Source organism: Pteropus medius, unplaced genomic scaffold (assembly GCF_902729225.1).
Source record: "Pteropus medius unplaced genomic scaffold, Ma_sr-lr_union100, whole genome shotgun sequence".
Lineage (NCBI taxonomy): Eukaryota > Metazoa > Chordata > Mammalia > Chiroptera > Pteropodidae > Pteropus > Pteropus medius.
In genome coordinates, this window is record NW_024353517.1 from 1,292,165 (window position 1) to 1,364,253 (window position 72,089).

At 37.1% G+C, this 72,089-nt stretch overlaps 1 long non-coding RNA gene across 1 annotated transcript; it reads left to right on the forward strand.

Moving 5' to 3' along the window:
- The first annotated feature begins 24,891 nt into the window (after positions 1 to 24,891).
- On the forward strand, positions 24,892 to 29,460 carry LOC120592862 (uncharacterized). Its single transcript, XR_005650223.1, has 3 exons — positions 24,892 to 25,168; positions 26,152 to 26,254; positions 28,157 to 29,460. It is a non-coding gene; the product is annotated as an uncharacterized LOC120592862 (long non-coding RNA).
- The last annotated feature ends 42,629 nt before the right edge of the window (positions 29,461 to 72,089 follow it).

The following is a 72,089-nucleotide window of genomic DNA, read 5'->3' on the forward strand; positions in this document are numbered from 1 at the left end:
AGTGGGCAAGAAGGTGGGTTGATGGACATAAAATTTTATGTGACTTTTCTTATATCCAAGGGTCAACCAAGAAAATACTTTACGGTGGGAGGAGGGTCCTTATAGTCACAGCATCCTAGCTCCTGCACTTTCTCCACTGTACTTAAAACCATGCCTCTCTAATGAAGCATCTCTGCAATGCAAACCTCCTCCCATCCTCAGCAAATTCTACTTCTGACTTTCTAGAGGGGATCTCACCTCAAGTATCTTTCCTCTTAACCCCAGCAATACTTCTCCCTGAACCCAAGCTTTTCAATCTAGAGAAGAACATTCCCAGGACTCCAAGAAACAGTCTGGGTGGCATTTGACATATCAGGTCCTAAAAAACAGTTTGGGGTTGGGGTGGGGGTACAGATATAGCTTTACGGCTCAAAGATCACAAAGCAGTATCTTTTGGTATCACATATCCATCATACAACTGTTCAGTGGATAGATACTGGAATACACAGAACACACACACACACACACACACACACACACACACACTTCCAAAGGACCAACATTAATTAAGGCAGTATAATTAACTAGTAAGGGGGAAAAAAATTTTTTAACTTCTTCCACATCTTGCAGTATCAATCATTTCACAATGAAATTGGTAGTTTACATTTTTATGAATAACACTTCTTTTTAGGTACTTTCTTTTGTTCTTTGCACCCCAGCCTGTTTTAAATTGTGCTCTCTCAGGTCTGCCAATAACAATTAACAGACCCATTGTTGAGCCATATATGTTTTGATAATTGCCAAAAGACTCAGCTTATAAAGGGCCCCATCAAATTCTTCTTGAGCTGGGAGAGTCTGTTTGATTCTGTTAGGAAAACACAGCTTGCTTCTTCACATGCTTAGAAAAATATTTAGAAGAAACAGTTGCAGTGAAAACTTCTTTGACTCTTAAATGCATTAAAGACAACTAAATTCGCACATATAACTTTTACACAGAGTTTTCTCATAAGAGATTTCTGAAACTCTAAAACCTCCTAAAAAGTAGCAATGGGTTCCATGTACCATTTTCAAGATTTTTAAATGTCTAAAAGAAATCGTCTACTGCATTACCCTAAGGGAATCTATTATATCTACAACAAATTTCTTTGGTTTGTGTGGAAATTATAGCAAGTCAGTGTTGAATATATTTTGTTTCACATTCATCACAATGGTTAACTGGTAGCTACAACTGTCTTTGCTTATTAAAATAAAAAAAAAACATAATTACTTAATCAATGCCATTTGATGGGAAAAAAATCTTTCAAAATTTGAAGATCAAGGGACATGTGGGTGATAGGAGTTTAGCTACTAACAATGTTGGAAACCATTACTTCTATGCTTTCACTGGAGTCCTCTATCCCCCAAAAAATGCATGAAATAAAACAGCTGCTTTCTGGCTTTGAGTCATATAAGCAGGCGGTCTTCTGCTGACAAATTTTTGTTTTGTTTTCTATGTTTGTGTTTACAGTTATAAACATTTCTTCTTTTGCATCTACAAGGTTATAATTATTAGGTGTTCCAATTGAAGCCATCTAAGGACTCATCTATTGTTGCATGATTTTGAAAACATGCTATCTCTTTTGATGACTATGATATTATTAATTGGCTAATTATCATCATTGGAAAAATATGTGTCCAAGTAGTTCTAAAAACACCTTCTGAAAATAAAGTAATTTAAACTCTTAAAATGTGTATGTTATTTGCAGATAAGACCCATTTTTATGTGTGATTGCTCAGCTCCAAGCAATGGCAAAAATAACCATAGGACCCCACAGGAATTGTGTCACCTTGTTGACTTCTGATGTTTTTGTGACATTCCCTCCAAGCTCAACATAAGGTATGTGTCTGTCAGCAATGGTCAGCTAAAGGATTAGCTGACACAGCTCTTCACTCTATGGGTCACTGGCAGAACAGACAGGTTCAAATATACAAGATGTTGGCTCCAGCACTTCCTGAATGCCTTTCTTACTTCATTAAGCTTTGAGCACAGCTGTTTGTGTAGGAAAATAACACACATTGGCACTCAAAAATATAAACCCACTGCTTAAATGCAATGGATCTGTGTAGGAATAATCTAACAGAGTGATTCTCAAGAAAGGTTTTTATAAGGTTAGGATAAGAAGAGATTTCAAGTATGTTTTATTCTGAACTATGTCTTATTCATACAGCCATATAATTATTACAGCAACAGACTCAAATGGGGTCATAATATCTATTCTCCTTCCCTAAATCACACCCATGTATGAAAATGTTATCAACCACAATTCATCAAAACAAATTATGATCGATAAAATATATTTGGCATTGTTTCAAGATATCTTATAAGACAAGTGTTCGATTTAGTATCATGGCATTGTATTATACTGAAAATGATTGAGGAAGACCAGAAAATAGAAAAATGATAAAAGAAGCATGACTTAGAATAAGATGGGACAATCTGAAGACTAATATTAAACTAAAATTAAATGTAATTGGCAGCTTCCTTCCATGGACAATTAAATATGAGACTACCCTTGAGTTCTGGAAGACTGGAGGCCCCATCTTACTGGTCCATCGCTTACTTCATCCCAAGTGCCTGGAACTTAGTAGATGAGTGTAAATATTTGATGACAAATAAGTGGAGTTTGAAAGAATCTTAAAAAATCTCTAGACAAACATTCACAGAGGGGGAAACTGAAACACAGAGGAACAAGGTGATTTTACGAAATCACAAGTATGCAGCAATCTAACCATAGTGCTTCTACGACATCTCACTAGTGTCTCTTAGAGGAGGGCCCCATCCTCCACTCTTGAAGGAAGGTCTTCATCCTTTTATTGCAGGATTCTATTTCCCACGGAAGTTATACAGTTGAAAGTAACCACCCCTAATCTAAGATGCGCTTTCACTTTATTCCACGTTCCTGTGGCACTAGAAGAGTTTCTCAGAGAGACTCCTTTGCACTTGTATTGCCCTAATTTATATTCCTCTTGAAGTGATAATATTTGCTGATAAAAGCTGAGAGCTGGGTTCAAGGTGATCCCGCCAACCCAAAATAAAGGAAAACGTTGTAAAGATGGAGGAATTTAAAAAGCCATTTTGGTGAAATAGAAAGTATAATTGAAAGCCAAGGATATATTTAGACAGAAAAGATCCTATCCCAATGCCTAGTTTCCATGGTGTTGAAATGTAAGCGAAAATCCTTAATATAATAGGAGGAGAAATTCCTTTCTCATTTTGAATATGTTTGAGTGACAATGGCAGAAGATTTTGTCATCAGACAAGACAGAAGAATATTACCATTTGTACAGGGTTTTGTAGAAGGATGCCATTTTACAAACCCAAAATTGAATGTTAGAGACATAAACCAATATATAATTTCTATAGACTATCAGAAGGGTTTTAACAACCAGCTATTGTGTTAGAGCCAAAATAGATATGTTCACAAACCGGTGGGGCTGGACTTCAGTCTTTCAGGACAATGCAAGTCAGACTCAAAGGCAGAATGTTTGTCCTCCCATCATTATGAAGCACCCAGCTGCATATGGCCCTAGATTAGCTCATTCAGACCAGGTACAACACACATCCTGAGCTCTGGGCCCTTACAAAGACAACTCAACACAACTGAACCAAGTGGCTTAAGAACAATTAGATACACATAAACCAAAGATATTACGACATATGTCCCCATTAATTCCACTTTCATACAGTATTAGTATGTTTCACAGGAAGTGGTGGGAAGGGAGAAAAGTCATGGGGTATATTTATGCAGACAGCTTGAAGTCTGAAGGAGCTTGTGACCTGCCGCAAAAGTATTCAGAATGACATCATGACAGCATTCGGCATTCCAGAAGACCCTGATACAGGGTAATTTGAAGAGCACATGAGGTGAAGGTAGGGTAAACTAGAAACAACAGCCTAGAAAACCTCCCAAGGGTGAGATTGAGATGATTTGACAAGTTCCTGGATAAATCTGCTTGAGAGGCCTGAGGGTGTGAGGCGGAAGCAGGGGTAAATGGGAGAAAGCAGAGCATGCCACACATGGAAAGGACTGCCACTTCCCATGTGAAGAGTTTGCTCCCAAGCCTGAAGAAAACATCTACTGGACTCCTAGTTTACCTGCACATGCATTTGAGAATTCAGGAATAATATTCACTTTGATAAGCTTGGTTCCCTACTCAGGCTATAAGCACTTTAGAAGGAAGAACAATAATCTCATATTTCTTTTTCATTTACATATATTGGGGAAAAAAACAAAATAGGAAACTCAGACACAGGGAACCTCAGAAAATCAAACCACCAGGCTCAGAGAGTTACAAGGTCTGAACTGGAAGTCTACTCCAGATCCAAGGAAGCTCTAGCAGTCAGGTTTTGTCATCCACAGGAGTCCCTGAACCTTTAACCTAGTGTTTAGTTATAGAGTTGTAATCAAATATAAAGAAAGAAACTTCTACTTTCCCCAATAATGTTTGCAAGACACCCCCCTCCACAAGACGCTTACCATCTCAGAAATGGCTGGGGTTCTTGGTTCTTGGTTCTGAGTCTCTTCTGGCTCAGAAGGCTCTCTGTGATCTCCCCTGTGTGTGCTCTGACATGCTATTGCAGTGGGGTACCACATGTGCCTCCCTCCCCACCTCTCACGCTCCACCTTCCTCCACATGGCCTGCAGTTCCGCCACCAGCAAATTCAACAGCCCTGTTAAAGTTCATTGGTCTATAAATATATACTGTTAGTTATTTCTCATTAAGTGTGATAATATGCACATATGAAAATTAGATTTTGATGAAAAAAAATTCGGTGGCTGAATTATCTTCTTTCCCCTCAGTTTACTGAAAATATGTTTTCATTAAAAGCTAGCTGGATAGTTAAAGGGTACTCTATTTTAAACTAAGGAAGGTAGGTGAATTCAGAAACCTGTAAACAGGACGAAATGGATTTTTAAAATAAATGCAGAGCTAAACCAAGTGTATGATATTTAAGATTTTAAATGTCAAACTCTGTTTTTTCCAGCCCTAACCTATGTTTTTTTCTAGGACCAAATTTTAGAAAGAAAGGCTCTGCTATATATCTTTACTTCATTGGGGCCTAGTTAGATCATTGCACTCTGTAGTGGTATATACTTAGCAAATGTCCAATGAGCATAATAAAAGGAGAAATAACAGGGTTTTGGAAAACATAGTCAGTAGAAACATAAACAGAAGAATATGACTCTATATTAAATTTTAAAAGATCACAATAATTGTTTCTGTGCAGGAGGGCTGAACGTGAATAATTTGGTACAAGTCTACATTTTACTTGGATAATTTGCTCACGATCCTTTTTGTAACCCTCCCTCTTAATTCACAACCAACTTTCAATTTCGAGAATAGCAGATTAACACAAAGGTTAGCCTAAATACTAGGGTAATGTTCATAGTAAATTAAAATACCAAATTATGAAATACAGTACTACCCACTGATGAATTTATTCCCTTTTTTAGTTTTGATTGTACCGTTCTCGATTTCCTAATTAATTGCCACTACAAAGAGAATTTTCCTGTCTTCTTAATTAAATCCAACATTGAAAATCTCTTGGATTAGAGCAGTGACTCTCCAACTTGAGAGCATCAGAATCAGCTGAGAGATCTGCTGAAACATAGATTGCTTGGCCCCACCCCCTAGTATTTCTGATTCAGTAGGTTTAGAGTAGGGCCAGATAATTTGCATTTCTAACAAGTTCTCCTTTCATGCTGAGGCTGCTGGTCTAGGAAGGGCATTTTAAGAATCATCAGATTAGAGGATATTACTGTTGACTATTAGCTTTAGAAACTTCTAGAAACAGAAGAAACTTCACCCACAGAACTCTTTGGTTTTCCAATGAATATTTTGATAATGTTGTTATTGGTGTATTCAGTAGCTGGTTGGTAGACCCGAGCCAAGCCACTGGTAAATCTGCAGAGGGGTTAGGGAATGGGGGGGTTGGTAATTCCAATGGAGTAGAGAAAGGAATCTAACAGGATCCAGTTAACGCTTAAGCTTAAACTGCCCCAACTCAAAGATCTGACAGCTAAAGACCAAATCTTAACAATACCTTGCTTTGAAAACCCAAAATACCTGGCTGAGCGTGGGAGTCCAGGGAGTTGAGAGGTAGTGAGGAATGGGAATCAAGTCAAGGAGACAGCTCCCAGAGAACAGGGTAGAACTCAGGCCAGATTTCTCCAAGAATTTCATTAGAATAAATAAAGGTAGCTTCTACAGGTGTTTATAATTGTAGGTGTTTATAATGTAACATTGGAAGGGGATAAAAAATTCTGAATATCCAAAAGTACTTACAATAATATCACCTGGGGAACTTTTCAAAAATACCAATGTCCAGGCCCCATTCCAAACTTTAAATAGAATCCCTAGTTGATGAAGCCTAAGTATTAATATTTTCTAAAATCTCCCAGGTGATTCTGATTGATAGAGGATTGAAATCATTAGGATAGAATAAAATTACTGCATGTTTAGGGTAGTATAACGAACTAATAGGAAAATAGAAGCATAAGAAAGATAGAACTAGCCCAAATATATCAATAATTAAAAAATAAAAACTTCAGTAGACTAAACAGTTTAAGGACAAAAAAAGATATTGACATATTGGACAAAAAAGCAAAGATCCAAATAGATGCTGTTTACAAGAAAAACACTAAAAACAAAGTAGAAGTCTATTAGTCCTAAAAAAACAGAAATATGGATTTGCTATATCATCGGCCAAAACAGAATCCGACAAGCACAATTAGACATCAAAGGTTACTATATAATGATAAAACGTTCAATTGTTCAGAGTAATTTTAACAATTTTAAGCTTATGTGCACGCAATAAAATGGCCTCAAGTATTGACAGAACTACATTAAAAAAATTAACAAATCCATGCTATATTAAAAAGTAATCGCCAATGCAAGGCGATTCTATTTAAAAAAAAAAAAAAACTGCCCTGTGCAAATGATCAATGTAATTAGTTGCTCCGAAGAGGATAAACTTCTACTGGCTTACTATCATATGTCAGTCAGAGAAGTGGCATACTTTTTTTTAAATATGTATACCGAGTGACAAACATACCCAAAATTGGGATGAAAATTTAAAATATGTATAATCTACTCCATCTTGTGTATAAATATCTTGGACGAAAGGTAATTTTCAACAGCAGTTTGGAATGCTGCCATAGCATCTTAACTGTACTCCTCATCTCTCTTTTTTCCAAGTAAAGATCAAATTTACTTTAACCACAACCACCACACCAAAATTATATATATATATATATATATATATATAATTTTTATTTAGTGATAAAGTCCTTGGAATCATAGTAGGGCTTGATGCCATATTGGTGTCACACTCTGCCAGTCATCCGAAGAATATGCTAACCTTTTTCAACCTCTTTATCTAATAATCCATCATTAGATCCAGCAGGCAGCTCACGCAGACAGTTTCAGTAACGAATTTTGGCTCTCTGTTCATAATAGACGAAAATCTTTATGAAGTATCTTGTTTGTCTTATTTGAACCTGCTGCTGATATTACATCTAAATTCTTGAACAGATTATCATCAGTGTCATCTCCTCTTCCTGCTCTTTGTCTCTCCCATATCTCTCACACTTGATCTGACTATCACTCAAGGCTTCAGACAGAACCCTCCTTTTTTTCATAAGATATTTTATAATTTTGCTCATTATTTGTAATAGTATTCATAACATTATTTATAATTGTATGTTGATTTCTCTGCTCATTACTGTCTCTTTCCCATAAACCGTAGGCTCCATGAGGACCACGACCAAGTCTATTTTTTTCAATAGCCTACCTAGCACTTAACAGTGTATCTGACACAAGGAAGGTATCTAATTAATGTTTCTTAATGAATACATTCAGAACATTCAGAGTAAGTGAAAGACTAAGAAGCTCAGCCCCTGCTAGCTAACTAAAAGTTTACATTGCACCAGAAAACAATCATCAGCACAAACAAGTTTTGTTTCAAAACTCTGAAGCAAATGACTGTACCATCAATTTAACAATGGACAAAGGAAAAACATTTCCCATTCTCTCTCAGCCAGATTAAAACACACCTTTGAAGCACATTAGAATGAAAACATTGAGATATCTTCAACTGTCACAGCAGGAGAAAGCCCTGGAGAGGATAGAGATACTGTATTTTAGCAAAGGTATAATCCACTCTGACGCAAACTTAGTCCTTCCAAAAGGATGGGGTCTAAGTGAGTAGGCGAATCTGTTTACAAGCTTTGTCATGCCAATCAAACATAGTGATAACACAACTGTGATTTGGTAAAGTGACTCTATATAAGTTCTAAGATACTACTGAGATTTTTAATTTTTATTCTTTCTTTCTTCTGGAGGAAGTATATGTTTTTTATTTAAAAAAATATAGGAGGAAAAATATGAAAGAAAAGGAAAGTTAAGATAGCCTTGAACAAAGTGGGAGCAACTGAATTTACACCAGCTCACTTGGGAAGCTTTGGAACAGGTAGTTCCAAAGTTTCATAGTGCTCCTCATTGGGAAAAGTCTTCCCTAACTGGATACTTTATACAGACAAAGATAGTTATTTTCCCATTCACAAATGAAAAGTATCACACTGATATCTGCTAATGTTCCTTAAGTAATGATTAAGTAATGATTACATATAAGAAAGGATAAAAGATAGGATGAGCATAAAATTATGAGAGGGGTGAAACTTCAAGTGTTTTTTGTTTTTTGTTTTTTTTTAATTCTTCTGCTGGGAGCTATTCACAGAAATAACATTTTTGTATGGATGATATAAAGTAGTGCCCTGGCTATCTCTGTATTGTTTTTATAATTTTGGTTAATATACTATAATAAGAAACAAAATGTCAATAATGAAAATAGAATTTATTGACTACATGAACTCTTTACTTTTTGAAAAAACTTCTATCTTCATTTTCACTTCCCTTTAAAACCAGTTCTTACTTGGAATTTCTTTGTTGTGGTTTATTCTTCAAGTTTAGAAACATAGGGACCATTTTTTATTCGTCCTAGTTGTGTGTTGAATCTGTGTGCATGTGTGTGTATAATGAATCCTATTATTGATGTTTGAAAATGCTTCTTAAATCTAAAATCTGTCTATACCATTTACTCAGTAATTTCTGCTGGAGAAAAATCAGAAATAAAAGATGACAAATTTGGACTGAGATTTATAGCAACACTATATATAATAGTAAAAATTCATAGACAATCTCTGGCACATATATCCACCAATGGCAAATGAATAAATTGTTATATCCATGAAAGGAAACACTTTCATTTTTGCAAAGAATATTTAATATGTGAAAATATTTAATATATTGATTGGCATATGGAAAATGGCTGAAAATATATTAACTTTTTATGTTTCTATATTTACAAATTTTCTACTATGATATGTATTTTTTTTAATAAAAAGAAAGAGCAAGTTATTAGGAAAGAAGGAAATGAGAAAGACAGAGGGGAAAAGGGAGGAGAGAAAGCAGGGAGAATTTCTTAGATTTATTTCTTCCTCTCTATAACCACTCAGCCCACTAAAGTTCAGTAGTTGGTCATGGCACTTCTGCATTGCTATATGGCTCCAGCATCTCTTCCTCCCACCCCTCCATCTCCTGCTGCCAAATGCTCTTCTTCTGATCAAGAACTCCACTGAGTCCAAATTTTCTGTCAAGAGTGGAATGAAATTCATGCTTTCACATTCTACTAATGGAAATATAGATTGGCACAAGCTTTCAGCAAAGTCATTTAACAAAATGTATCGATAACTTTAAAAATATTCACATATTATGGACCAAGATGTGTCCTGTCTAGTAATTCCACCCACGGAGAAAAAAATCGGATTACTTTTAAATCATTTGCAGGGTAGTGTTATATATGAGAAGAGAAGAAAATATAGCAATCTAAAAGTCCAGCAATAACAGACTTATTAACTTAATGACAAAATGTGGTATAATGTAGCCATCAGAAATCATGCTTCCAAAAAAAAATAGTATACAAAAATGCTGATAATGTAATGTTAAAAGCAAGTTACAAACATGTAAATATTTAGAAAAGTAAATATTTGCACAGGAGAAAAAGCTAAAAAAAAAGTATAACAAAATAGTTATCTCTGAGTGGTAGAATCATGGGGTATTATTCTCTTCTTCCTTTGCTTATTTTCCAATTTGAAGACGTAGATCTACTTAGTCAATCTTGTCTTTTATGACCCACAGTTCAGTCAGATGGTCCTCTCTTGTCCCCCCATGATCATTCCCTCCTCTACACCTTTGCTTACACTGATCCTCCCACCTAGATTCTCATCTCCTTTTTCTCCAAGAACAAGTTTCAATCTCTCTGTCTCCATAAAGATTTCCATGGATATATTGATCTTTAGCCATCAATTCTTTCTGGATCTATGTCATTCCTAAATTGGTGACATTATATGCCACTTATCAAGGGCATGAATTATCTCTTTTAATCCTCAAAACTTCCTGAGACACTTAAATTATTTTATCCATTTCATTGATGAGGATACTGTGTAATCCAGAGCAATTAGGTAACTTGTACAAGAGCATTGTTTCATTACTCTTTAATTATTTCATGTCTTTACATGCTTTGTCTCTCCACCAAGATTATAAGCACTTTGTGTTCAAGGATCTTATTTTATGCAACAGTACCTGACTTATCTGGTATCCAGAAATTAGTTTTTGCCATAATTGTATTTTCCAAACAATTGTTTGCTTTAATTATCAAACGGTATTTTGTGTTAACCATTTAACACAAAATTGAGTATTGTGAGCATAATTAACTTTTAACGCCTTCTTAAATTGAGTATTGTGAGCATAATTAACTTTTTCTCAAATATGTTATCAGTATGAATATCGATTATGATATAGTACTATAACATAGTGATGCTCTCAGAGAATACTGGAGAATAGAACGTGCCCTTATACCAAGCAACAGTCATCAGTCACGGAATCTTACTATGTCTTATATTAAGTACTACCAGCCAGACGCATGTATCTAATTCCTTTTCTCTTCCCCGCCCCCTTTAAAATGGGCAGATGAGCTCATTTTAACAAGTATCATGTCTATGCATTTCCGATAGTGTCTGTTGATAAAAGAAACTTAGTACTGAAACACTGCAGCTGGGCTAACTGTAATAAAAAAAAATGAGCAATTTAAAGAATGGGTCAGATAACAAAAATTTGTTCTATTTCAAGAATCCTTATACAAAATTTGTACCGCAAATTTCCAGTTAAACTCTCAGTTAGGTGTAGGTAGGTAGGTAGGTAGGTAGGTAAGTAGGTAGTAGGTAGGTAGACAGATGATACATCAACAACGCATTGTATATTACATACACTCAGACACACACAAACACTGCAAAGTTTACTGATACTGAAAGTCTATTTAGATTCATTCGTTTTAAGATTAAACTCAGAGTTTTCCAAATTTGCCTTATAGTAATAATTACATGAGGCCCTTTTGAGATACTCAACTTAATAGTTAAAATATTCAGATTCCAGTCTTTCCCCAGGAAATCCTGATTCCATTGATCTGGTTTGGGGCCTAAGAATCTCTCCTTTTTTAACAAGCATTCTAGGTGATTCCAAAGTCTCTCTCGAGAATTTAATGAATTGGTGTTTGTGGGTAGTCTGGTCTCTGAGTCTCTTCATATCGACGTCTTTTTTTTTCCTCCTCCGTGAAGGAGAACATCTTGGCTACGTATAGGACCTTATCCCTTCATTGGACAAATGGTGAGAGTTCATAAGGGCCTGTTCAAGGTGGTAACAGTGAACACATAAATCCTCTGTACTCACAGTGCTTATATGCTAGTGGGGGAAAAGACAAAATAAACAAATACACAGTAAAGCAGATAACAATAAGTGCTATGTAGGAAATAAAGCAGAGAAAAAAAAACAGAGAATGACCAGGGAGGGGGAGTTGCTATTTTATTAAAATACAGGGAGTCAGAAAAGCCTTTCTTGATAAGACAATAATTAAAAAAAAGACCTGAAGGCAGGGAGGGAGTCATGTGGGAGTCAGGTAAAGTGAATCCCAGGCCAACAGCAAGGCCTTGACTGGTGAGATGTGAGCAAGGGGAAAGGGGTCGTAGATGAGAAGAAAGGGGAGAGCTGCTGAGATGGAACCACTAAGGAGTTTGAGCACAGAAGTGATGCAATCTGACCAATCTTTTAAAAGGATCATTCTGGCCATTGTATGGAGAATAGGCTACTGCAGTAATCCAAGCGAGAGATCCGGGTGGCATGGACCAATGTTTGGAACAAAGGTTCACAGATTTGTTTCTTTTTTCTCTCATATAAATTACATTACAATAATTTTACCTCAGTCTTCTATAGATGCTATATTCCACTGTCTTCCAACTTTCATATTTCAAAAGAGAAGAACAAGGCCAGTCTGACTCTTTTTACATTTTTACATAAATATTTTTTGTTTGGAAGTTTATAAGACTTTCCTGTTTATCCATGAACTAAAATTTCTAATGAAGCAGACAAAAGACATATTAAGTGGAGGACAAAAGGATAGAGTTGGGTTGTCAAAATGTCAGAAAAACACAAAGTTGAGCACAAGAAAATTATTAGAAGTCTTAGGACTGAGCCGATAGGCAAATGAACAAAGGCAGAAAGTCAGCTTTCAAAGACAGTGTTTCCTGGGGCCTTCTTTACCTAGCTGCAGAGCAGCTGCCCAGCAGCTGCTCTTCCCCCATCAGCCTCAGCTCAAACCAATCAACCTTAGATCATAGCCCCCAAGCTGGACTAACATTCTTCTTGCTATGCTTTTACTATCACTTTCTTTTGCCAAAAAAAGACATGGTCATATTTAGATTTGGAGACAACTTCATTGGCCACATATGTTGCCAACATTTAATCTCTGTATGTCTACTTTCATCTCTATTCATAAGCATCTGTTCTAGATACTTACTTAGTACTTAGATAGATCTAAGTATCTATTCACACATATCTGTGGCCCTGAAAGAACTTGGATATATTTAATCAAATGTATAAGTAGAAATTCTGCTTTATTTAGATGCATTTCTTGATTTTTTTTAATTTCATATTTGGCTAAAAGCTGAGTTCGTGTCTATTAAAAGTTAGTCTCATTTTGGATGTAGGCAAGGAAGAGCCTGAAAGAAAGTATTTATGCCTTGTGCTATTTGGTGGAGGGAGAGGAGGGGATGAACAGGGAAGCCTGACTGAATGCAGGATAAGATAAACAGGCCTACTGCGGCGGGTGAGAGCACAGGCTCCAGGAACGATGTCAAGAAATGAGCAGGTTATCTAATGGGAGATCGCTACAGGAAAGCAATTGATAACATCAGATAGCGAGTGATCCACAGAAAGACAGAAGTGAAATAAAGACAAATCACTTCTTGTTTTATTCTGTGTCCTTCCCTCCTCTGTCTCCTCAGCTATTGGGATCTGTATTGCTTTTACTCTTCCCCTGTCACCCACAATCACCACATTTTCTCTCTCCTCTATTCCATGAATATCTTCATCTGCTATTTCTGTTTTCAGCTGAAGAAATACTTCAATGCATGTAATGTGCAGCCTAGAAGATACATATGCAATTGTATCTGCAATGACGCTAACTGACCAAGGAACACCAGCAGGGACACAAAGACCTAGAGAACTAAGTGGGCAAGATGCCCATCAGAGGACAGAAGACAAAGATGAACAAAATCCAAAGAGCCACCTGGAGAACAGATGGGGACCAGGAACTAGAATGCTCTTCCCAAATCAAATGGAAAACAGAAAGGCTGTTCAAAGATTTGAGGGGACAGAAAGAGTGAGCAATGCAGAGGGAATCGTGACCAATGAGCTCCATTCCTAGAGAATGTATCTAAAACAGCTCCAGGCACAATGTGGGGGAGGGGGGGTCCCATTAACTGTTTATTACATTCCCAACTGGTTCTAGTGGGAATCTCAAAGGATGCCACCATTTTCAACCATAAAATACCATCTTCTTCCATGGGTGCATTTAATTTGAAGAATACAGGTACAATAAAATATTCATGGTGGAGAGATTTTGATTGTGAAATGGTATCCCAGGGGATATCTTCTGGTGCTGCATTGTCACCTCCTGTGGAACTTTCTCTCTCTCACTTCATTCTTCATTAGGTTGAAATTGGGATAAAAGAGCAGAATGGGTCATAAGGTCCCATTCCAAGTAATTAGAGAGTTTCTTCTTTTATCTAAATGTGCCTTGTTAAAGTATATCAGTGTCAGCCAGGTTAATTGGAACTTTAATACATAATTGATGTTAATTTATGGCCCTTTTTGTTCCAGGATGCTACTACAGACCTTAAAGTCGGGATACAGTTTTCTTGTTATTAATTATATACAGAAAACCAATATCCCCTTTGAGAAGAGACCCGTGTCATCTGTAGTTTATTAAAGATACTGTGTGTCAGCCATAGGTCACTTTTACTAAGCCTTCCCTAAATTCCATATTACTCTATAATAACATAATACACTAATCACAGTAAGTGAAATTAGAGTTCAAGCTAAAGCTCATGCATACTGTATGTTAAAATGTTTAACACACAATGTTAAAATGTCTTATATTTCTATGGTCTTATTATATGTCATAAGGCCACAGAATCCTGATTTCATTTTGGAAATCAGTATACCATCCTGGAAACAAAAATATCTTCATAAATACAATACTGCCATAACTGAGGCTGCCATGAATATAGAGTGCCAAATGAACACTATGAAATTTAGATTTTCCTTCAGAGTTTCTATTGCTATTCTAATTCTTATCAATCACTTTTTTTGGAGACACAGGGAAAAAAATGGTGTGTCCCAAATCCAATAAAAATCTGTGTTTTAAATTTCTTCCACTGTAAGAACTAATGCTGACTTAAGAATTCAGTAGACAAAAGTACAGTTATGCAAGAACTGCAAGCCACATAAGCCCATATGTTGTCCAAAGTGACTTAACCAAAACCTCAAACTAGAAATTGTGAGGACTAAGCCCAGCATATGCACTTACTTGCGAAATAGCAGTCCTAGATTTGTTGATGGTTAAAAGATGCTAAATTTGCCAATTTCACCCAGTGACTACACCATTTAAAAGTGTGAAGGATGGATGACTTTACATAAATCTAATGAACTAAATTTTTTTCATACGTCACTGTTTTGTTCAACGTAACATTAGTGCCATGTGATCAGATATAACATAACGTGAGAAACAGCAAGGGTGTCTCACAATGGAACATGATACAACATGATGTGTCAAGTTTCTTTTGAACCTTTCTTGAGATCCAATATCAGCCAAAAGGTCATTTTAATTATCAGATGATTAATTAATTAAACAGTTAATTGTCAGAGGTAGATGAATCCCAAGACAATGTGGTGCTGCACGTGCATGTTTGTACACAGCGCGAAATGTGACTTTTTAAAATGTACCGCTAAATGAAAAGATACTGAAGTTTAAGGATTTGAATTATTTCTTTTTTAAGTAACATTCATGAATAGCTACTATACATTATACCAAATCCTGTGTGAATCTTTCCTGCCCTCAAAAAAGCTGATATTCAGTTGGAAACATAATGCCTTCCTAGAAACTATGGACATTTAGAGAGTGCTTAATAATTTTTTTTTAACAACAAAGGAACGAGTTCTAAGGCAATGAGTAAAAAAAAATATGAACTATATTATACCATAGTGCTTTGCTACCATTTTATTTTTAGGGGATACTACTATATATTCCAGAAACAAGGGTGACTGGCATTGAAAAAAAATTTTTTTTTTAATATAGTAATGAAACCCCAGTGTCAAATACTCTCATGTTTAACATGTGAGAGCCTATATAAAACTTTAAAAGAATCAGTATTTTGCAGTTACTGTCTACTTTTTAATTTTTGGCTGAAAGCAGAGATTCAGGGCATGACAAGTATTCAGTTTCACTTTTTATCTAATGAAGAGTATTTTACCTGTGGGACACCTAAATTCCCATTGCTTCCAGGAAGAGCTGGAGACTCAGAACCCTAATGTAAAAGACTGTTGACATTGTGAGGGTTTTTTTTTTTAACAATCAGTGATAATTAACGCATCACACAGAATCACTGACAACTACATTTCTTAAGCATCTATTTGCATGAGATTCTGTCCAAGGCATTATACAAAACAGACAAACAAACAAAGCATGCAGTTAATGATCTGCAACCTAGGAGGGATTTTTAGACCAAAAAAAAGGACTATAGCATACTCCAGTTATGTGAGCCATAAGAGTCCCCAGACCTTAAATTCGCTATAGCTGAAACAACTGTAATTTATTGCCTTTTTGGGTTGCTTTTCAAATTAGTATTATGATTGAGCCTACGTTTTCATCCCAATCCATCACCAACTCTGCATGTCCTATCTCCAAAATATACCTGGAATTTATGGATTTTCTCCATACCTAGCACTGCCTCCCTATCCTGGTCCTCAGCATATCTGGCTGAAAATTACTACAATGGCCTTTTCAGATCAGGGTTGCCCCTCCCAGCCCATCCCCCACATTGCCGCAGGCCTAATGTGCTTTCAACACAGCTAGGAGTAGGAGGTCTATCCAAGCCCTTTTATTCTCAGTTGATAACCTTATTTCACCTAGAAAATAGAAGAACATGAAAAAGAATTTGCACAAAGCACTGCCACCACATCTAGCCGCATATCTGTGTCCATACGCCCCCGTTCTGCCTTTCTTCCTGTTACGCCGGATGAATTGTTTTTGTTCATATCTAAAGCAACCCGTCTACTGTCTTCTAGATCCCATTCCTTCTTACCTACCTGATGACATTGCTCCAATGATTCTCTCCTCTCGCATCATCAGCTGCACTTTTTCTACTAGATGAGCCCATCAACAAATACTCTATACAGTTGACCCTTGGAGACGCGGGGGTCAAGGCACCCACCTCTACGCAGTCGCAGAGTAGAACATCCGAGTTTGACTGGACTCTTCAGTCAGCCCTTCGCATCAGTGGATTCAACTAACCATAGATGAAAACAATATTTTCAATCCCGGACTGGGAATCCACAGTTGCAAAAGCGAAAATACCGTTCTCAATCCAGGGTTGGTTGAATCCACCCCTGCGCGAAACTCACGATTTGAAGAGTCGGCTATATTTATTATGTAAATGGACCAGCACAGTTCAAACCCAGGTTGTTCAAGAGTCACATGTAATTTATCACACCATAAAAAGAAAATTTTTACTAACACTCACACACCCACCTCTCTAAACCACTGCTCCTTCCACGCTGCACTTCTCCCCTGAATTTCAGATTCACGCATTCAACTCCCCATATAACACCTCCACACGGATGTCTAAAAGACATCGCAAAGGTAGCATTTCCCAACTGCACTCTCAACCTTCTCCCCAACTTGGCATGTTTAAGAAAAATCTAAGAGTCTTCCTGGTCTTAGTAGACAGTTATTCTATCCTTCCAGCTGCTCAGATCAAAACCTTGGCTCCTCTCTTTCTCATCAGCAAATCCTGTCAAAATTCACTGCACCTGTTTTTGGACTTTTCACCAACTGTACTGATACCACCCTGGATTAAGCTACAACCTCTTATCTTCTAAATTATGCAATAGCCTTCTAATCAGCCTCTCTAGTAATGTCATGCTTGTCTCCCTTCAATCTATTCTCAACACAGCAGCCAGAGTAATCCTTTCAAATATAAGTTGAATGATGCCTCTCCTCTGCTCAAAACCCTGCAATGACTCCTCATCTCATGCAGAGTAACTATCAGAATCCTTAAAATGCTGTAATATTCCCTACTTAACCTAAGCCCCAGTTATCTCTCTGACCTCATCACCTTCTGTTCTCCACGTTATGCATCTCACCCCAGCTATTTCTTAAACATGCCAAGAATGCTTCTACCTCAGGATGTTTGCACTTGCTCTTTCTTCCACCTGGAAATCTTACCTCCTAGAGATCCTCAAGGCCAACTTTCTCACTCTATTTCAGGTCTTTGCTCAAATTCATCCTCTCAGTGCGGTCATCCCTGATGCCTATATGAAATTGTACCCCCTCCACTCCATAAACTAGACACTATATCTTCCTGCCCTGCTTTATTTTCCACCACAGCAACTACATCATCTAACATATTCTATGTTAGCTTCATGAGAGTAGGGAGATTTTTGTCTATTTTGTTCACTGCTGTACCCTCATGCCCAGAATAGTGTCTGGTCTACATAGGCACTCAAAAAGTATTAGGGGGATGAATGACAATGTTTCAGAAGCTAATGCCTACTGTTGGTGAGAGTACAGGGCAATGGTTGCTCTCATATTCTGCTGATAAAAGTTAAAATTTGAGCAATTTTCTGGTGGCTAACTGGATAGTTAGAATCCAAAACCCTAAAAACATAAGTATTATTTAATGCAGTAACTACACATTGATAATTGAGCCAAAGAAATTATCATTGATATGTGGAGAAAAAAGTTTGTATAAGAATGTTTATTGCAGCACTCTGCAATAGTAAAAAATTAGGAATAATCATAAAAGTCAAACAAAGGGAGTTTGGTAGGATAAACTATAGTACAGTACATCTATATGATGGCATAATATTTTAGAAGATCACATAATAACATATTATTAACAGTACATCTATATGATAGCATAATATTTTAGAAGATCACATAATAACATATTATTAACATAAGTTGTTAATAATAGATACCACATATAATAACATATTATTAACATAAGTTGTTAATAATAGATACCACATATTAAATCAAATTTTGTGAAATAATATATGCAGAGAAAATGATTGGGAGTAGATATCTCTGTTTATCTCTGCATGATGGAATATATATAAATTTTATTTCCTTTTGTTTGTATTTTACTAATTGGCTATAATGAATAGGTATCACTATTTAATAACAAAGTGTTGCTGATACAGTGATTAACATTTACTGTGCATTTGTAGTATTCAAAAACTTCATATGTACCATCTCACTTAATTCTCAAAGGCATACTCTGAGATATTGTCTTTGTTCAGCTGCTATAACAAAAACATCATAGACAGAAATTTCTCACAAATCTGGACTTTAGGAAGCCCAAGATCAAGGCACAGACCTAGTGTCTGGTGAAAGCCTGCTTCCTGATGCATAGACACCATCCCGTCTTCACATTGCAGAAGGGTAGAGAGAGCTCTCTGGGAACCCTTCTAACAAATCCCATTCATGAGGGCTCCACCCTGTGACCTAATCACCTCCCGAAGGCCCCTACTTCCAAAGGCCATCACACTGGGGGTTAGGTTTCAATATATGAATTTTAGGGGAAGACAATAGTTAGTCTACAGTAGGTAGATACTATGATTATCCCCATATTACTGCTTTAGAAATTAGGCTTAATGAGTTTTAAAACTTTGTTCAAAGTCCTACAGTAAATGGCAAAGTCCTAACTGGATCCCAGTTGTCTCTGGCACCAAAGTCTGTGCACTTAGTTATTAAAGGGGTAAGATAGATAAGAAATGAAATATTATTTTTCTTTTATGATCCAGAGCATATACATACTCAAAGCCAACCAGAATAGAAACCACCAATTTCTGATTGTAAATTTCCATGTAATTACTCTTCTTTAATTCTGTTAGCAGTTGTCACAACCTCTAACCGTTTCCTTGCCTCCCCTTCCAAAGCAGCAGCTTCTCCCATCACATCTTAGCCTTCACCTAGTATAAGCTGGGGCAGAATATCACAAGTGACTACTGTGAACATCTCAGGACCTACCCAAGCGCCTCTGTGGTTAGGGTTAATCAATTAGGAGTCTCTAGAATTATAACAATATGAACAAAATCTACAAAAATGAAAGATATTTATTGCGATTCAACTAAAGATATGCTTTCTTGATTGAGATCTCTGACATCACCAAGTAGAAACTTAGCAGAAATAAGTAATAAGGGGTTTGAGGTCATGGCTTAATCATTCCTACTGAAGAATGAAGGGACATTCACAAGATGAACTGACTATTCTGTTTCCATATAACTACAAAAGGCCTCCAACCTTTCAATTAATATATTAAATATGCAACAATGACTAGTTTCAAGAAAAAGAAAATATTTATTGTGGTAAATGAATGTTAAGAAGATATCACCTCAAGAGAAGGACCAAGAATGCAACATAGGAGGCTCGTAGACCTCCCTCCTCCCATGGACACACCAATGTACAGCTACACACACAGCAATTCCCTCTAAGAGAATTCCAGAAACTGAGTGACTCCTATCCACAAATTACCTATATTAAAACAGGTAGGGAAGGCTGAGACATACTCTTGTCATAAACCCCACTCCCAACACAGCACCATACTATCAGGATGGAACCCCCAAATCTCAGCTTTTCCCTGAGGAGCAAAGGGTTTGTACTACACATCTACTACCTATCTTCTGAGGATCCCAGCCGAGGGATGGGCCCCAAAAACACCTAACTCTGAAAGCCAACAGGGCTTCAGTCTATGAGACCCATCTGACTATAGCAAACAAAGAAGCAGTTCTTAGCAGAAACACAAGCACTCACCATTTCTATTGCCCTCAGAATTCAGTGCAGAGGGAGTAGGCAAAAATGCCCATCTCCTAATTTTTCCCTGGAAGAGGCTTAACTGAATACTTTCCCAGCTGCTACCTCATCAGCCTCATCTAGGTGTTGACTGTGATCTTCCCCTTTGGGACACTGACAGTTCTTGGCACACCCTCAAGTACTGAATGCCATAAAGAACTAAGATGGCAGCTTGGACAATCACAAATGTCTGAGAGACAACCAGGAGCTCAGGCTGGATTAATTGATGAGATTTGTCTTCTACATAAGATCAGTCTGTCAAGACTGGGAGAGGTGGTTGTTTTATCTAATGCACAAAACCCAACACAGACAGTCAAAGAAAATGAAGAAACATGGATTATGTCCCAAACAAAAGAACTAGAAAAAGAACAAACTATATCCAAAGTTAGTAGAAGAAAATAAAGATCAGAGTGGATATAAATGAAATAGAGACTTAAAAGACAAAAGAAAAGATCAATAAAACTAAGAACTGTTTTTTGAAAAGATAAACAAATTGGCAATCCTGTAGCTAAACTAAGGAAAAAGACAGAAGAGTCAAAATCAGAAATGAGAAGATATTACAACCGATAACACAGAAACATTAAAGATCATAAGCAATTACTACACACTAACTTAATAACTTTATTACTACTACACACAACAAATTAGATAACCTAAAACATTCCTAGAAACATATGACCTACAAAACTGAATCATGAAGAAATAGAAAATCTGAAGAGACAAATTACTAGTAATAAAATTGAATCAGTATCAGAAACCTCCCAACAAATAAAAGTCCATGACCAGATGGCTTCACTGGTGAATTCTATTAAACATTTAAAGAAGAATTGAAGAATTGAAGAATTGAAAAATTGTAAAATAGAGAAGAAGAAGAAGAAGAAAAAGAAGAAGAAGAAGAGGAGGAGGAGGAGGAGGAGGAGGAGGAATTAATATCTATCTTTCTCAAACTCTTCCAAAAAATAAAAAAGAAGGGACACCGCCAAACTTGTTTTATGAGGCCAGCATTATCCTGATACCAAAGCCAAACAAGGACACTACAAGAAAAGAAAATTACAGACCAATATCTTTGATGAATACAGATGCAAAAATCCTGAATAAAATATACGCAAACCAAATTCAACAGTTCGTTAAAAGGATCATATACCATGATCAAGTTGGTTTTATTCCAGGGATACAAGGATGGTTCAACATCCATAGGTCAAATGTGATAAATCACATTTCCAAACCTAAGGATAAAAATTATATATAATCATCTCAATAGATATAGAAAAAGTATTTGACAAAATTTAACATATTTTTATAATAAAAACTGTCGACAAATTGGGAAAGAAGGAACAAACCTCAGTGTAATAAAGGCCACATAGAACAAGCCCACAGCTAACATCATATCCAGGAGTTAAAAACTGAATACTTTTCTTCTAAGAAATAAGACAAAGATGCCCACTTTCACCACTTTTATTCAATACAGTACTATAAGTCCTAACCAGAACAATTAGGCGAGAAAATAAATAAAGAGTCCAAACTGGAAAGGAAGAAGAAAAATTATCTCTCTTTGCAGATGAAATGATATTACATATATTTAAAAAAAAAAACAAAAACAAAAACTAAAGACTCTACCAAAATATCTGTTAGAACAAATAAACAAATTCAATAAAGTTGCAGGATACAAAATCAATATACAAAAATTACTCCTTCTCTTAATACACCTGGCTGCTTATTTTCAGGTTCTGTGTTACCTACCGAAAAATGCCTTTCCTAACCATCCAGCATCAACCAGTACCTCACCCCACATGCGACACTCTCTGGCATGTGTTTTCTTCACAGCACTTTTCACCATCTAAAATTGTCATATTTACCTGTATCCTTATTTATTGTCTGTTTCTTGCTGCTAGAAAGTCAATTCCATGAAAGCATCAACCATGCCTGTATTGTCCACTACACATATTTGGCTTCAATAAATATTTATGAAATAAACAGATGAATGAAATGTAGGCAGAAAGAAGCATATCAGTTTTGATGAGTTATCCAAGAGAACTCCAGGAACTCAATGGGCCATGAAGGACAAAGAGGGGTAAACCACTCAGAATCTGATTGAACTGACTCTCCTTCACTGCTTCACAGGGAAAGCTACCTCCCTCAACATCTGCAAAAGTCAAACAAGTTACCCAGAAAGCAACTGCTAACTTCTTATTGAATTTAATAACTTTATTTTTAAATAATCCCATGTAATGTGTATCACTTCTCAGTAGAAGCCATAAGAACCAGTGCGAGGTTCACAGAGATTTTTCTAGTTGAGACCAACAGCGTCCCAGATAGACTGCTCCATGTCTAGAGTAAGGATGAAAGGAAGCAGAGCTGCAGGTAACACTAACTAATGTTGATGTAAGAAGAAAAAAAAATCTGCTCCAAGCAAGGTTCTTTCCCATCTCTAAGTCTGAGGCCTAACCTAACAAAAGCACATGCAATGTGAAATCTTCTCAGCTTTTGTGACTTAAATGCTGTAGCGTTTGCCTTAGACACTTTTCGGCACTCTATATCATGCTTTTGTTTCTGGGAATACTTACACAGAGAAGAGAAATTTAAGGCTTAATGTCTCTCCATTAGATATCCATACTCTCCAAGTTTTAAATCATTACTACTTGAAAATAGTTGCACCCCATGATCCCTAACACTATGTCATTTCAACCACAACCAAGTAGGATATCAAAGGGGATTCTATGTTCGGTTAGAATGAGATATGTTCAGAAAACCCTTAAGAAACAAAGATCCTTTTTCTATTCATGTGTTTAATAGTAATGAAAAAGAAAAAAAAAAACTGGAAGAACAGCAAGAAGCACTTATTGGATAGTTGTTTTGGAACTAAGGGGCTGTCAGGTCTTTCCCTCGTATGACAACGGGTGTTGAGACTCCTGTTTGTCAGACTAAGACTAAGACTGTGATACCTCTATACTTGAGGTAGTATGTCTTGAAAAAACCTCTAAGGCCAAGAAAAAACTTGGTAAATAAAAGAAGGAAAATGTGCTGTCTAAAATATATAGAACTGCCTCAAATCGTAGATTGCACAGCTTATAGCAAATTAATTCATATGTGTGATAAACAGTGTCACAAATACATACTTATGGAAAATATTTTTTAATGTCTGGAAATCAAAAAGTACTCACACACATGTAAACATACACACTTTGTGGAGGGGAGGGGGATTTGCCACATATGTTACAAAAGGTTCAATCCTTATTATGTAAAAGTTTACAAATTAATAAGAAAAAGACTGCTATTGGAATAATAAATAAATGAACAATACGAAAAAAGCAATTGACAAAACAAGAAATTTGAATGTCTAGTATTTATTCATCTTTTATTCAACCAACAAATATTTATTGAGTATCAAGTATATGCCTGTCATTACACAAGACACCAGGTATATGGTGACGAGCAAAAAATAGCCCTGCTCTGCAAGAGTTCATAGTATAACATTAAACCTGACTCATAACCAAAGAAATTCAAATTAAAATGGTATTTTATCTATTAAATGCCTTCGACTTACAGTCTATTAAATTGGCAAGATACACTAAGAAGCTTAAAATTTTTCATATGCCTTGTCTTGGTATTTACATACCTGGGAATTTCCCCTAAGGGAATAATCAGAAAGATGCAAACAGATTTATACACAAGGATGTTAAATGTGCTATTTACAACAGTGGAAGCTGGAAACCACCTTAGTATTTAACCATCGGTAAGTTTTTCTAAAAATATTTAATGTCACTAGAAAATTCTCACCAAAAATGTAAGGCTGAAAAACTCATGATTCAAAACTGGGCATAGTGGTAACATGATATTGATGTGTGGATATGTGTATATTCTATATTCTGTGCCGTTAAAGAGTTAGTCTATCAAGAAAATAAAAAGCTTTTAAAATAAGCGACATGAATGCTTTTGACAACAATGCCATCTTGAAAGTTAATTGCCAAATACACCGTGTAAACATGCTTTTTTAAATAGTCACAATTTGGCTATATTTTGGAGCATACTAGGGCTAAGAAAACCCACTTAACGGTGGAAGCAATACAAACCAATCCTCTTAATTGCTTGAGCAATAAAATGCTACTTTATTGTTTCAATTGTTTTTAAGGGAAGGTTCAAAGTTTACCTAGACACTCACCTCTGCTTTTATAAAAGAAACACAGCCTATAAAATCATTTAAAGCCCCAGACAACCGAGCTTGACTCAGGACTGGGATTTTGTTTTGCTCTGACTCACAAAGGTCCCCAGCCGACCCGCGGTCTGCAGATGGCAGCCTCCGGCGGGAAGCCCCGCAACTCCACTTCCCTCCTGGGGGAGGCACTTCGGGCCCTCGCCGGCATTTCAGAAACCTGTTCGAGCCTTTCCTTTACGGCTGAACGTTCTTATTTACTAAATATTTATTTAGCTCTCTGAGGACTCAGAACTAATCACTGCCACCTCTCTTTAATAATAAATGGTGAACTTCAAATGCGATGGAACTCAACCGACTAATCAGTGCTCGCCGGGAGGTGCAAAACTGCAACCCGCCAGTGGACATGAAAGACTGAACATTTCCTGTTCCAGCTCACGGCCGCCCAGAATAAACTTACACCAAGTGAGGTGATGTGGATGCGGCCGCCCCCCGCGCGCGCGGGCCGCGGGAGCCGGGCCTCCATCTGCCCACGGCCAGGCGGTCCGCCCCTTCCCCTTTCGCCCCGGGGACCCTCAAAGCCCTCCGCTCTGCCTGCTCCACAATCTGGGCTGCGGCTCCCTTGGGCTTTTAATGCTTCCTTTTAAACTCGCTGTTCAGTTGCAAACCAATTAGCCCTTTCCGTTTGCCCGGGCGAGCGGCGGAGAGCGGAGAGCGCCCCGCGCGCCCCGCTCCAGCGGCAACGCGTGGGCTCGGCACAGTGGGCTCCCGGGCCACCGCGCCTCCGCTCGTCTGAAGGGGGTCAGCACACCGGGCGGCATTTACGCCGGCGTTCCAGGCTTTGGTCTTCAAGGTCTTTTTTTTATTTTATTATTTACTAGAAAAGATAAGGGTCGCCCCTTTGATGGTTTCATTGTGTAATATGAAGTATAAGGGCCACCCCATACACTTGTATTCTCATCATCAAAGCAGCGCGGTCCCACCTTCATCCACTGCTGATCTGGAAATCCTATCCGGCCTTTGGAAATCTTGAAAGATTTTTGTCCCAGACACAGGGATAAAGATATTGAATATGTTAGGACATAACTCATATTAATATAAAATTTTATCCAAGATGTAATATGAACTCTGTATTGCCCATGCTGATGAAGGCATGAGCATTTGAAGTACAGCTGACTATAGTTTTCTGATAAGTCTTATTACAGCTTTAAATGAGAATGATATACCCCCAAATTGTTCCATCTTTTGTATAATTATTTCATCTTTTGTGTAATGGAGACCAGATCTTAAGTGAAACTTGTTTTCATATTTAACGCATTTGTTACATTTTTAAACATGAATCATTTTAGAATAGGTTGATAGCAACATAGGGCTTAATATTAAAATGGCTTTGCCTCACTCACACAGACACCTGCCAATGTACTTTTAATTTAACCCGTTTGATCATCCCTAGGTGTGGAGAAAAGATTTGGAAGCGCTTGTTCTTCAACCGCTCTCTTAAAACAACACAGCGGGTATTTCAGTGATGAGCTTCGAGTGCCCCACTGTGGATGAAGGTGAGCACTACAATTTCTTTCTTAACAGGTGAGTCCGTCGCTGCCGCTGCTTTGGGAACCGTGTACTTAGTTTTTCACCTCTGCCCGCCTTCAGGTCGGATGTTACTTTTCCATTAACATCTGTGAGTTGAATCTCACTCCTTTCCTTCTACGGAAACATAAATATTTGTTGAAAGAAATGAACGTATGAATCCATTTATTGCCACTCCTACCAAAGCCTTCCAGTTGATAAAAGGCGGAATATTAATTTTCTCACAAAACCCTAGCTGTGTTAGGCCCCGTTCTAATATCAAGGAGCAGATAGAATGAAAGAAGCAGCACAAATAGGTGTTATCTCATGTGCCAGCTCTCAACAATTGGCAGTGGCTGCCACAGAAGGATACTGAGGCCAAGTGTGGGCTCAAAGGGAATGTGATGCGTGAGCAGGTACAGAAAGAAAGTTAATCATTCTGTGCCCTGGGAGCTGAAACCCATATTGTTGATCTATAACAGTGCTAGCCATTGGCTGATAGACATGGAGTTTGTTTGTTTGTTTGTTTGTTTGTTTTACTTGCTTACTTATTTACTTACTTTTTAGGCAAGGCAACCCTTGGTTGGCCTCACAGATTGCAACGACCTTGTCAGCTTACAATCCCTTATCTTTTTTATTTTTTACGCTCACAGCACCTGGTCTTCCTTGGTGGTCTCCCATCCAAGTACTAACCAGGCCCTACCCTGCTTAGCTTCTGAAATCAGACAAATCAGGCTTGTTCAGGGTAGCATAGCAATAGACAGTTTATTTATTTTATATTTTGTTTTCATCTCAAAAGTCAAAACAGTATATTCATCACATCTCTTTAATCTTGCCAAACAATAAATCTCATTTTTATTTATGTGACAATAAATTAACAAGCTCTCCATCTAATTATTGCTATGGCCTCTAAGCTGGTTTTCCAGATGCTGTTCTAGTCCTTCACATACTGTTCTAGTCCTTAAACTTACTTTGGTCTGTGTGCCTCTCTGTGCTGGTGTTCCCTCTATCATGCAGCTCATAAGTAGGAACAAATGGAGGGTGATATTAACAATTACAGTGCCATAAACTGAGGCTATCCAGAGCAAATCAGGACATATGGTCACCCTACTTGTAAATTCTAATGTTCACTCCAGAATGTGATGAACAACTAAGTAAACACACACCTGATAAGCTCACATCTCAGTGACTTCACCTCAGTAAATTGTTCTTCAGAAAAACGTCTGTGCTGCCCACTCATTCACTCTTGTTTGCTCAACAGCAGATATGTCTAACTACAAATCTCAGACTCTGTGCAAGCTTCCAGCTAACTCCTGTAGGAAACTTACCGATCTACCACAGAAAGTTGTTGGCTACCAGACCCGCAGAAGTTGAGTAAAGAGTTGACATTTTTAGTACCCAAAAGCCCAAAACAGGCATGCTCCCACTTTACACAACTGATATGTCCCTGAAAAAGTATATATCAGGTGAATGACTTTTTTAAATCACTGGAGAAACTGGCTAAATAATAAAACCTTGGAGTGAACCTCCCAGAAAAAAAGAAATTAAACTCCTTTTAAAATGAAAATAATTTACTGTTTTATAAATCTGGATTTTTGTAGAATTGGTTTTCTTAAAGCAGAAAGTATGGCCTAGAACTCTGGTTTCCCTCCGAGAGGATGAACCGTTATCGGAATCATATATTCAAATTGTACTCTAAATGGAGATATTTCATTAGAATGTATTTAGCTGCAAGTGACCAAACCCCATGTCTGTTTTATACAATGAAGGTGATGCATTGGCTCATATAACTGAAAATTCCAGCTCAAACTTGAAACAAGATTTGATCCAGAAGCTGAAGTACTGTCACCAAAGTGCCAGTTTTTTCACATTATTCTGCTTAATCTTCCCAGGTATTGGCTTCATCCGGAAAGTGGATTAATGAATTCCCCCAACATTATCATAACTGCATGAAAGAGGTAACTCAATGTTCTCTAAGAAGGAATAACAGATGAAAATGGCCGAGTTGTTTGATTCAAGATATTTTTTCATGAAATAATCTATAAAATGAGCAGTAGTTAAGAAATAAAAGCTTTCTTTGTGTGAGCCTGTTGAGGTCCATGGTGAAGGAACCTATCCTCCTTCACCATGCTGTTGCACTGTATTTTTGCTATTTCACTGTATTTAGTGTATTAGTCATGGGAGGCTGTGGTGAATCCCAACACTTAGCCCAGGCTTCACAGATTACACCAAACTCTTAGTGGTAGGAGAAACCTTAGAGAGCACCCAGTCCTGCCTCTTCAGTGTACTGGGCACGTAATTAAGACCCAGAGACAGGACATGAATATAAACTTCCTTTTATGAAGAGACACTTCATAAAATTTGAATGGGGATCAAGCCTCTGCATGCCCAGACGTGTTTATTTGTCAAGAAATAGCTCCTGCAAATAGAAGTCTTAGCTAGAACTTCAACCACTCCAGACCAACGAGACCCCCAATGAATACTCTAATGCAATTTCGGGAAGCAAGCTGATTCTGATACATACAGCTTTTTCTTGGCCTAATATAGTGTCTTCTGAATTGAGATACATGTACATCAAAGGATACATTGTATACTGTAGGGAAATATAATTGGTATATCAAGCTGGTGATTTCACCCAGATTATTGTTTAGGATGAGACTATAGTTTTATCATTGGTATTCTATCTATGCAATTCTTTTTTAACTTTTAAGTATAGGATTTAGAAATACCTATGAACATTCTACATAGTCAACATGATGCTTGAAAGAAAATTTTACACACTGCTGTATTCACAGAAAAGCTTTGAAAACTCCAGATATGTATGAAGATTTAAGAGAAAAATTTTCTAAAGCTTTAAAGACTGTTAGTCTCATTAATGTCAAGCCATTGACTTCTTTGCTTTTTTCTTTATTTAACTTTTTAAAGAAATGGAGCTCATTGGCTTTCACTCAGTAATGTTTACACTTCTCTATTTGTTTTGCAAGAAACTTCAAGCCTCTTCTGTATGTAACCTTTCAACTGACATATTATATGCATGATGTGTACTGTTGTTAAAAAATAATTGCTCATTTGAACATTTTAAATTTAACCTTCTGTGGCAAGTTTCCATTCCATATGCAAGATAAAGTGAACGGGAAGATCATTAAACTGAAGCTATGAGGAACACTGCTTGATCATGGTGAAGTTTTATTATCTTAATTACCTTGTTTAAATTCTGCTGATAAACTAATTGTAAATATTTTAAGCCTTATTAAAGAGACACTTGGAAAAAGGTCTCAGATTTCTGCTTCTGGCAGAAAGACAGGCTAAATATTCTGAAAGGTCCTCCTGCCACAAAGCAAGTAGATCTTGGATAAGCCATCCTTTATCGCATTTCTGAATTTGTAAGAACAGGAGAAAATTTTCAGGATACTCTCTCTAAAAATAAATAGGCAAGACAACGAGCAGTAATAAAAAAAAAATGCAAGACAATGAGTAGTAATAAAAAAAAAAAAAGGTGGACTGGCCTAAGGACAAAAGCAAATATCAGAGTTGTGATAGCTGGTCTAAGTCTTGGGTACAAGCAAGTATAAGAGTTGAAGCTGCGAGTCCCACATTAAGCTGATATTCTCAAAGGGAACTCAGCTGTTCCAGGTCAGGAGTCTCCCTGTTTCCTAGCAAAAGCAAAGATGTTTTTGGAGAAAAAATATGTTTTCTGGAAAAAACCATCCCCATGGTATTCCCACAAGATTCTCCCAGATGAAGGGCTAGCAAATATTAGGTCAAAACCAAAAGCAGGAAATACACATGGAAAGATTCATCATCATTCTTACAAATCATCAGTAACTATAAACAGATTAAAGTCCCAGAGGAATTCATATTTTGAAATTGTCATATACAGAATGTAATTGCTATATATAAACTTTAAATAATTAACAATGTGTTCACAAAAATGAATAATCATTAAGAGACTGTCAAAAATATCCTGCAGATTTGAAAAATAATAACAAAAATGTTGAAAAAGAAAATTTAACAGATGGCTTAGACTGAAGATTAGAAGTGAATGAAGAGAGAATTAGTGAACTGGAAGATATATCTGGGGAGGTGGAGAGGAGGAATCCAGGATCCTCTATAGAGAAAAAGTGACATATAAATTAAGATAGATTGAAAGACGTGCAAGGATAGAATAAAAGACTTTAATATACATCCAGTCAGAGTCTTAGAGAAGAGAATAGAGAGAATGTAGGCACTGCAATATTGGAGGAGAAAATGATCAAGAATTTTTTATAATTGATGAAATATATACTTACAGGTAAAGGACATCAATACAAAACAAGCAAGATAGATAAGAAGAAATTCACAAGATAGACATTGTTGTGAAATTGCAGGACCACAAAAGACAAAAAAGTAGATTTTAAAAACAATTTGAAAGAAAAAGAATGATGATTAGTCTCAGCAGTAACAATAGAATGCAAAAGAAAAGAGAATAATAACTTCAAAGTGTTTAGTTGGTTAAAAAACTTAACTAAAAACTAGATTTTAAAAAAGGCAAGGGGAGGAAAGAAGCAAGAGTGAAACAGATATGAGAAATTTTACATCGATAGAAACAAGTCCAAATATATCAATAGTCGCAAAAAATGTAAATGAATTAAACACCAGTCAAAAGAAAAATAGCCGTTTTAAAAAAATTCTAGCTATACAGGCTATACTAGTCACATCTAAAATACAAAAATTTAGATAGGATAAAAGTACAGAGATTAAAAAAGAAATACCAAACAAATAGCAAAATAATGCAGAGATCACAACATATTAATATTAGATAAAATGCAACATAAGATAAAGAGCATTATTGGTAATAGAGAAGGCTGCTGTGTAACAATAAAAGTTTTCAATTTACTATGTGAGCATAATAATTTTTAACTTGGATGCACATAATAAAATTGCCTCAAAATTATTGTAGGATATTTTAGCACACCCCTAGTAATTAATTAATTATTAATGGTTTAGAAGAAGTAAATTAATACAGATAAAGAATATTTAGGGAGGTGAACACACAGTGTAAATATATATATGCCTTACTGTTAAAGTGTACAGCTGAAACTTATTGGATTTCGTTAACCAATGCCACCATAAAAATATTAATTAATTAAAAAATAATAATAAGTAAGTAAATTCTTTGCTACAAAAAAAGGAATATTTAAAGTACATATATAATGAGATTGCTGTAATTAACATTTATGTTTAGGTACCTAACAACTAAAAAATGTACATTCTTCTCAAGCTCACCAGCACTGTTTCCAAAAATTGACCACTTCGCCATAAAGCAAGTCTTGACTCATCTCAAAGAATCACTATCATAAAGTCTGTATCCTCCAAAAACCGCCAGGTTGAAATGTTAAAGGACAACGATACAAATCTGATGGAAGACATCAAGACACACATTCAACAAGTCCTATGAATCCTAATCAGAATAACTACAAGGAAAAGCATGATCAGCAAGTTAGAGTAAAAGATCTGAAAACCAAACACAATTGTAAAAGCATTCAGAAAGAAAAGACATATTATCTTCAAAGAGGCAACAGTAAGATGAATAGCCATCTTCTCAACAGAAACCATAAAAGTCAGAAGAGTATATGCTAAAAAATAAATAAAATAACAGTAAGCTAGAGTTTCATATTCACCAAAAATATCCTTCACAGATAAAAGCAAAATACAGTTTCAGACATACAAAAAATTAATGAATTCGTACCTAGCAGATCTACAATAATGGAAAAGATATAAGGTGTTCTTCAGGCAGGAAGACAAATAATCTCAGAAGGAAGCTAGCTCAAAGATGCAAAAAAAAAAAAATGAGGAACAGAGAAGATAATACATGGGTAAATATAAATGAATATTTACTATATAAAATAAGAATATGCCCTTATGGGAAAATAAATATGATTATATATTGTTACAAAAATATTTATATATATGTATATGTACATAAGTTAGTGTATACACATATATTTCTTTGCTCTGTCAACTGAGAGGACCTAAAAAAAACAAAAAAAAAACCAAAACAAAAATGAAAAAACACCTGAATAGCAATGAACACATCTAGCACCCCGATCTTGGTATCTAATGTCAATCTCCAATAAAAAGAACAAGGGCTTCTTGGAGAAATGGCTGACTAGGTAAGGCTATATGTGAGGACACATCAAGAAGGTGGCTATCTGCAAGCCAAGGAGATAGGCCTCAGGAGAAACCAAGCCTAACAACACTTTGATCTTGGACTTCCAGCACCAGAACTATGAGAAAATAAGTCTCTATTGTTTAAGCTACCCAGACTGTGGTATTTTGTCATGATAGCCCTAGCAGACTAAGATGTAGTTCATCAAGCATGTGCCATTACTTTTGGTTTTACATATTTCTGTGGATGTTCCTATTAAAGAATTCACCAAAACTCATGTCATTTGGCCTCCTCACCCCTTATATTCTGCCATTTGTTTGATAAAATCATCTCTTGTGTGTGGCTTGTCTTGCGTGTGGTATGTCTCCAAAGCCCCCTAGAAATTCAGGGTTGGTTTCTGCTGCATCTATTTGACTAGCTCATTTTGCAAGTTTCTGAGTCGATGTAGACCATCACAAAGCCTGTTTGGCCAAGGGACAGAAATCAATAAGGAGAGAGACAGCAGGAACGACAGGGGTTGGGTTCAGAAACATTGCCACACAGTGCGCTGGCTTTGTTGAGCTTCATGGCACCGGCCCATGTTCTGTAAACTTTTCATCTGCACATAAATTGCATTTCACAGTGATACTAAAAGGGTGGGTTACTGATGCTGCATGTGGGAGGTATGTGCACAAATCCTGTTATCAGATAATAGGATTACCATGCATGCCTCCTGAGCATGCTTTGAAAGTTTACTCCTAAATCTACATATACAGCCAGGGGCCAACCATTTTGTTGTACGACAAATAAAATTGCTGCCAAGTCATTTTTAAAGCCATTATTATTTTCTTCATAATTTCTGTCATCGTTTTTGAGTTGAGCCGCAACAACAGCCGTATCAAAGTGAGCATTTCCTTCTTCCCTCCACATCCACCAGCCACACCCCCACTCACACAAGTAACAACAAAATTGTTTCTTACTTAAGTGTTTGTTCCGAAGACCACTGGAAATTATAGGCCTTGCGGAAACTAAAAAAAAAAAAATCAATAGAAAGGAAAATGCCAGATAGTTTAGCAATAGAGATGAGGCATCTTCTTTAAAACATAACCAAAACGTTATTTTAAATAGTCATTTATCATACAGGTTATCATTGGCTTTGATTTGACCCTTTCACTTAGTCTTAGATTATGGATAGCACAAATTCAGTTTTAAAAATTTCAGAAATTGTATGTGCATGACTTCTGCCCTCTTGTGGCTAGGAAGCCCTCAAACTGTTCTCCAGCTTCACTACTTATGCTGAAGAAATTGTGCGTGGGGAAAACAGAGCCATGATCTCAGAGCTGTGGTGGTGGTTGAGCAAAGTCCCTGAATCAACAATCAGATTGCCCTGATCTACCAAAGATTTTTCTCTCAAATGTGAATTTATTTATTTGGAAATTATTCAAGGGATACAAATAAATCTCATTTATATGTCCATTTAATGAATCATTTTTACTATAAATTCTTTAACAAAAAATACAAAATTATAATAAATATACAATTTAGTGAGTGATATATCTGTGTCAGGTAACATATGAACACTTGAAATCTAGAGTATGCTAAAATATCTAGGTTGTACCATTACTTCCTGTGCAAGATGAGTCTAAGGAGAAATTGTGAAGTGCATAACATTTTATTCAGTGCCAACACCATAACACCCTTTTTTGTATCCATTTGACACCCTCATGTGACCCTGTGACTGGAGGGAGCCTCTCCTTCAGCTGCCCTTGTCTGTTTCAGATTATTTCCACTCATCTTTCTTTTCCCACCGGCCCTGAATCTCATGGCCTCAGGGTTTTACTGTAAATCTATGTCGTAAAAGAAAATCCCATCCCATACCCCTTAGAGGTGTCACACTGTTGTAATCACCAATGTAGGTGAGAATTCAATTAAGTTTTGCAGCTCACACCTTCTTGACCTTGGCCAAATCCTGAAAATGCCCTGACCCTTACCCCTCCCCTAACAACTCTCTTGAATTTTATGGTAATCATCTCCCTGCTTTACTTTATAGTTTTACTACCCAAATATGAATTTCTAACCAATTTAATTTAGTTTTGGCTACTTTCAAAATTTATTTAAATAGAATATTTAGAAAGTAGGGTTTTGGATTTTTGGTTTTGGTTTTGGTTTTTTTTGGATCTAGCTTCCTTCACTTAAAATCATATACATGAAATTCACCTGTGTGCTTATGTGTTCTTGTTCCTTCATGTTTTTCTTGCTGTATGGCACTGTATTTTTATGAATATACTATATTTTATTTATCTCTTCTTTTGTTAATGGTTATTTGGCTTGTTTCTAATTGGGGGCTATTTCAATCAATCCTGCTATAGCTATTCTTGTACGTGTTTCCTGGTGAACATAAGCATGTGCTTCTTTAGGGTACATACTTATGAGAGGAATTTCTGGGTCATAGGACATGCAAATCTACATCTTTAATGGGTAATGTCGAACAGTTTTCTGGAATGGTTGAATCAGTTTACCTCCATCCACTTCAACTGCAGTATATGAAAGTTGCTATTGCTCTACACCTTTGCCAACATTTCTTACAGTTACAATTTAAATTTTATACAATATATCTTTGTATACCTCATTGTGGTTTTAGTTTGCACGATCTTGACTATGTACTGATGAGTCTGAATTCCTTTACATATGTTTATTGGCTATTTAGACTCCTCTTTGTGAATTATCTATTCAAGTGTTTTTCATTTTTCTATTGGGGTGTCTGGTTTTTTCCTTATTTAATTATAGAAGTTCTTTTTTATATTTCGATGTAAGCCCTTTGTCTGTTAAGTGTGTTGTGTTTTCTCCTCTCTGTGACTTTCTTTTTCCTTCTCTTATGTGTCTTAATGTGTCTTCTGACACATGTAGTAAAATTTAGCATCTTTTTTCTTTTGCCTTATTTTAAAATATTTTCCTTATCTCATGAGCAAAAAGATATTCTCCTAGATTAACTGCAAAAGCTTTATTGTTTTGCATTTGACGCTGAGATTTACTTTCTACCGAAAATTAACTTTTGTCACATCATTGATTATTGGTTCGATGTCTCTTTCTTTCTCTTTTTTTCTTTCTTTCTTTCTTTTCTTTCTTTCTTTCTTTCTTCTTTCTTTCTTTCTTTCTTTCTTCTTTCTTCCTTCCTTCCTTTCTTTCTTTCTTTCTTTCTTTCTTTCTTCCTTTCTTTCTTTCTTTCTAATTTTTTTGGGTTTTTTTGTTTTGTTTTGGGGGATAGTTGTTGAATTATCAGATCCATAAACGTTTATTAAGTTGCCTTTATTTTCTTTCATTAAGTTTTATAGTTTTCTTCACAAAGGACTTGCACCTTTTTTTTTTTAGATTTATACCTAGGTACAGGACTTCTTATGCTATTTTGAATAGTATCTTTCATTTCCTTTTCTAAGTATTGGTTGCTGGTCTATAGAAATGTAATTCATTTTTATATTAATTTTGTATCCACTGTTCAATTTGGTCATAAATTTGAATAATGTATTCACAATTCTTTTGGATTTTATATGTCAGAATCATATCGTCTTTATATAATGACAGCTTTTTCTTCCTTTCCAATCCTTACAATTCTTACTTCTTTTTCTTATGTAACTGATTGGACTGAGACTTAGCTAAAACTCTAAGTGGAAATAATAATAGTGGCTATCCTTATGTTTTTCCTGATTGTCTCATTTGTAACCATGAGATTTTAATTTATGGAGGTGACAAAGTGATGATATGGAGAGGTTAATGCCATTGAAAGAATGGCATTACTTACATTTCCTGAGAGAAAGGGCCACACCACATCACACAGGATCTCATGAGGACCATGTTAGAGAGAAGGCAGACTAGGAAGAAGGGAAAAGACTAAGCCCAGGGCCCTTTCTGGAGTGTTCATGGGAAATGCAGGGCAGAGGAAACAGTTTAGGATTAGCTAATTTGAATAATAAATGTTGGGCTTTGTGCTAGGTAGTCTCTAGCTGCCTGGCTCCTGACACTGGGATGATTTAAGCCAGAGGAAATATTGGCTTAGTGTGTGAGAGTTAAATAAAGCAGGTGATTGACTTGCACTTAAGAGGCATGCTCCCAAGTAAGTTATTTACTCATTCTAGGAATTATCTAGCCCTGGGAGGCCAGCCCGTCTTCAGCTAGCAAGATTTTTAAGATGTCAAAACATCATAAGATATAGAAAATTAAAAACGTGATTAATATACTGATCTCAAAGAAACTTCCAATGTTCCATTAGTTCTCTGTTTTGTGTTTTGTTTTCAGATGTCCCTTATCTTTAAAAAGTTCTTTTCTAATCCTAGTTTGCCAGCACTATCTTTTCCAAAATATGAACAGGTGTTAAATTTTATCAACTGAGATTATATGACTTTCTTCATATAATCTGTCAAAATAAATATTTACATTCTTTGAACTTTTAATATTAAGATATATTTTTATTTCCTAAAATAAACCCAGTTTGGTCATGATGTATTTTTTTTATATGTTGTTGGATTTGGTTTGCTAACATTTTGTTAGAAGTTTTGCAACTATATTCATAAGTGAAATTAGTCTGTATTTTTCCCTTTTTTGTGTGTGCAGTCTCTAGTAAATATTAGTACAAGATTATGCTGCCTCCTGAAATTAGCTGAAAAGTTTACCTTTTCCTATTATACCAAGAAAAAGTCCATAGAATGTTAACATTTTTTCCCTTTGTTTGGTATAACTCTCCAGTTAAGCCGATCAGGCCTTTGCAGAAAGAGCTTTATTTAAGGGCTTTATTTCCTTCATTGTTATAGAGGTATTTAGGTTTTCTACGTTTTCTTATGTCAGTTTTGGTATTTGCTATTTTTTTTAGGAGTATGAATATTTCATTTAAATTTTCAATTTTTTGGTATAAGATTGTTTATATTATCCTCTTATAATTGTTTATATATTAATTATTGATTATTTGTTCCTCCTCTCTTTTTTTCTTGGTAAGTCCCACCAGAAGTTAATCAATTTTATTAGTCTTTTCAAATAACTATATTTTGGCTTTGTTAACCTTTTTTATTGAATGTTTGTTTTCTGTTTCATTAGTTCATGTTCTCATCTGCTTTATTTCCTGACTTCTAATTTATGTGGATTCATTTGTCAAGCTTCTTGAGATTGTTATATGGCTAAGTAGTCCTTAGCTTTTTTTTCCTTCTTAATATATACATTTAAGGCAATACATTTTCTACTAAGTACTGGACTAACCCTATCTTAAGAGATTAATTTGTAGCATTTCCTGTATTCCATAGGTAAAAATATTTTCTAATTTCTGTTGTCATTTCTTCTTAGACCTATGGGTTATTTAGATGTATATTTATTAAATTCTAAATATATGGGGATTTTTATGTTTTTGTTGTTGATTTCTAGCATTAATACACTGGTAGAGAACATATTCTATATGATTTCAGTTCTTTTAAATTTGTTATGACTTTATTTACAACTCAATTTTTGTAAATGTTCTGCATGACTCTGTCAAGTGCAATGTGCAGCTATTGTGAAATACTCTTTATATGTCTATTTGGTCAAATGTGTGAAGCATATTTTTCAAATCATTTATATACATACTGATTTTTTTTTTTTTTTTTGGTCTCCTTGCATTATCAATGACTGAAAAAGATATATTGAAATCTTCCCTATAATGTAGGAAGATGCAAGAGAATGAAAAATGTTAAATCAAGCTACATTCAGAGATTGCAATATGCTGATCAGCCCTGCAGCCAGGCCAGGAGGACATCTGCACAGCAAAGGAAGATTTCTGCTGAGATTGCTAACAACCCATTTCCCCCACACCTGTGAAGGGGAAACAGGAAAAACAAGAGTCTAAGTGGCTGCTCTACACAAAATAAAATCATTCATTCCCTATGGCTAAAACCATGGGGAACCTATGGATTAAAGGCTGGGAACTACCAGCAGGCCTTTCACACTACATATTCTTATCTTTTCACTGACTCTTTCCCTTCCTCACTATATGTCCATATCAAAGGAAATGGGTTAACAAAGTCTTTTAAACTATAACTCACAGGAACTAAAGAATGATATATAAACTGAATTCCCCGAGCACTCAGTGTCTCTCTCACTGTCCTAGTTAGTCTCTCTTAGTTCCTCTCACTGTCCGCTTCTGAGAAGAGACCGCACTCTATCTGTGGAGTGTTACCCTTTTCTAATAAACTTTCCTTTTGACTCTAACTTTGGCGTGTATGTTGAATTCTTTCTACACTCTCTGCCAAAGGGCCCTCTTCTCTCGGTGCAGGGCTTGGTCTCTCCCACAACTCAGGGAAACTTGCCCTGTCCTGCATCACCTATGTTGGTAAATTTGTTTCTCCTTATAGTTCTGAGTGTGTTTTCTCTATGTATGTTGCTGTTGTAATATTAAAAGCATGTACATATAGAATTACTGTATCTCCCTGGTAAATTTAACCTATTATGATTATGAAGTAAAGCCCTTTGACTCTAGTAATGCTTTTTTCTTAAGTTCTGTTTTGTCTAATACTAATCTGCTATTCCAGTTTTAAAATAAATCAATCAGGGGAGTAATATTTTACTTTCTGCCTTTCTGTATCCTTATTATCTTTTTCGTTTAGGTATATTGCTTGAAAAATATATGTACATATATATCTTTAATTTTTTAACTAAAACATTTAGTCCATTTATATTTAATGTAATTACTATTCTCTTTGGGGTTATATTTACCATCTACTGTGTGCTTTCTATTTGTCTACCAGCTCTATGTTCTTATTTCTTTCTCTCCCCTTTCTTTATTGTGTAGTGAATTTTGGTGTTTGTCATTTCCCTATTAGTTTGAATGATATAACATTCTTTTAGATTTTTATATTTAGACACTTTTTAGATTTTTTTTAGTAATTACCTTGAATTTACAAAATAGATTAAACTTACAAAATCTAATGTAAATTGAAAAATTATTTGTAGAAATAATATAAGGCCAACAGTAGGGTTATAATCTTCCAGGTGTTACTTTATTTGCTTCATTCACTGTCACCTGGAGGCAGTAACAGTCAGGTCACCTTGCTTGGGATTTTCTGTGCTCCTCATATGACTGGAAAACTGTAGACCAAACAAGATCTGATTTACTTCTGCTTCATGTTCCTAGTCCAAGGAATAGGGAGACTGTTATTTATCAGGACGCACACCCTTTTGTATGCCCTGGATTCTAATTCCAATACCCCCTACCCCCATACCCTCTTGCTCAGCTCAGCCTCAGGGCTGCCTCCTCTGAATCAGCAGCAAAAGTGATCAAATGATATATCCACATTCTGAGCTCCTATCTTCTGCCAGATCTCAGTCTAGTAATAGTTCACTATGTTTGCCCTTTGATGCTGTCACATAGTGATTCGTAATAACTATATATTTACGTTCCCATTTCTGGCACATAGCTCCTAAAACTCTTGGAATTTCCTAAATGATGAGAGCAGGAAAGGTGTCCATTGTTATGTTAATGAGGCGGCTTTTGGACTGCACCTAAGGATGGGAGCTGGTTGCCAAAGGAACTAACCACATGTTTAGAGAGTTGAAACTTTCAGTCCCACCCACCCTTAACCTCCGGGGAGGGGAGTGGGGCTGAAGGTTGAGTTAATTGCTCATTTCCATTGATTTAATCAATCAATCAAAATTACACGTATGACTGAAGAAGCCTCCATAAAACCCCGAAAGGACAGGGTTCAGGTTGCTTCTGGGTTGATGAACAGAGGGAGGTGCTGGGAGAATGGTGTGCCTGGAGAGAACGTGGAGGCCCCATGCCCTTTCCCATACCTTGCCTTGTGCATCTCTTCTGATGTAAGACAGGGCAAGTTTTCCCGAGTCTCACTACACTGAGAGAGAAAGGGTCCTTGACTGAGCTCAGGAAAGAATTCAAATATATGCCCGAGTTAGAGTCAAAAGGAAAGTTTATTAGAGAAGGGGTAAGCTCCGTAGACAAGGAGTGGTCTCTCTGAGGCAAACTAAGAGAGCCTGAGAGACTCAGAGGGAGACAGAAAAACAGACAATGAGAGGGACCCCAAGTGTGTGGGGAATTCAGTTTATATATCATTCTTAGTTTATAGAAATTACAGTATAAAGACTTTGTTTACCTATTTTCCTTTGATGATAAGGGCATACAGTGTGAAAGATAAGAATATGTACTGTGAAAGGCCTGCCGGCAATTCCCAACCTTTGATCCATATAGGTTCCCTAGGTTTTGGCCATGGGGAAGGAATGATTTTATCTTGTGTAGGGCCCGACTTAAAGACTCTGTTTTCCTATTTTCCCTTAAGGGTATAGGTTAATGGTTTGTTAGTAATCTCAGCAGAAATCTTACTTTATTCTACAGGTTTCCTCATGGTCTGGCCATAGGGCCGCGTCAGCATATTGCAGTATCTGAATATAGCTTGATTTAATTTTTAGTTCTCTTGCCTCCTCCCATTACTTACAACTGGCTGTTCCTGAGTTATATATTTTTATGATAAACCAGTAATCTAGTAAGTAAAATATTTCTCTGAGTTCTGTGAGCTGCTCTAGTAAATTAATCAAACCCAAAGTGAAGGTCCTTGGACCTCTAATCTGTAACCTGTCAGAAGCACAGAACCTAGACTTGTGATTTGCATCTGAATTGAAGGTTGTGGGGTTGGGGTGGAGGGACAGTCTTTTAGGACTAAGCCCTTAACCTATGAGATCTGACACTGTCTCCAGGTAGAGAGTCAGAATTAAGTTGAATTGTCAGACATCCAGGGGGTGTCACAGAATTCCTCGGTGGTGTGGGAACCCCACCGCCAGCACCACCACCAAGAATTAGTATTGCTGACCAGAATCTTTAGATGCTTTTTAGAAAAAAATTTAATATATTCCATTCAACTCTTTCACTCCAATACCTTAGACATTACCACTTGTTCCTGCCCCTGAGGTTCCTGAAGCTCCTTCTAACCTGATTACCCATTTAACCAGTACTTATTGAGACCCTACTATGTGCCTGGCCTTGTTCTACGCTCTGGAAATTCAGCGGCAAAGCCTTACTCTCAGAGTTGACATTCAGTTGGAGAAAGAGATGATAAAGAAGTAAACATGTCTGAGTAGAATGAAGGAGTGAATGATACAAAATCCTAGGGAAGAGATTTTTTGACAAGCAAACAAAGCAAGTTCAAAGGTCCTGAGGCAGGAGAATGATTGGTGTGTGGTATAACAGCAGGGAGAGCAGACTAACCAGTAGGAGAGGGTAGGAGAGATGAGGTCAGAGTAGCTAAGGCCAGATGGTGTAGGGCCTGGTAGGGTTTTATTCTAGGTGTAATAAAAAGCTCTTGGTGTATTTTGAGCAAGAGAGATACTTGAATTGACTTGTATTTGTACTAAATTGCTCTAGCAGCTTTATGGAAAATAGACTGCGGATCTTTTCTCTGATTCTGATTTAACAAACTCCAACAAATTCATTTTCCCTCCTAAATTAGCTGCAGTTGTAAAACAAAAACAAAACAAAACAAAAATACTAACTAATATAACTAGAGAGGGGACTGCAGAGAAATGAGAGGTGTTTCATCAGATTTTATGAAAGACAGTGAAGAGCCCTATTCATATTCCAAACTAGGGAAATAGTGGCCCTGGGTATGTAGGACTCCAGCCCTGCTCTCCTGGGTCTGGCCTCCCCAGGTAGCTGCTCCTTATTTGATACAGCCACGCCTACAACAAGAGATCTGAGGTAGGTGCTGCAGCCTCAGCCTCAGGCTGTTCTGAGAATCAGACACTCCCCTGAAACAATCGAGGTCCTGTTTTCAACCTAGATCACCAGTCTTGATTTCTCCCTTCTTCATCCCCAAGAGGGGACTCTGGTGTCCTCTGCCACCCATTGCTTCAGTTGAGGTCACCTCTGTCACCTGAGATGTCCTCAGAATGGAAAGAGATCAGGCAAGGATAAAGTGGTTACAGATTGCACAAAATAGGTAATCACTAAGTAGTTGGATACCCACTCAATCTCACTGCCTCAGAGACAGCACAGTAATGGGCTGGCAAAAAAACACTTCATAGGGTAGTTTTCCAACCACTCTTGAAAAATGAAGTAGAAATAAAGCAATTATGGCATAAGTAGGAAAGCAAATGCTCATGGTAAAAACTCTAAAGAAAATGGTTTGCCATTCCTAGATTAAGTGTGTGAACAGATGTTAAATATGACATATCCTAACATCGGCCATGAAGTTAAAATAGCCTAACGACTATGGACTCTGCAGCCAAAATACATAGTTTCAAACTTCAAATCTTGGCTCAGCCACTTACTTAACTGTGTGACTTTGAGTAAGTTACTAAATCTCCCCGTGTCCCTATTTCTTGGTCTTTAAAATGAAGATAGCGAGTGTACCTGCCTCATAGGGTTGCTGGGAGGATTAAGTGAGTAATACATAGGCAGGGATAAAGTCACAGTCTGACACACAGTAAGCACCAGGTAGGTGCTGACTGTCACTGTTATTAATGACTGACCATACCATTATTACAAAGCACTTCCCTCCTTCAATTTAGCCATGACTTCTTAGCTGTGTCCTCCCCTGGCAATCATGTCCTATACAAAATGCTCTCATATGTATCATCTTAAGTGAGTCTTAGGGATGTCCCTGTGACACAAACAGGAGAACCTGATACTAATGTATATAAATTCCACCCAAATATTTATCCAAACAAGTGTTTAACTAAATCAGGAATCCTAGTACCAAATAATTCAAGTATCATATTACCTAATAGTAAATTTTGAAAAAAGAAAGAAATTAATGGTGTGCAGTTACCAAAATAGGTTTCTTCTATCTCTAATTCATGAGGAATTATAGCTACCGAGTCTAGTGCAGTGAAACCATTCTAAATAAACGCAATTCATTTAATTTAGCATAAGGTGGCGCCAAAGAATGTTTTAATCTATGATTCCATGCAATGCACGATGTTCCAGCCTCCTTAGAAAGGTCTAGGAATACAGCAAGAGTTTCCATTTTAACTTCGGAATTTCCAAGGAGCCTCAGCTGTCAGCAGATTCCTTGAACCTTCTGTGTCCAACCTTCTGAAATTGTTTCGTCCTGAGTAAGATCAGGAAAGTTCTACAAAAGAGTGCCTAAAAGCAACCTTCTGTTTTACTGATGTTAAGCCAGGACATGTATGTTTAAGACCTGCCAGAAAGCTGTGTTTTTCCTTTGTTTCTTTGGTTTCATCTCTGGTAAACAGAAATAACACATATACAATGTAGGAAAGCCATCTAATTTTAAATACTAGGAAAAGATAATCATGTATAATACCACAACTCAGAGATAATCATTAACCCTCTGCCCAAAATTTCAGCCTCTCAAATTCCCTTTCTGTCAAAAGTATCAATATTTCCAGTTGGCTAAATGAACAACATTAAAGTATTTTATTCTTCCTCAACAACAATAATAATATCCACCTTTAACTTAATTGTTTCAAGTGTTTAACGATCAGAGAGCTGTTGCACAACGTGAATATACTTAACACTACTGAACTATACTCTAAAAGTTGGTACATGTAAGATGGTAAATTTTATGTGTTTTTTTACCACAATTTATTATTTTTTTAATTTTTAAAAAGAGAAAGAAAATAAACCAAAAAAGTATTTAACCATTAACATTTTGGTGCATTTAGTCCAAGGAACACACACCATGCCTAGTGCTATGGGTAATAAGAGGGCAAGATAGATGTGGAGGATGAGAGTAGACTTTCAACTTCAACTTCTCTATGACTTGGCTACAGGGTCCATGCGACCCTGAGCACTTCTTTAGGAGGTCAGATGGTGAGCAAAAACTGGAAGAGTCTTCGGTTAGGTCTTTGACACCCACGAGAATTATTAGATATTTAAGATGTGAGGAAATAATGAGAAAAAAAGTGAACTAGTTGCTTTTTGAAATTCCACCTGGATTTCAAGCTGGAGAAGAGATGGGGGGATTTGTATAATTGGCTTTAATAGCTGGAAGTAGTACCAGTGTGAGATTATGGAATCAGCAAAGCTCCAGAGGCAGACTGCATGGGTTCAAACCCTGGCCCTGCCACTCACTAGGCATGTGACTAGCTATGCAAATTACTTCATCTTTATGTTCCCTGCTATCCCCCTTTGTAAAGTGGGAATGATAATGGTAATAGAAGTAGTTATCTCATAGAACTGATAAGTAAATTAAATGAATTAATATGTATAAAGCTCTTAGTTATGGCATTTGACATACAGAAAGCACCCGATAAGTGGTATCTATTAATACAGATTTTGGAGGGCCTTGAAAATTAATCTGAAAAGTTTGAGTGGAAAGCAGCAAGGAGACACACTCAGGAAGATAGAATAAAGAAAAAGCATAATAGAAGATTAATGTGTTGTCATAGAATGGACTGGAGGGAAACAGAAGAAATAGACACTCTCAGTAAACTGGGCCTTCAGAGGTTTAGCCTGTAGTGGTGCAGTAGAGAGCAATGTATGGGAGAAATTAAGTGGTTATCATGAGGAACAAATGTTAGAGGATTTAGAAGTAGAAAGATAACCCTGGGTGACTTGGATCTGCATGTGGCTCCACTAGCTACGGGATCTTAGGTGAGTCACCAAGTCTCTCCTCCCAACCTCTAGTTATTCCTCTATCAGTTTGGAGAACATATTCAATGCCTCCCTCACAGATTGTTAGGAAAAGAAAATTGTGTGGTATGCAGGAAAATAGTTTTAAAACAATAGAAGTACTAAGATGTCCTACTAGTAGGTTACCTATTTGCAATCAGTAACTGTTTTGTTCTTGCCTGATCTCTTTCAATTCTAAGAACATCTCAGGTGACAGAGGTGATCTCAACTGAAGCAATGGGTGAGAGAGGACACCAAAGTCCCCTCTGGGGATGAAGGATGGATATTATTACTGTTTTTGTTAAGGAAGAACAAAATGCCTCAAAGGTGATTTTAGCCAACTGGAAAATATTGACAAAAATTTCAAACAGAAATAAGGTATTTGGGAGGCTGCAATTTCAGGGAGGGCTTAAAAATAAGTAAATCAAATTTGGAGCTATGGAATAAAAGTGTTTGGAAGACTAAAACTAAAGAGCTGGATTTAAAACATTTGATAGTCACTTACATTGGAATTAAATGAAGACTTTAAAATGTGCTATAAAAATGACATGACCAAAGGACTCACTAGAAAATACCAAAACATGAATATGCCAAACAAAACATTAAAAGAGCTAAACTTCTCTGTTAAAACTGAAAGGATCATAGAAAGGATTTTTTCATTATTTAATTCCATCATTCGTTGCCTTGAAGAGACATAATTAAAAACAAATCGAATCGCTCAAAGTACAGGCTGATTTCTGGTTAAACAAATAGATTGATCCCATACATTTATCGCCTTCCAATTCAAGTCCTCACTAAAATGTCAGTAAGCGAAGAAAAGCTACAAATCTATCATAAGGACAAAGAGAATAGAAGAGGAGATATCAGTAGATGTAACAAATTTTTATAAGACAAAAAGCAGATTGTGTTAGCAAAGGGAAGAGAGCTATGGAAACTCTGTATAAGGGGACCCCAAGAAGCAGCAAACTGATTTGCCTTGTAGAACCATTGAGAAGCTTAAGGTTTGGAGGCACCAGGAGCCACAGAAGGTGAGAGATGCTGTGAAGGTCTCAACAGAGAATTGGTTGAAAGTCCGTACATGGAGCATCCGACCACCACCTCCCACCCCCCCACCCCAACTCCTCATCCACATGGTGGTGATTCAAAGTGTCTGTAGGTGGTGCGGAGGAGATGGAGCAGGGGACACCTGCCTGGGCAAGAAGTAGTTATACTTTCATGTTGTTTCTAAAATAGTCAGAGGGACCTGTGCATTGAAGGAGTGGCTTCAAGACTGAAGATCAAGACTACCAACCATGTTTTCCCAAAGGGACGTGAGAAATGGGGGAAGAACTCCGTTCCCTGAAGCAGTTTCTGAGAGGGTGCCCCAGCCCTGTGAGTGCAATCCTCTCCTCACCCAGACCCAAAACTGAGGAGCAAAACTTCTCAAACATTTAGAGCAAGGAGGAGGAGAAAAGAAGATCTCACAAGCAGAGAGTTGAAAACAGCAAAACTCCACTCTGTTGTTGAGCATTGATTTGAATGCACACACGAGTGGCAGTTGACTAACTACCCCTTTGAATGATTTGATCTCTTTGTGTCCTGACTTTTCCACCTTAATGCTCACAAACTAACAGCAGCCCTTAGAAGAGAGTCACCCCTGATTTCGGTTTGTGACTCAAATTCAAAAACTGAAACTTGGAGACAGAAAAAGAAAGGTGGGAACCTACCACCCCTACAGCAACCTGAAAGACCGGGTGTGGCTCTTTTTCAGAAGTAAGACAATCTGAGAAGAGGAAAGGTAATTGTCTGCTTCCCGTGTTCTCCTTAGCCTTCTTATGTTGGTTAAGACACTAGAAAATAATTGGTGACTTTAGCTTCTACCTGTAACCCTACTATTTGCTATGTCATCAGGCAAGTGCTAATTTATTTGTGACTCAACAATAAAATATACATAACAATATGCAAAGGTGCATAGTCACTAACAGGACAAGCTCCTTAATATAAGACAGCATTGGACTCAAATCCCAGTGCCTCCCTACTTATTAGCTAGATGGTCCTGGGCCATTCAGTACTTAACCTCTCTGAACCTCAGTTTACTTATCTATAGAATGGTTATAATGGTATAGATACCATAGAGTCATTGTGGGGATCCAATGAAATTATATGGATAGCAGGGCTTTTAGAAAAAATGAAACTTCATTACATATAAGGTTCTGTATTAGTTTCCTATGGCTGCTGTAAAAAATTACCACATGTTTGGGGGCTGAAACAACACATCTATTCTCTTGCATTTCTGAAGGTCAGAAGTCTGAAATTGGTTTCCTGGGGCCATATCAACGTGTCAGCAGGGCAGTGTGCCCACAAGAGGCTCTAGGAGTGAATCCGTTTCCGTGCCTTTTCCAGACTCCTTCATCTTTAAGGCCTGCAGTGTAGCATTTTGCTTCAGTGCCAACTTGCCTTCTTCTGTGTCAAATCTCCCCCTGCCTCTTTCTCAAAAGGACAGTGGTGACTGCATTTAGAGCTCACCTGGATACCAGAATAATCTCCCCATTTAAAGATCTTTTAACTTAATCACATCTGCGAAGACTTTCTTGCCATATAAAATTACATTCCCAGATTTCAGAGATCGGGACATGGCTATCTTTGGGGCCATTATTCAGCTTACCACAGGTTTTACCTACAAATTATGCTTCGGAGAGGAGGAGAGTCCAATGATTTACTTTTAAGCTCATCAAGTCTATTGAACATAAAATGCCTCTGTTAGCCAGGCTCTCTCATACCCTACGTCACCCTGGGTTATAACCAACTACATGGGAAGATAGTTCCATCCTGGTTACAACAAGCCAGGAAAAGAAGTTTCACAAGCCACCCTATCATAAGCTTGTCACCCTGTCTTCACAAAGCCTGGGAAAAGGGCCTCAACTGGCCTAGCAGAATCTCCATAGGTATTGCTCTGTCACCTGTGCCTTGCCTGCCCAGCTGGGCTATTTGCTAACTCCAAGAGTATGAAGGCAGGCAAGGGAACTCCAACAGAAGTACGGGAAGGTTTCTTTCCTCTGGAGTACAAACCCGGAAGCCAACCAATGCCATCACCAAAGGTGGAGACTACACACTCTCTTCTCCCTTGGCTACAGGTAGGGGTATCAGGCCCTCTGGATAAAGTGCTCCCTTTTAGACAGCACCATCTGGCATGGTTCCCTGTCATCATTAATTGCAGATTTTTGTTTTTAATTGGGCGAGGCTTATGTCATGTAATTCCCAAGCCGTGTGGTTCTCAAGTATTTCACTTGGTTATAGCATATAGACTTGGCAATTCACTCAGCATATGTGATTTGGTCTACAAGCAAGAGAATCAGAAATCAAAGGAACCAACATTCGTTGAGAGCCTACTATGCTCCAGGCACTATGCCAACTGCTTTACTTACATTACTTCATTTTGTTCTTGTATCAAACACATTATGCAAGTGAGGAAATTGGAGCTCAGCTAGGTTAAAGGTTAAGTTACTTTCTCGAAATCATAAAGTTAATTAGAGGCAGAGTTTCGAGCCATACTGGGGGGTGTCTGACCCTTCAACCATTGTTTTCTTGCTGTACCTCTCCACCTAAGAGGAGAGATGGAAAGCAGCCAACCTCAGTCATGACTCAGTGGTTTGTTTTGGAGTTTCACAATTAGTGGCAACAGGTTATTCCTTAGTACAGTCTTATAATCCTAGCCACCAAATCGACAGATAAATGACAATAGCACACGATTGAGAAATTGCTCAGCAAACTAAGTCTAATATTATTCTGCTTTGTATGCCTAACTGATTTCCCTATGAGCCAGTGGTCTCCAGTACTTTTTGATTGTGCATCCTAGGCAGTAAAAGTCTGTTGAACACACACCATCAACAATGTATATTTATTTTTTATAAAGTACATACAGGCACTATTCATTAAAAAAAAAGTAAACATTTATAAAGTGATATTTTAGCAAGTAGAAGTTCTAATATTTTCTTTCCACATTTGAATATGTCAGCCTGCGTCAATGCTGTATTAAAATCACAGTTGTGTGCAGTGACTGTCGAGATGCAAACCCACTACTATATACAAGACTCATTCATCGACATCTAAGAAAACCCCAGCAATGGTTAGAAATGCCTAATAAAAACTTACTGCTTCTATAGCCAACAAACTCAGATGACTTTGCGGCCTCTTCCACGTGGCCAAACGGAACCCTCCTAGACCCTTTCATGCCCAAGTGGCGCTAGAGTGCCCGGGCACATTCACCTAGCTCCCACGTAAATGCTCTGTTTCTCCTAGTTATCATGTTCAGGAATGGTCCTGAACTGAGGAAAATACCATAGAAACTCAGACTTTTGCTTAAACTTTGGTCATGAAGAACTTGCCCTGAATTTGAGGAAATACCATAGAAACTCAGACTTTTGCTTAAACTTTGGTCATGAAGAACTTGCCCTGAATTTGAGGTGGAGAGTAAGTCAAATCTTTATTTCTATATTGTAGGAGGTTTTTTAGTTACAAAAGAGCATCCATTCTCTACCACACTGAGTCTAATTTAGGTTTTTTTGTCAGGAACAAGTACCGCTGGCTTTGTCCTGTGGGATGTCTAAAGCCATTCTTCCTGAGTGAGGAGGCTTTCTGCAATGTCATTGTAAGGTACTCCTTCTCCATGGCTTGTCTGAGCTAAAGAGAGAGCCTGGCCTGGCAGGGTGGCCCCATTAACAAGTATTTCTTCCTCCTGGACCACAGATGAGTCCAAATGAACCCAGTATCCTGGACAAAGCAGTTCCTGCAGTAGGCGTGGCCTTGGGGAATGAGAGAATGGGGAAGGAAAAGGGCAATTGTCTGGGAAGGCCTGTTCAAGGAGGTAATCAAACAAGGAGAGTCTGAGATAAGAATCACAAGTCACGGTTCAAATTCAAAGGCTTAAAGAACCTGGGGATTCTAGCAGCGTTGAAACTTCCTGAGCCATCTGGGCAAATACCTGAGAGGAGGGATGTTCCCTGCAGCTGGCTTTGCTATGCTCACTGAGACACCGGGGAGAGAAGACCAGCTCCAAGGTGAAATGCCCTGACTGTCAAACTTTACTGGGTCCAAAATCGCAATCACCCAGGGACTTTGTTAAAAATGAGATTCTAATTCAGTGGATTTCGGGGAAGACCATGGGCCAAAGACTATAAATCTGAATTTTTAACAAGAATACCTTCAAGTATTCTGACGCAGGCGCTCCATGGATCAGATTTTAAGAAGTTCTGAAATAAGTTGTAGCAATGCTCAAGTTACCAGACTACCATTGGAAAAGTAGTTCTCTGAGTTTAAATGATGTACATGTACATAAATTATGTAAACAATCATATTAATTAATGGACGCTATGTATTTTTTCTTACTTAAAGAGGTATCCCAAAATCATCCCATGTTGAACTAAGCACTATCGATAAAAAAATCCAGAACTAGGAGGCCTGGAGTGCAGTGGATGACCAGGCAATAGCAATTATGATTCCCTCTTACTGGTGGGATGCAGGAACATAAAATATCCTCTATACATTATCTTACAAAAATTATGTCATAGGTCACAAAATTGAGTTTATATTATTTCTGTAGTAATTTCTAGTATCACATTATATAGAGAGAATTTTTTTCCATAATCCGTGGCTCAAAAGCAATACGAGCATTTCTCTAACATTAGAGTCAGGCTTAATGTTTTAAGACTTAAAGAGAAAAGACCATTATAGGGTTGCCAGATCTTACAACAAGCAAGAAAAGTATAAGACTTCAAAATAAGAAGAGAAGCACTGAGTTGATAGTAAATATACTGTTGCAAAGCAAAAGATAGTGGTGAAATCATTTTGGAAATGTGGATTTACTGATTGAAAGAGTGTTTGCTTCATTTTTAGTGCAGCGATACCCAGTGATGAAGAGACACATTAGGATTCAGCAGTAACAAAGGATTTGGGCTTCATGTTTCGTGGATGTTGAAGGAGAAGGTTCCGAGGATAAAGAGTAAACCTCCACCGTGCCTTTTTGTCATGTTCTGCTCGTCGTTATAGGGATATGGTATTAATTGTAATACTGATTCCTGTTGGAATTCAATTTGTTTCCTTATTGCTTTCTCTATACTAATATTCTATGAACGATTTGATTTAACTGTTCACAAGACCATGATATTGGCATTTCTTCCAATGCAATAATTTACTGCTATACTTTGTGTTAGTTTTTACTGAAATATTTGGTTGGCTGCATGACTCCTGTATAGAAGTTCATTCAAATTTATTTTGTGTTGCCACTTGCTTTGTGCTCATTTTTATTGATATATTTACTCTGATTAGACTCTGCAGAAATTTATTCTAATATATTTCATACTATAACTCACTTGTTAGTACTAGCATTTAATAAAATACAGTCTCATTATTTGCTTTTAAAAAACAACACGTAGGGTAGGGGACTTAGTTTACCAGTTCGTGTGATGTTTTACTCTCTTCTAGGTACAAATATTCGATGGTACTTAATATATTTCTTTAGAATTATGCATTTTTATTTTTCCAAGGTTAGTAGAATATTATTATGTTATATACTCTATCATGTGAACAAAACTATATTTCTCTTACAAAAGCCACTTTAAGATCACTTTTAATACAAGTTTAGAGATCGGTTTATTATTGGTTGTTTCCTATGTTGCCAGTGGTCTTATGTGGGTTGTTTTATTTAACCTATATGGCAACCCTAAGAGGTAGATACTATCATCATCCTTATTTTGTATGTGGTAGAACTAAGACTCCGTGAGAGGACATGCCTGGTCCAGGTAACACAGCCCGTAAGTGGGCTTAGAGAGAGAACCAGGACTCCTCCAGCCCTGCCCCTATCTGCACAATCTCATCTGCCCCAAGGGGACCCTTCTGGTTTCTATTGTGTACATTGGCCAAAGAAAGGAGCAGATGGAAAGCTGAGATTTCCATGCCTTGTGATATCAACAGTGAGTAGAGTCACAAACAGGAGTCAGATCATTTAGGCTGCACTTCTGTCTCCAACTCCATACTAGTGACCAAGGGAGACCAGACAAGTCATTACCTTCCCTTGTCTTGAGTTTCTTCAGAGTACAAAATAAGCAGCTTGACTGAATAATCATTGAGGGCTTGCTAGTTCTAAATGCTAGTAATTCACTTCCTTTCCATGTCTGTAGGTTCAGGAAAGAGGTGTTGGAAAGCCAAACTTCTTGTGAGCCTGTTTAGTTCCATCTTTATGATATTCAGACACCCTATGCTTTATTCAGCCCTTATTTTACATCAAACATCAGACATTTTCTCATTAAATCCCTCAAAGAACTTTAAGTGGCCAATAGTATTATTTCCAGTTTACGAGAAAGGAGATTGAGTCTCCAAAAAGATAACTAACTTATCTAAAGATACAACCAGTAATTAGTAGAAATAGGAGTGGAACCCAGGGTTGCCTCCCTCCAAAGCCTCTGCAGTGAACCACCACACCTCCTGCCTCTTCCAGCCATCCTATGCATGGATCCAAAAGAGAGATGAGGGAGATGGAACACACTGGCAGGGGATCCTCCCCTTTCTCAGACTGTAGCTATACAATTCTGAAACAAGAATGTGTATAAAGTATGAGTCGTAATCTCTCCAACTGCCCCACTTCCTTCTTCTTCCACCCTGTAAAGTGGCTAAGACTAAATGGTTATGGACTATCAGATAGAATGCAGCACAGAGGACTTAGAAGACCTGGCTTCTGCTCTGGCTCTACCACTTATATGGTTTGGGTAAGCACAGATAACTCTGAAAGATATCAGTAAAATAGGATCGAGAATACTTTCTCTGCCTGTCTCACAGGACTGCTATGAAAATCAAATTCATTCATTTATTTATTCATCCACTGAACAAATATTTGTTGAATGCCTAATATGTAAAAGGTACTATCGTGGATACTGGTATTAAAATGAACAAAATAGGTAAGACCCTGCCCTCATGGAGCTTATATTCTAATAAAGGAAAACAAACAAAAAAATGTGAACAAATAAACAGGATAATTTCGGACTAAGATAAATATCATAGCTGCACTAAATAGTGGCTAGGAGGAGGGAGGCTATTTTAGATGAGGATGGGGGAGAGGACCAGGAAGGAATCTGGAAAAGTGACATTTAATCAAAGCCCTAAAGCATGAGAAACAGCTAGCCATTTAAAGAGCATTCAAAGCAGAGAGAATAATAATTGCAAAGGTTCCAGGTGAGTTCAGCTGGGCGTGTTTGAGGAAGACGAGGAAAGCCAGTGCAGCTAGAGTACAATGAGCAAAGGGCAAGAGGTGGAAACAAGGAAGAAGAGGCATGTAAGGAATTTATTTTAAGAGCAAAGAAGGGTATTAAAGGGTTTGAATCTAACTAGTGACATGATCTGGATAATTTTTAAAAGAGATCTTTATGGCTGGTGTGTGGAGAATAGATTGGGAGGGGAGGAGAGAGGCAGTGGTGACCCAGGAGACGAGGTTGAAGGCCAGAGCCCAGCAGAGGGACAGTGTTGGCTTAGGCCTGGGTGAGGCTGGATTACAGTGGAGAGCTGGTGTCCAAAGGAAAGTGCGGGATCAAGGAATCAAGGATGACAAATGACACACAAATACTTGGATTGCTCAACCATAATGTTCTGTTCCAAGCCAAAGAATTATCATCAGATTATGGCTTCTTGGGTGGTGGCAGGAAGTGCCAGATGGCAGAGAAAATTCTTGTTGGGAAAGAGGTAGAAGTACAGAAAAGTCTGACCCTGCTATATGGAAATTCTGTTTCAAGGGTTTGAAAAGAGGAGCCTGGCCAATTCCCAAACCATTTATATCTTTTGTTATATTTTATTATTTCGCTAATGTTCTTTTTTATGGTAAAAAACACATAACATTAAATTTACCATCTTAACCATTTTGAAGCTCACCGCTCAGTGGTGTTAAGTATATTCACATTGTTGTGCAACAGATCTCCAGAACTTTTCATCTTGCAAAACTGAAACTCTATATCCATTAAACGCTAATTCCCCACTTCCCTCTCCCATTTATGTCTTATTTTGAACATAAATCCACACAACCTAATTCATTTTCCACAAATTTAAGCTTCATTCCTTGGTATTTGTCCTTCATATTTGAAAATGGCATTGTCCAAAATATCCAACTTAATTGGATTTTGTTTTCAAAGAATTCGACTCATTAAATTAAAAAGCTATGCAGTCTAGTGCCACAAGGGAACATTCTCTGGTTATCTATGAGTTGGTGTTTTTCAACATGGTAGTATTAGCCTATTCGGTGGGACCATTCTTCCCTGTGCTGTACTCTCTATGCAGTCAGCCCAGGACATTTAGTATCCCTGCATTGCACCCCCACTAAATGCCAGTAGTATATCCAACCATTGCGACAACCAGAAGTACCCCCTCACATTTCCAAACACCCCTTGGAGAGTATTGATCCATCCCGGCAGAGATCCACAGGTTGTGCATTTATCAGGAGCCCTGGACTCTAGGGCATCTCATCTATCATAGTCACATGACCTGATTCAATTATGTTATCACAAGTCCATGATACTGACATGGTTCCAGCTATTTATTTTACAAGAAATTATTCTGTTTTCCCACACACTTTTCTCCTACAAGCGTCAGCCTGAACTTTTTTGGCCAATTCCCTTGGGCTCACACTTCTTTGAAGTAATTGTTATTAAATAAGAAGGTCTTAATCAGAGAGTCCTGCCCTGCTTGCTCACTTGCTCACCCAGTTCCTGCTACCACTTGTGCTTTTTATTTCCTTATGTAGACCCAGAAAGGGGTGTGTCCAGAAGCACAGAGGATGCCAGGAAGTGACAGGGTTAGAGAAGTTGCAAGCCAAATGGCTGTTTCAAAAAGGGAGGACCTGGATAGGGGCCATCGCCGCCATCACACCATTGGCGCAGGCTCCCTTTTTGGGGCAAAAGGCATTGGCTTGAAGAATAGTCCAACTGAATGTGTGTGTGTAGCGGGGGGACGGAGAGAGAGAGAGATAGAGTGCAGCAACTTTTATCAGACAAGATACAATGAGTCACTCCTTCCTAGCTGGTTTCTCTGGTTTTTCTGGCATCGAGTAGCTTGATCTGATAGTAAGAACCAGGAATAGAGTACCTCCTGCCTCTGCCTCGACTTCATAGTAAGGCTTTCTTCTTCTTGTATTAAATGTATTACTCACCAAAGTAAGCCACAGTCACCAAACTTGATAATTGACTTCTCTGAGATCCTCCCAGAGAAAGGAGCATGTATTACATAGCATGGAATTATGAAATTTATGTCACCTCTGACTATGTACTTTTACTTCCTGTCAGTGAGGACAAGTTTTATGTATCATGTAATGATGAGATTGCATTATCTGCTTCTTGTTATGACAAGACAGACAATTGCCCCATTTTCACTGAAAGCTACAAAGCTAAGGTGTGCAGCAGACTGTGTCTCTTTTTATTTTTATTTTTTTCCCAGCTTAAACATCAGTTTACAGTAACATAATCTGTGAAGTCTCATGGGGAGAAAAGCAATTTGGACATCCCCACTGTAACTTGATTCACAGACTCTGTTGAATGCAACAGACACCTCATGTTACTGTCTTATCGATCCTGGAAACACCTGATAGATGCCTCATCTCCTCTCCATTCTGCCTCCGAGCGTCTCTCTTTACACCCTTTTTTTCATCCTCTTCGCCAGACTCAGATGGGGAATGTAGTTCTTCCTTTCCCAGCTGCTCTCTCCACCACTGTCTGTCTTACCTCCTTCCTTAATCAGCTGAATTCTCGCTCTAGAGCTTCTTCACTCCATCCTAATTCACTGGCTCTTTCTTCTGTCTCCCCTCTGAAACAAGCCTCCTCTGTCCTAGAAATAAAATAAAGCAAACAAAAAAACCTTGGCTAAGCTGCTCCCATTAGTTAACTAGCCTGTTCCTTTCCTTCCTCTCTCTGCCAAACATATTCTCCACCCACTGCTTCCACTTTTGAATCATCCATTCACTTTAATCTAGTTCCACCTCCAGAGTTCTGATGAATCTACATTCTCCAGTGATGTTTACCTTGTCTCTTTGCAGTTCTCTGCAGCTGGCTATCCACTTTTTGAGAGGTTCTCTTTCTCTTTGAATTCCAAAAGACTTTTCTAATCAATCTTCCCATCTCTGTTTTCTTTATTCTCTACAACTACTCCCCCAGAAATCTCATCTACACTCAGATCTTCAACTGCTCAATTCTTGCCTTGCAGGGCACTTATAAACAGTTGTGCCTTCCCGAGAGAATGTCCCCGTTTCACAGACTTTGCTTCCTGAGCTGCAGCAGGTGGAGACTGGATGTCTGGCAGGTGGAAAAGGCCTGATTCATTCGCAGTCATGTTCCCCCTGTCATTCCTGTTCCTCAACCCATCATTCACTCTACTATTACAGACTTAGCTTTCTCTTCAGATCATCACATTGTTCATCTTGGTAGCACATTTTACATCTTGGATCGTGAGGTCTACTCTACATTTTAACTGCCTCCTGAATATTTCCCCTTGATTCTCCTATCATCACCTTAAACTCAAAGCCTAAAAATAAATGTATTTACTCCTGAGGGATTGTGTGGGGGGAGGGGGCGAGAGGTGCGGTGGGGCAGGGGACATGGTATTCTTTCTGACTTACAGATTTCTGTCAATGATAACACCACTCAATTCGTGAGTCTCAAAATTCCAGTATTTTTGCTTCCTCGTCCTTTTCTAGTTACTAAACCCTCTTAATTTTTCCTCCATATTTCTCTTTTCTTTCCTTTCTATTTCCATCACCAGCAATTTGATTTCTATATCTCATCTGCCACTAGATTAATCTTTATAAGACCCTGCTCACAAACATGTATTGCCTGTAATAATCAGGTGTCAAATAAAAGTCAAATGAAAATCCCAGATCAAACGGACAAGTTAAAAAAATGTTTTGCAAACTCAGAAATATCGTGGACAATTTGGTGACGGACAGAGGGGGGTGGTCTTGGGAGGCTGGGAGAATGGATGGACAGTTAAAGAAGTGCAAATTAGTAGTTGATAGTTGGTCACGGGGATGGGGAGCATGGCAGAGGGAATGCAGTCAGCATTAATATGATGGCTAGGTGGAGGGCCAGGAGAGGGAAGGAGCAATTGCGGGGATCGTTTTATGAACTATATAGATGTCTAACCAATGTAGTGTATACTTGAAACTAATTTAAATAAATAAATTTTAAAAAATGTTTTGGCCCACACCTAACTGAAAGACCAAGGGTATCTGTCTTCAAGCATGGTTGGATCTAGGTACTTAAGCGATTTCACTAGAAATCTTTCTCCCTCCATCTCTTGGCTATGAGTTGGTTTCACTCCTAGGCACCTTCTTCCTAAATGTGACAAAATAGCCACCACTATCTGCAGACTCATACTGAAGAAATGTAGCATTGTTAGCAAAAAGAGAGTATTCTTCCTCAATCGTCCCGCAGAAATCCTGATTCTGATTGTAAGACCTGGGTCATGGACCCATCCCTAGAACCTGGGGTGATGTCAAACCACCCAATCTACCTAGGTTAAAAGTGAGAAAAAGCTTGGTTCCCGAAGAAAATAAGGGTACTATTATAAGATGAGGAAATAGGTTCCGGGTAGGTAAAGGCAACAGATGTCCAATATACTCTCCAGTTGCTATATAATACAGTTACATTCCCTTAGTCTGACATTCTGGATCGTTGTATCCTAATGTGGCCTAAAACTTTTCTTCCTGTTCTCTCACCCCTTATTCAAAGCAAGCCTTTCACTTGAGCCGATCATTTCTTTCCAGCTTTAATAAAGTAGAATTGACATATGACAATGTATAAGTATTTTACAAAAATATTATAAAAATCTATTGTAACACAGTCTCAGAGTTAACCTGATTTTCATCTGATTTAAAATCAACTTTGTGCTCACTTCAGCAGCACATATACTAAAATCAACCTCTAGTCATTTGTAAACATCACACATTTAACTCGCTAATATATATTTTAGCGTATAGTATGGTATAGCGGTGAAATGAGTTGGTGCGAAAGCTAGACTGTCTGGTTCAAATCATGGCTCCACCATTCATTAGCTATTAACCTTAGGCAAAGTACTCAAACTTTTGTGCTTCACCTCTAAAATGGAAATAATGAGTAACCAGCTCACGGAGTTGTTGCAAATTGATACATAGAAAGCGTAGGCATGTAGTAATGAGTCAGTGAATGTTAAGTACCACTGTTATTAGTACAAATATTAAAGAAGGAAGATAATGTATCACATTTCAGAAAGACTGACTGATGCTCAGTTAAAATACAGCGCCCTAAGTAACTAACTGTAAAATTCTAATTCCTGTTTACTGAATGACGTTCTCCTAAACAATAAATACCTGTATTGGCATGAAAATTTAATTTTATTTCAGAGACATAGATTTCTTGTTGGTTCTTGCATGCAAACATTGAGGCAAACAGTACCTTTTGCTACATATGTGTAAGAGGATATATGCGTGTATAGGTGTTGTTTTAGGGGATGGGTGCATATCAGAGAGTCTCATGGCAGAGTTCCATGTGATTCTACAGTAAGGTTTTTTCTCCTCTGATGATTGAGATCACACTTAGTAGCTCTTCAAGACAATCACATTTGATAACACACGGTGAATTTTCTGAAGCTTCATTATTATAAGAAGCAAATATGTCAAATATCTACATTACTTTTTAATAAAAGAATAAGTAATAGTTATCCATAAATATTGGTAGGATGGATTACATACTATGATCATTTACAGTAGTGCCTCATTCTACAAAAATATTAATAGTAGCTAACATTTACTAAGTACTAAATATGCATTAGGCATAGTTCTAAGTGCTTTACTGTATTTTTTCATTCTATCTTCACAATAACCCTGTGAAGTAGATATTATTACTACCCTCATTTTATGGATGTTCTGAGAAGTTAGGTAATTTGTTCAACATCACACAGAAGTTCTGAAGGCAGGATTCAAAACCATGCAGTCCAGTTTCTGAGCCCATCTCATCATGTTGGAAGGAGAAATATTATAAAGCAACTCTTCGCTTTACAAAAAAAAGTTTCTAAAAAGAGTTTTATCAGCATATCTTAATACTTTTAAAATGATGTAATTTATAAAATTCTGTAACACACATGTCTCAAGAACACATAATATGCCTGATGGTTTTTATTAGTTCACTCTGGGAAAATGACATACTATTTTCCTTTTAAAATAGTTTTCATCTTCAAGTTACATAGTTAAATGCCATTAAATCAACCTTACATGGATATTTATTTACTATACCTGAAAGATAAATGTAAAAATACATAAACCTAAAAATATGATTATCTATTTGGATATGTTTATATATATATTTAACAGTTTCCTATGCTAGAGAATATTGCAAGATACAAAAACAATTTCAAAAGACTAAGATTAGTACCTTCAAATAAAAAAAGATAAAATAGCGAATCCATGAAATGAAAACAGGATGATGGATGTATATCATATATGTCAGATATATGATATACATATTATATATGACATATATGATATATCTGACATATATGATATACATATTATATATATATGATACATATATAGAGCAGAAGAAATGTTTAAAGATATTACAAAGGAAATGCTTTGGGGATCTATTTTCCTCTTGGACACCAAATAAAGAATGTCATTTTTAACACTGATGTTTAAAATGCTTCCAGGAACTGAAGAGAGAAAACGCCATAAAGCAGCACAGATCAGACCTAAATTTGGGCTACGAGTTCTTCCCAGTTCCAGGAGGTACTGGAAATTTATATCAGAATCACATATTTATCTTTAATGTAGTTTATAGTAAAGTATACATATAGACTTTTCATTCTAGGGTAGATTTAATCAAACATAAAGGCCTTTATTGTTTTCATAAAATCCCAAGATGAACACATTTTTGAGGGGCTGGTATAGACCCGTGTCAAGATAAATTTTTTTTAATTTTAATTTCTCCCCCTCCAAGCAAGAAGAAAAGTTCTTTGAAACTTCTAACCTTAGGAATTTTTACAGAGCTAAAACATGTATATATAAAGTCAAAGGTGCTCTGGTCTTTTGAAAAATCTAACTCTAGAGAAGACATAACCCTGGGTGTCTTGGAGAGAAAGAGGAGAGAAGAAAGCATTCTTAAAATCAGAAAAGAGAGAGAACTGAGATTCTAGTAGATTGAACAGTGGACAGAAGTCAATGAGTTCTCTGGAGCACGAGAGACCTGTTGCATAGCGGTGTCAGCTTACAGTGCTCCTAAGGAGGACAGACCCCAAAGCCTCCCCCAAGACTCTCCTTCCCTAGGCATGGTCTGGAAGTAGCTAAGCCCTCTGACCAGGCTGGTGAGATGCCGGCATGTCAGCAGAAAAAAGAGTGAGCTTATGGTCACTGATCAAAGCAGTCAGTATCTCCCCAGAACTTGAGAACAGTCCCGTGGCCAGAGCCAACAAAGACAGTAATTTCCTTGCCTGTTCTGCAGGATTGGGGCTCAGAGCCACATTTCAGTAGATTTAGGGAAAATAAAGAAATGTGATATTTCTTATACAGATGTTTGTGAACCAAAATTCATTTCTACAACAGATCAGTATCTGGAATGGATACCACCACATTTCTTAGACAGTTTTGCTCCTCAGAGAGGATAAGCTCAGATATTCATCTTCTCTTACAAAATGATGTCTTAACAGGTCGAAATGAATAAGTAGAGTGGAGAGGTTTTTAAAAATTATTTATTGGGAGCAGTTATCATCCCATTTCTGACTGGTTAGGAGATGTCGTCTAGTGAATTAAGCTTCAAATTATGGAAAGATGATAATAGAGGGGAAATTGGTAAATTGGTATGATTTATTAACTTTGATAGTTCAAATATGGAATACATCTGTGCTCACAGTATACATCAAGAGCTCTTCAACAGACTTAATTAAGAGTTATAAAAGTAAAGTATTTGCCTCTTAGAAAGATCCTCCCAAAAGTTTAAAAATCAGTTCACAGTCCATGCTTACCCCTTATTGCTTAATAACAATGTAAAGAAGTGTAAGGTATATTCTACATGGGTTAATTATTAGATTTTATTTATTTTGATCCATATGGAATCATTGATGTAATTGTTAAAATCTACATTGGAAAATCAAATATTTCAGTTAATGTTTTCAAGCCTTTTTAATTTCAAAATTCACAGTTAGGGAGTCTATTAACATAGCAAGAAATTTAAGATACTGCATTAGTACAAAAGATGAGATATGAGATATTGTCTCTTGATCTAAAATGAAATGGATTTTTTGCTCAAATCAGGAGAAGCATTAATGATAAAACACAATCTGTTCATTGCAGATGAACTAAAATTATTAAAAAACCTAAAGTTAAATTTCATTTCCCATTCCAGAAATATAAATACTGAGGTTTTTTTTTTCCCCTTACCATTGGGAAGGCAAAAAGGAAAAAGAGAGGGAGTGTGAGTGAGGCTGCCTTCCCCTAACAATCTTACAATCTAATTGAGAGAAGAAATACACCTGAAAAAAACCTCATGAACGAAGCAACACAATCACATGCTGGGTTCGAGGCCATGATCAGCTGATACATAATTTCACCAAACAGGCTGCAAACTAAATAACCACTTCACATTTGTGGAACATTTTACCATTGTTTATTCGGTGCCAAAATATGTCAATATCAAGTAAAGGGCAAAGAATCAGGAAAAGAATTGAGGACAGCTGAAATCAGTCATCAAAGAAGTGGTTCTCTACCAATTTCATTAAAACTCAAAGTTATCTTTAATATTTTTGTGTCTTTCTTTTTGTTTGGTTTTGTTTTCACTTTTTCCTTTTTTTTTACTTTTGTCTTCTCCGGCAATAAAAGGCAGCAGGCCTATGTGGTGTTGAAGTAGTGCAAAGTATTCGGGCAAAAAGACTTGACTTTGAGTCTCACCTAGGTCATTCCCACTTGTTCTTGGGCTGGGGGCTCAGCTTCCCTTGTCTCTGTTTCTTTACAGGTAAAGGAAGGCCAACCTTGCAGAATGAGGATGAAAGAAAGGCGGTCAAGAAGCTAGCACCTGGCACAGAGTAGGCATGCAGTCAATGGTGCCCATTATTCTTTCCCCTTTGGAAAAAGGATAGAAAGAGGAAGAACTTTTGTTTTAGAGCAGTGTTTCTCAAAATTTAACGTGTATATGAAACATTTGAGGATGTTGTTAAATGCAGATTCTGATTCAGTAGGTCCAGGAGGTAGGGTCTGAGATTTGGCATTTCCAATGTCGCTGGTCCTTGGACCACATTTTAAGTAGCAAAGTTTTAGAGGTAAAAAGAACATGGAAATGGTCAGAGGAGGAAAATTAATATAGAGACAAATAAACCAACATTTGTAGGATGCCAACTGTATGCCTAGAAATGTATACATAAATACATTTCCTTTTTGATCCTCAAAATAACTCTGAGAAGTAGGTTTTATTGCCATTTTAAGAGCAGGAAATTGAGGATCAGATGCATAGGACATTTTTGTAATTCCAAAGCTCACATTCACTGTCTACCTTGAGAGAGGACACAGTAAGACAGATCAGTAGAAGGAGGTAAAGATAAATGAGTCTAACGTGGAAAGAAAATGACAAAGTTGGGGTGGACATCGGTAACCTATAGAGGGAAAAGTGAAGGGCTTAGTGGATTTGGGAGTGCATTTAATGGTGAGAGCTACATAAGGGTGTACGGGCAGTAAGCCTTCACCCTCTCTCTCCCATACTTCTTCAAAAGCTAGAATTGCTACTGTTCAAGGTTCGACCCTTCATCTTTTCTGTCGAATCATCATTGACAAAGCACTAGTGCAATGGTCACCTTCCATGTAATAAAGGAATGGATCTGGGCCAACTTCGTCTCTCCTGGTTATTTCTATGGTTACCAAGATAAGAAAGAAAATGCAAAGAGAAGGTCAAAAAGAGGACAATTAAATACTGCACTTCTAAAATGACTTTTTCAACTCTTTTAACAAAGAGTTCATATCTAATCTAAATTCAACACTGCCCTAGCAAACAAGAGATGGAGCCAAAAGTATGAGTCCATGATTATAATGAGCTCTAACAGGTGACAATCATATGACAAAAAGAACATGCTGCCATAAATGTCTTACTATAAGAAGGCAAGTATTGCAGTATTTAAGTTCCATAAACTGTGGACTTCATTTAGGGAAGACACAAAAAATATAACTATTTTTAATAAGCTCTAACCTTAGTTTTGTTTTTGGGATGACATGCTTAACTGTTTTTAAGGCACCGTTCAGGAGTATACCAATTTGGACCCAAATTAGTAAATTTCTTCAAAAGTTTTCATGAAACTTGTAATTGTTAAGTGCCAAGAATTAATATAGTGTGCTGTACTACACTACCAACTTCTTTCCTTAAGGTTATAGGACCCAAGAGGAATTGCATTGGATGAGTCCTCTTCTTCATTTTCATAAGATCTGGCTAAGATGATCTCACAGAGAAATCTTCATCAAGAAATCAAAATAATATCAAGGAAATGGTCAAAAGAAAAGCAGAATCAGCTTTTGTACCATCTACATATGTTAATTTTACTTAATCTTCACAAACCTGTGGACTAGGTAGTGATATGCCCATTTTAAAGATGTTAGGACTTAAATTCAGATAAATTCATTAACTTGCTCTTGTTCATACTACTGGCAAGTGACAGAGTCGGGATTTGAAAAGAAAAAGCCAATGCTCTTACACAGAATATGAGGATTGCGGTGGAAAGTGGTAACTGCCTCCCTATATCAATTCACCTCTTTCTCCTTAACAGAATCCCAGTTTTATCTGGGAGCACTTCCCAACCTTTTGCAGCTAATGGTGGTCATGTGCCTAAATTCTGGATGAGATATAAGTGGAAATGTTACATGGGACTTTGGGAAGTATTAATAGTAATCCCTCCTGTGTATGGTCAGCCTGCCTCATTGGCCTCCATTCTGAGTCTCTGGTTCTTAATTCTCAGGCCACACCCAATAGGACTGGACTCCAACTGTGAACTCCATCACAATTGGCTGAAACATTACCCTTCCCCACTCCCAGCTTCTTACCTGTCCCCGCCCCCAACCCCCACTGCAAGGATGATGCTCCTCTGCTCCTCTTAGCTCCCCACGATGGAAAGTGAATCCAGATGCCACATGAGCACCAAGGAGCCTCTATTTCTACCTAGCTTCACTGAAACTGACCAGGGTTCACAGTTCGTCCTTGGTGCCCAGTCACACCTCCCTCCTGCAACTCTGGGATCAGAGCGAAGCTTAGAACCCCAGCAATCTGGCTGGGGTGCTCACTTTCTCCTGGCCGCTGCTGGCTCCATTTCCAGGCCTGGCCCATGGATGCCACACCGCATCACAAATACACCTGTCTGCTTTACAATCTCAAGCCCCAGAACTTACAGAACTAGTGCTGCCTTCACTGACCCTTCAAATTAGATCTGCTTTGGCCACTGACATCTGCATGAAACAAAGAGAACTTTGTTCCATGCCACCCCACTACCCTCAACAAGATATTATCAAGCTGTTATGCCTTCTAATGAGCAAAATGCCACATGTACATCCCAGTCAGTACATTCCTGGCCAGTAAGTTGCAAATCTGTTTCAGCTCAAAATGTTCCTCCTTCCTTAGTGTTACCATTCAAAATGCCATTCTATGAAGGAAGGAGGGAGGGCTAGGGGCCAAAACCCTTTTATGATAATGTGATATACCTAACCACTCTTGATTTAAATATATACTTATATAATTAGGTCAGTTTTAAATTATAAAAGTATGCCTGAAATATGACCACTTTGTTCCTACTTTCTGGTGAACAGATATGAAAATGTGTTCTAATGCAAAGATCCTAATGAGATCAGGAAAGTTACTAGGAGACACAAGTTGGCAAAGAGTAAAATGTAAAAGCTTTGTTGAAGCCACAGCATGTAATGAAGTGATTAAGTTTGGTTTTGATTGAGCAAATAGGCATAAAGGAGCTGCTTGTAAGGTAACATTAGTCGCATTAATGTCAACGAAGATGAAGCTCTTAAGTATGAGTTCCCAGGGATAGCTCACAAGGAAAACTAATCCAGGGAAGGGATAAAAGTAGGAGAGCTTATTGGTAATTATTTTAAACAATTTCAAAATCCTTACTTGCATTCGAGTGTGGAAAACCAATGGGGAAATAAATAATTTTTTTACAGGTCTGCTACTGGAGTCAGAGACTGACATTGTTGACCCAGAGTGTACAAGAGAAAAAGGAATTGACTCCATTTTGAACATGCATAATTTCATTCAACATAATGTTGCTCTGAAACCCGTCTTTCAGGACTCTAAAAGACAGAAAGAGGAAAAAAATGAAATTGACCAGAGAAACATGAGTTCCTCATGCATCTTAAGGTAAACTCCTTATTAACTGGAGAACTAGGTCCAGAAAATCAATCGGCAAGAATAAAAGTATAAGCAGAATTCCTTTTGTGTTGATATAATGTGAAGCTTGCCTTAAGTGAAGGTCTGAAAGGAAAGTCAGTCTGTGATGACCTAACAAAATATTTTATTATTAAAATTATTCTGGGTCGTCTCTGTGACTCTCTTATAGATTTAGACACTGCTTCTTTATACCCATTAGAGTTAGGACATGCCTCCAATACAGCAGGTATCATTATATTGTAATGATTTTAGCTTATCTGACTCCTAATTAAGATTATAAGCTAGTTGGGGTCAGGGACTATTTTATCTGTGCTTGGGGCCTGCCAATGTGTATTGAATTAATTATTTTAGTCCAAAAATAGTAGTATAAAACCAACATAAGGTCAACATTTCTACCAATGAGATGATTTGGGAAAAAAATATTGGCAATGACAAAACTGAAACTTGTTTCCTTTAGTCTTTTCTCTAAGATGGAATCAAATATAGCAAGTGGGACATCTGTTCTTGACTTTGAGAAGCACATTTTTTTTCAGAAATATGATTCATTGGATGGAAAGACCACTTTCATATAAAATTACTATGTCAGTGTTGCAAAATTTAGTGGCAATTTAAACACTGCTTTTTTCCTATTTAAGTTTCTTGAAATACATTCGTATTAGTTAGGCTTCTTCAGAGAAACAGAACTATATTTAGAGGGAGAGAGAGAGAAGAATTTGTAAGGAATATTAATCTCACCCAAAAACACACTTACAGAAACTCCTGGAATAATATTTGACCAATATCTGGACATTCTGTGGCCCAGTCAAGTTGACACATGAAATTAACCATCATAACATTCATGTGGCAGTGTCTGTACAGGCCCCGATCACTGTATATTGCTCTGCATAGTAAAGGTTCAGAGTAAATTTTGATGGAATAGACTATTGGTTGTGCATAGCATGGATTTTGCTTCACAGAGAGCTGGGTTCCTGTCCCTTCTATGCTGATCTACTATCTGTGTGACACTGAGCAATTTATCTCGTTTATACACTTCAATTTCCTCATTTGTAGTTTAGGAATAATAATAATAATCATAGTAATTATAATAGAGTCATTATGAGGATTAAAATTGAATGCATGTAAAGCACTTGGCTTGGTGCTGGGCACATAGTATGGAGTCAATAAATGTTAATTATTGTTACAATTATTTCTACACGATTTTTTCCCCTAAGTGAATGATCAATTCTTCAAGGCAGAGAATTTATTTTTAACCTCTCTCAATCACACTATGTGCTTAATCCATCATGTATATCTGATAACTATTGATTTAATTGGTTTCACATTCTATGACTTTCCTTTTATAATGAGAATGCCAGGGGCAGGACTACTTTTTAATAGCAGAATTTGAGCTCGTGTTTTTCAAAGAAACAAACGTCGGGAAAAGTTCATATGCAATTGAGGTAGTAGGGGAAGCTAGACAAAATCCATGAAGCAGAAATAAGCTCCAAATAGGCTCTGGTGAAAAAAGATAAGGTTCTTCAAAGGAATAAATAAATTTATAAAGGGAAAGGTCTGGAGCACATGTGCAGCATTCTACAGGCTTCAGTTACTTAACAAAATTGATGTGAGTTCATCAATTTTGAAAAAAACTCCAGCCTATTTTGAAGCAAATCCAAGATATCATTTCTTCTCTATATATTTCAATATGCATCGTTTTTTATTTAAAAAAAGAGGACTTCCCTTTTTAATAGCCACAATACTACCACTCCCCTCAACTAAAATCAGAAAAAAATCCTTAATTCTATTAATAGTCAGTGCTCATATTTTCCTTATTGTAATTATGAAAACTTTTTAAAAACTGTTTGTTCAAATCTAGATTATACAAGCAAGGTCCATATATTATTGGTTGATAGATGTCTTGAGAGCTTTTTCCTTTCATTTACAAGTCTCCCCAGATCTCTTTTTTTCTTGCAGTTTTATTGTTGACAAAAAAAAGATCATAGTCTTGCAGAAGTTCTCACTGTCTAGATTTTGCTGATTAAATATTCATGGACTCATTAAATATATTTCTCTAGCCTGTGTATTTTCTACAAATTAAAATCTGAAACTTGATCATTTTTAGTTTTTTAGTTTGTTTGTTTGTTTGTTTGTTTGTTTTGTTTTTGGTGGAGGACAAAACTACTTCTTAGGTGTTTATATATTGCCATCAGAAGGTACATGTCTGGTTATCTCCCTGGAATGCAAGAGCTATGATTGCAATGCCTATATGGTGATATTCTATTATATCTTTCTAATTTATTGGCTGTGATACTATAAAAGGAAAACTTTCCCTCATTACTATTAGATCATTCAGAGGTACAGGTCATAATAGGATCATAGACTATTGAAACTATACCTTTATTAAAATTTTAGTAATTAAATTTTGTGTTTGACATTATATTGCAGAATCAATCATTTCTTACCACTGTCAGCTATTAGGTTGTATCTAGAGTCTCTGTACTACACATTTATATCATGAAATAGATGCTCATTTTCAATTAAGGTTGATAAAGAAATATGATATCTAGATTCCAAAGATGAATAACCAAAATTTTAATATACTTCAATATTATATACTTGATACCAACGTTTTATTGTGGATAAAGAGATAATGAACGTATTCATGTATTTCTTTTGAATTATTTTCTTGGGACAAATTCCTCAAAGTAAAATTAATAAAACATAGAACTTGATTATATTTATGTCCATTGTTCTTTATTGCCATATTCCTTTTCAATAGAATTGTATTAATTTATAGTATCATCAAGAATGAGTACATAATTTCATTTCAATGTCGACAATTATTAGAATGAAAAGATACGCTTTTTTAAAATCAGATATAAAATGCTATTTTAAAATTGTTTTCACTTGCATTCCTTTAATAACTATCAAGGATGAACATTTTCTTCCATGTGTTTGTTTACTAACTATATTTTCTCTTGAGCAGAGGAGAGATTTTTCTTCAACTATGAAAAGGCATTTCTGAATAACATAACTGTACAGTGAGAGCAGGGAATTTCAGAATCTGAATTCTCAGTTTTCACAAATTGGCTTACTAAGAGTGAGTATAAATATTTCTGGTTTTAATTTCCTTTTTTTGGCAAAGTTGGGCTGATTATACTTTAACCACAATAGAAGGCTATTCAGAAAATTCAGTGAGTTTACATACCCTAAATTCTTATGAAAATGAGTATATTCAATCATTATTTTAAGTATTTTTAAAAGTTTGACTTTAAAATATAAATTTAGCATTATAAAAACAATGTTAATCCAAGATTAGCCCTGAATCTTCTCACATTCAATTATATCCCTAAATCTGGGATCAGGAATTTACTCTGAGTAACAACTATTCTCCTCTGTACATTCCTACTAAAGAAAAAAAATGGAATAAATAAGTTAAAAGTTTTTTTTTAAATCAGTTTTTCTGAAACAAAAATCAATTTATTTCACAAATATTAATTCACACATTGTGTTTCTTGAGGCTAGGAACAGAGGGTACTGTTTTGGAAAGGAAGCTTCCCTGAGGGTTTCACTATATGATGACATTCCTTCCCATTTTTCCTCCATCCAAAAACCCGGTGGATTTAACAACTAATCCTGTGGCCATCCAGATAGGCCAATGTACTGCCCATTCCCTGACTTTCCAAGCCAAAGCTTGGCTCTGGCCTAATCTAGAGAAGCAAGCAGGAAGAAGGAGAAAGCTAAAGAAAGCGTTCACAGCATAGCTAGCTAGACCTGGCTCTAGGCTAGACTTTGTTTACTCCTCAGGGTTCTCAGTCTCAAGCAATCAAACTGATTTGAACTAATTTAAAACTGACAGGAATTTTTGCTAATCCATTTTGAACAATTTATTGGCCTTATCAATTTTCTTGACCTATAGAGATAACAATTACAGAGACAAAATGCCCAGGTGACAATGATTTTACAGAACATTTTATATCTCCCATGAATTTTACTTCTAGGAAATTTAATTAATTGTTTTCCTTAGTATATAATAGACTTTTCTTCTTTTAATTGGCACCTTAGTGCCCAATTAAATAATAAGCATGCTAAATAAAATATCAATAATAACATATAACTAACTTTTAAAAACCAATAAATTTATCAAAGGGTTAGGCATAAGAAACTCTAATTTTAAACTTAGCTTGTTAATAATATACTCTGTTTCTGTTCTCTTTTTCTTCCATTTCTAAAACTAACGTAAAACTGGAAATGATGTAAAAATAATTAATAGCTAAAAGTTCTGTAATCACTCTATAAGTAGTACATGGAATAAGGAGATACTCTCAAAGAATGGGAATAAGACTGCACTCTGGGTATTAAACCAAAATCAACACTGAGATTCACCTTAAAGAAACAAAACAGCCTGCCACCCAATTAATATAGTGACAGTAAGAATGATAGAGAGATCTGGTCTGCCACAAAAATATAGGAAAAGGAGATTCACAGTGTAAATATTGGCAGAGCCTAGTTTATTTGTGCCTTGAGGAAGGGGAACCCAGCTACCTTCTACTAAGTATCCGGTCTGTCTGGTAGGTATTTCCTTAAAGCAGAAATGTGTGCACTGGGCTCTCTTAACGTAATGCCATTAAATATAAGTCTCTCATAAATATCTCCTCTTCTAAGCCTATGCTCCTTAAAGTACCTTCTGAATTTGGCTTCTTATGGGTTTTCCATTCAGAGGATGAGAAGAAGAAAACTTAAACATGAACTCCTCTGATCTGTGGTTTTATTTCTCATTGTGAATTAATAAAATATCTTTCTGGTTTCATATGTCAGTCTTTTGGGGATGTATGCTAAATTGACATCCCCAGTCTGAGCAACTTCAAAATATTGATGAAATATTTTCTAGTCTGTGATGTTTGGAGCAGACTTCAAAGAACAATGAGTTCTTCAAGTCTTCCCTAGGCAATCCCCTCTGCATTGATGAGTGTCAAGCAAACCTTTTCCATTTTAAAATGTCCACACCCTTACTAGTGAGCACAGTGAGCCCCAGACCACATCTCCAGAATGTAAGTATAATGGTGTATGCACAGGGATCACATCTAGAAGTTAACTTCCTTTTCTGTCTCTTTTCAGGTGAAACAGACCTCACTTGCCCCATCTCTTTTAAACTATATAATACCAAATAAAGCTCCTAGCACACAGTAGACCTTCAATAAATGTGTTGAAATGATGCCTGCTCTTGTGCATGTTTGTCTCTCACAAAAGACAGGAGGCAGCTTACTGTTCCGGAAGTATTTTCATGAGTATGTATAACTAGATCATTTAGTCTCAGAGTGTGGCCCTAAAGTGAACAGAACTTCCCACAACTTAGGTGACTGTTTTTGTTTTTTAACACTCTTTGGGTTGGGGTAGGCAGAGGGGAGGAATGCAAAAAAACCCAACCAAACAAACAAAAAAACCCAAAACAGACAAACAAACAAAAAAACGAGGATAACAAAATCATCACCAGTTCAGGCCCTCTCTCCAAGGTACTTGCTAAAGATTCAGTCTCCCCTTCCAGGTCTTTTCTGTCTCCCATTAGGGTCCCAGGAGATTCTTACTCCTTCCCTGCTCCAGTCATCAGCAACCACAATAGCTCCTACCTTGGCTTCTCCCCACCAATTCTGATCTCCCTAGGTGGAAGAGCGAGGAACAGCTCCAGCTTCAAGTGTGTTTCTACAATTCTCTGAGCTCAGATCCTGCCTGCAGCCACCTTGAACCCATGGAAAGGTTACCATGGGGCAGGCTGCATCCCTTCCTAAATGCTACTGAAAGTCTCGGATTAATCATCACCAGTGAGCCATGTGGCCACAGTCTTAGGGCCGCAGGTGTGGCTCAGGGCTCAGGAGAGGTAACAGGTGTGTATCTCATCCCTGCTGCTGCTTTGGGGTGAGGTTGCTTGGTGCTGCTGCAGGCTGACTCCTCCACTAGTCTCAGGGGTTTTAGATAGGGCCAAAAGCCCCACCACAAACTTAAATGGGTAAGCAAGAGATAGGTACAGGCTGCTGTCCCAGAAAGAGAGCCAGACTGAGGCTTCCATTAAGAAACCTCCTTGGCCATGCTCCTGATGCCAGATATATCTTCCAAAGGTCTTCTGCTTATTCTTTCTCCAAATGCTACATATGGATAAAACATACTGCTTCTCCCAACACATCCAGGTTATTTATGCTTTTCCCCTAGTAAATTTCCCTGCTTTGGTGCATGGATGTGGTATATTTAATATTGGGAGATCTAGTGCATTTTGTTAAATAAAACTGAAATTTGTAGTTGGTAGATTTGTTAATTTATGTGTCAGTGCTAAATAACTACCTTTAAAATATACATAGCACTGTAATAACAGCACTCCTTTTATACTAAAGATGAGGTTGTATAAGTGACCTGGACATTTATGTATGCTAAATTGGAGGCTGGCTTTTCATTAGGAATGGAGAGAAAGACGTGATAGATGGACACAGAAGTAGAGAAGCAAAATACAATGCCAAGGGTTTTTAGCTTTTGGTATTTGGTTTTGAACACTAAAATGATATAAAAGCCAAAATAGTTAAAAAGTACATAAAAATGTTATTTTTTTTTTATTTTTTATTTTATTTTTTTTTTTTGTAACTTACAACTTTTGGTTAGGCTGAATATCAAAGTCGTTATTTTGGGGGCCCATCATAAAATGAATAAGAATGAATAACTATAGAGAGATTATCATAAAATACAGC